General features: G+C 47.9%; 2 protein-coding genes and 1 non-coding gene across 4 annotated transcripts in view; 1 reads left to right on the top strand and 2 right to left on the bottom strand.

Moving 5' to 3' along the window:
- Positions 1-30,680: 30,680 nt before the first annotated feature.
- Plekho2 (pleckstrin homology domain containing O2) lies at positions 30,681-55,627 on the bottom strand. Of its 2 annotated transcripts, XM_027924308.3 has the most exons (6): positions 55,508-55,626; positions 49,022-49,171; positions 44,298-44,414; positions 37,286-37,390; positions 35,466-35,564; positions 30,681-33,501 (listed from the first exon to the last, which is right to left on the bottom strand). In XM_027924308.3, exons 1-6 carry the CDS (start codon positions 55,517-55,519, stop codon positions 32,491-32,493), a joined length of 1,494 nt encoding a protein of 497 aa, XP_027780109.1. In that variant the 5' UTR covers positions 55,520-55,626; the 3' UTR covers positions 30,681-32,490. The 2 variants fall into 2 exon arrangements, with proteins under 2 accessions (XP_027780109.1, XP_027780114.1); XM_027924313.3 differs by lacking the exon at positions 37,286-37,390 and having other exon boundaries at positions 55,508-55,627.
- LOC114085122 (U6 spliceosomal RNA) lies at positions 38,697-38,803 on the bottom strand. The gene has a single exon (XR_003581410.1). It is a non-coding gene; the product is annotated as a U6 spliceosomal RNA (small nuclear RNA).
- Positions 55,628-65,944: 10,317 nt separating the features above from the next.
- Pif1 (PIF1 5'-to-3' DNA helicase) overlaps positions 65,945-66,459 on the top strand; it is a 9,400-nt gene continuing 8,885 nt past the window's right edge. The window contains exon 1 of the mRNA XM_071608385.1: positions 65,945-65,964. The gene's annotated coding sequence lies outside the window, so the exon portion shown is untranslated. The remainder of the gene's footprint in view (positions 65,965-66,459) is intronic.

Raw genomic sequence — 66,459 nt, 5'->3', positions numbered from 1 at the left:
TTTGAACTGTAGGAAAGACCTGGAAACAACCCAATGGCCCATCAATAGGGGATGGTGAAATAAATTGTGATACAGCCATATAAAGCAATGCTGAGCAGTTGTTAAAAACAAAGGAGTGAGTGCTGAGGTAGGAAGAATCACTAAGAGATAGCAAGAGTCAGAACAGGAAGTACAGTAGGAGTCCATGTCTTTAAAAATGTTCTCCTACTACTGCCTTGGAGCCTTCATTTATCAAATTTCCCTTCCCAGTCCCAGAATGACAATCTGGTAGATACTTTTGTTTTACTTTATTTTTTGCAGTCCTAAGGATTGCATGCCAGGCAAGTGGGTCTACCACTGAGCTACATCCCAGCCTTTTTTAAATTTTATTTTGAGACAGGGTCTCACTAAATTACAAAGGCTTGCCTTGAACTTGGGATCCTCCTGCTGGAATTACAGGCCTGTACTGCCACTCCCAGCCAGTCTATGCCCTTAACCACTCTGTGTCACCTTAGGCTCACAAGACCTTGAGTGGGACTTGTCTTGGGATTTCAGCAGGCGTGCTACATGTCATTAACTAGATATACCAAATTAATATAATGATTACCCTGCTGATAAACATGTAGATTATTTCTTTCTTTTTTTAAATTTTTTTTATTATTAGTTGTTCAAAACATTACAAAGCTCTTGACATATCATATTTCATACATTTGATTCACACGGATTATGAACTCCCATTTTTACCCTGTATACAAATTGCAGATTCACATAACATGTGGATTATTTCTAGTTTCGTGCTGTTTGTGAGCAGAGCTGTGTTGCACTTTTTCAGCATGGAAGTTTTTGTGCACTGTGCAAGTATTTCCATAGGTTAGATTTGTAGAAGTCTCAATTCTTTAGTCAAAGGGTAAATTTAAATGTGGATACTATTCCAAATACTGTTATTTTCACTTTGACTAAAGAATTAGTTCCAGTCTGGCAGTTGAAATGGGATTTCTTTGTTATTTTGTTGTTAGACTTTTTTTTAGGCACTGAAAATTAAATTCAGGGCCTCATGCATGCTAGCCAAGCACTCTACCATTGAGCTACATCCTCAGCATTTGCTTTATGTTTCTTTAATGATGAGTGAAAGTGAGCATCTTTTCATGTATTTACTGTTTAAAATTTTTCTTTTCTTATGAATTTTCTGCTAACATTCTTGGACTGCATTTGAATTTGGTTGCCCTTTTTTCAAATATTACTTAAAGAGTACCCCTTTATCTTATAATGATTGCAAATAGTTTTTTGTAGTGGTCATGTATGTATGGTATTTATTTATTAATTTATTTAGGGAGATGTACCGGGGATTGATCCTAAAGGGGCTTTAAAACTGAGCTACATAGCCAGCCCTTTTATTTTTTATTTTATTTTATTTTTTAAAGAGAGAGAGAGAGAGAATGAGAATTTTTAATATTTATTTTTTAGTTTTCGGCGGACACAACATCTTTTGTTTTTTTTTTTTTTTTGTATGCGGTGCTGAGGATCGAACCCGGGCCGCACGCATGCCAGGCAAGCGTGCTACCGCTTGAGCCACATCCCCAGCCCCTTATTTTATTTTTTTGAGATAAGGTCTCACTAAGTTGCCCAGGCTGGCCTCAAACTTTCAAACCTCCTGCCTCAGCCTCCTGAGTTGCTGGGATTACAGGAACATCACTACACCCAGTTCCGACTTTGTTCTTTGACAACCTTTTTGATTCAGGTTTTTCATTTTTACATGTTCAAATTATCAGTCTTGTACTCTACGGCTTCTTTATTTTGGAAGATACCTCCCTTTCCTCTTTCAGAATTTTCATGCTAGTCTCAAATGTTCATTTTTCCAGATGAATGTTCATTTTTCTAAGGCTTCTTCCCCAAATCCTATCTGTGTTTGGATCAGAATCACTCTCAGTATATAGATCCAGTAGAGAAAATGCCCAGCCTATGACTGAAGGGGTCATAGGGAATCTTTTTTCCCAGAGGACATAGGGGCTTAGTGAGAGTTGGCCAGGCCTTCCCAAGGAGGCCCCAGGGTGCTAGCACCTAAGAATGCACCCCTGGCATTCCAGAGAGCCTAGAACACAACCCCAAGCTCCTGGCCTCGCGCTGCGGGACTCCCTCATGCAAGCAGTCCTTGGAGGCCCAGGAGAGGAGCCAGATGTGCCCTCAAAGAGCTGATTCATGAGTAGGAGATTTCCCAGAGCCACACCTTGTTGCAGAGACCAAGCACAGTGACGCCTTTGAGGCAAATCCTACTGGTCTCAAAGTCACAGTGTTGGGGAGAGGCAGGGACCTGCTGCAGAACCACAGGAACAGGAGGCTGCTGTGGGCACAGTCCTGCAGGCCCGCCTTCCTGCCCAGCCCAAGCTCTGCGGGCTCCTTTCCAATCCTGGAGCCCCAGACTGCAGCATCGGCCCTGCTTCCCCAGGCAGGGGCTCACGTGGGCCCCAAAGGCTTTCCCAGGATACCAGGAAGACCAAGTGGGCATTCACTTATCCAGCCAGTATTTATTGAGTGCTTACTGTATGCTAGTCAGTGTTCTAAGCTCAAAGGATTGCAGCAGAGAATTAAAAAGAACAAACTTCCTACCCTCCTGGAGCTTACAGACATAAGCTATAAAAATTATCAAAATAAATATGTAGATATATTGGGAGACAAGTGCTATGGGGAAGAATAGGGCAAGGAGGGAGAATTGGGAGTTGGGGTAGGAAGTGGTCTCATTCCCCAGGGTGACCATGCTGGGGGACTTCCACTTGGCCTCAGACCCCTAGGGAAAGCTGGCCTGAAGGCTGGTATCCTGGCTCTGGCTGGGTTCAGCCAAAGGGGAGGGCTGAGCTAGGGGTGGGGTTCATCCCTGTCGCCTCCCTACAGAGTCATGGTTCCTGACAGGTGCTCCACTCCCACCATTCTCTCCTTCCTAATCGTAGCAGCTACATCCGGCCAAATTTGGGAATAGCAAAGCCTACCGTAAGCTCAGGGCTCTGGCACTGCACTGTCCCTCAGGGTTTCCTTAGCCATATTTCACATCTGTAAGTCATCCTTGAATAAACTTAATTTGAGTGCTGTGCTCTGTTGAATGCTGAGAAGCACAGTGACATTTGAGCAGGCTGCAAGGCAGTAGGGTCATAGCTATGGGCAGAATGTTCTAGGCAGAGGAAACTGCCAGCACAAAGGCTGGAGGTGGGGGGTGTGCCTGACCTGTTGGAAGAAAAGCAAGGAAACCTAAGGAAAGCAGGCGCAGTGACAAACGCCTGTAATCCCAGTGGCTCTGGAGGCTGAGGCAGGAGGATCACAAGTTCAAAGTCAGCCTCAGCAATTTAGTGAGACCCCGTCTCGAAATAAAAAATAAAAATGGGCTAGGGATGTGGTTCAGTGGTTAAGTGCTCGTGGGTTCAGTCCCTGGTACAAAGGACTGGGTAGGTAGCTCAGCTGCAGAGCTCTTGTCTAGCAAGGGCAAGACCCCAGGTTCAATCCCAGCCTCCCTGCCTCCCCACACACACAAAAAGAAAGCTGAGCTGGTGCAAACAGAGGGATGGAGATGGAAATAGCAGCAAAGAGGAGAGCGTTTGGAGGTGGGGACTCAGCTTTTGCCAGAGTGAGGAGGACTAAAGAGCTCTGAACTAAGTGGTGACATGACCTTTAACAGTGTCACTCTGGCTGCTGGGTTGAGAACAGACCATGGGGACAAGGGTAGAAACAGGGAAGCTGGTGAAGGGGGTGCTGCATCATCCCAGGAAAGATAGAAAAGGCTCAGAGGCTGTGGGAAGCATCAGAAGAGGCTGGTGTAGAGGTGGAACCAGCAGGATTCGCTGTGGCGTGTAGGAGGAAGGTGATGAGGGTGGCTTCATTGTTCATGGTCTGTTGTATTTAGCAAGGCTTTTACGCTTTGGGTGGAATCCCTATATCCACCCAGCCTGACCCTAATTCCCTGTCCCTCAGTGTATATGGGGGTCTGGGGAGGGGCACATGTGCAGTCCCCAAGGCTGTACACATCTCCTCTGGCAGAACTATGGGTCTGCTAGCGTCTGCCAGGAAGGGTCCTCATTTAAGTCACAGACCCCTTTGCCTGCAGCTGGCTGCCTTCTGGTCCCTGGTCTGGGGTGGAAGAGAGGACTCAGCCCCTGAGGCACTGGGAACGGAAATGATACCCGATCCTCAGAGGCACCCAGCAGGCTGACTGTTCCTGTATCAGTGTCCTGCTTTCAGGGCACTCCCAGACCCCTGCCCTTCAGCTGGAGCTGAGGGTCAAGCAGCCCTGAATGTGACAGGTTTCCTCTTCCACCACTTGCTTGGCTGGTTTCCCTGTAGGCTCCAGGCCTGTGTGGGGGCAGATGAGGCCTTGAGTGAAGAACCTCCTCAGGGGTGGCCCAGCCCCTTCCTCGGAGCCCTTGGCAGCCCTTTTCCCTCCTGTTGGACATGGTCTTTCAGAATCCTGGGTTGGGAGGCCTCCTCCCGTGGCATCCTGTGTGGGGCCCTCTGGCTGGATTCCCATTGCCTGAGACCCTGAACTCAGGCCACAAGGCCTTCCGGGCTGGCGAGGCCTGGCCTCCATTGATAACAGTGCTCTGCCGAGCCCTTTCCCATACAGAGGCCTGTATTAAAAGTGGCTCTGGGTGGAAGCTGTGCCACTCACCTGCATGTGATGTTAGCCAGTCACCTCACTTCTCCAGGCGGAACGTCCTCACCTGCCCTTGTGTCCCTAACATGATGGAGGTCTAAGTACTTTCTGCATAAATAACTGGAAGTAATAAGCTTTATTCGGTGCCTACCCCAGAGTACATGCTCAGCTATTTAACTCATTCCCATTTACAGATGAAACCGAGACTCAGAGAGAAATATCACTTGTCTCAGGCCACAGGGTTGGGAAATGGTAGAGCCTGGTTCCCTGCGCCCCGATCTGGCCATCCCCCCTGTGCCATTCTTCCTGGCCCTTTCCACCCTCACAGGTGGTGTCAGCTGGGAAGGGTAAATGGAGCTTACACTCTCTGAGAATCCCTGAGGGGAGGAAGGCCTCCTGTTGCCATGGATGACATGGTGAATTAAATGTAGTCTTCTGCCTTAAAGGGCGGCCAGTCTGGAGCTAGGAGCCACAGCACCCGGATAGGCACCCCTCCTACATAGAAGACCCAGGAAGCATCCAGGGAGGGCTGGCATCTGGGTTTACAACTGGTCCATTTGATAGAAATGTCACAGAAATGGTAACCTTAAACAAGCTTCAAACATTCTGTTTCATATCAGTGGATCAGTGGGAGCTGGGTGCGGTGGCGCATGCCTGTAATCCCAGTGGCTCTGGAGGCTGAGACGGGAGGATCGTGAGTTCAAAGCCAGCCTCAGCAAAAGCAAGGTGCTGAGCAACTCAGTGAGACCCAGTCTCTAAATAAAATACAAAATAGGGCTGGGGATGTGGCTCGGTGGTCGAGTGCCCCCTCAGTTCAATTCCTAGTATCAAAAAGAGAGAGAGGGAGACAATGAATCAGCGGGGCTGGGGCTAAAACTCAGTGGTGGAGCGCTTGCCTCCCATGTATGAGGCACTGGGTTTGATCCTCAGCACCACATAAAATCGAATAAATAAATAAAGTTATATGTCCATCTACAACCAAAAATATATTTTAAAAAAAGAGAGAGTATGTATCAATGCCCCAAAGAATCCAACATTTTGACACCTAAATGACCTCAGGTCACAAAAATTCTCATTCCACCACATATCCAAAGTATAACTTGGGGAAATAGGGACCTCACAGATGCCAGCTGTCCCCATCCTTGTGGGTGTATGCATGTCTACACCGACACTTGAGCCACCAAGGCAGAGAGTCACCCTCTCTCAGGCCAGAGGGAGCTAGGCAGCCTGAGCAAGTGAGCCCTCCTTCCCTTTCCAAACCCCAGAGCTGGGCTTTGCGAGGGCTGGAGGGGCCTGAGAATCCTCCTAGAAACAGACCCATCTTACACACTTCTTGTCAGCATGAAGGGCAAACTGGTCCAGGCAGCACCCAGGTTGCAGCAGGGCGCTTGAGATCAGGTTGCTGCCCTCAGGTGCAAGGACCCTGCCCCCAGCCTTGCTGCAGGTCTGCCTTCCACAGCACCCCTGCCTCCACTTTTGGTTTCGGTTTATGTGTGCAGAAATAATCCTACCCTTTCCTTCCCCTCTCTAACTGCCCTCCTCCTCCCTTCCCTCTCTTATCCCTTGTCCCTGGCTCTGTAGGACAGAAGGAAGAGAAGGAAGGGATAGAGAAGTGGACAGAGTTGCCACAACCCGCCCTCTGTTTCAGGGCTGGGTAGCCACTAGCAGTTGTGTGTATTGTGCACTGCACAATTCTAGTCCCCTCACCATCACCGAAATCACCAAAATTTGCATAATTATTAACTCACTTTTCAGGCAGATGGAGTAAAATATCCTGAGAAGGACCATTTTTTCCTAAGTAGAATGAAGCACTCCGAGCTGGATGAAAGGTTTGAGTTTCAGCTCTGGCCTCCTAGAAATCCCAAGCTAGTGCCTGTCCCACAGACTGCTCATCCCCCAATCCTTATGTTCCAACCCACAAGGTTAGAGTCCCACTGAGAGACTCTGTCTCAAAAGAGGCTGACGAATCACTTCTAGCACCATTTGTAAGACCCCAAGCAAATCTCTTCTTCTCAGTCCTCAGTTTCCCCATCTGTAACATATAGAGTAGACGAGATGATCTCTGAGGATCTCTGTGCTGGGATGCCTGGGAGGCAGGCCTCAGGGTCCCCTTTACCTGGAAGAAAGGAAGTTATTGTTTGCTATCCCCAATAACCAATAAAAGCAGGACTCAGAGAGGATTATTTTGCTGAAGGATGTTGGTAAGGACCCCGAAAGGTGCTCCAGAGGGGCTCTGTAACCCGGGGCAGTTCCCTAAACCTCAGTTCCATCCCTATGAAGTGGGGTGAGAATATTCACCTTGCAGGGACAGATTGCAAAGGTACTGGCATAGAGGAGGCCCTCCAAGAAGGTAGAGAAGAAGGCTGAGAGAGGTATAACACACCTGTAATCCTAGCAGTTTGGGAGGCTGAGGCGGGAGGATTGCAAGTTCAAAGCCAGCCTCAGCAATTTAGCAAAGCCCTAAAGCAACTTAGTGAGACCCTGTCTCAAAATAAAAAATTAAAAGGGCTGGGGATGTGGCTCAGTGGTTAAGCGTCCCTGAGTTCAATCCCCAACATAAAAAAAAAAAAGAACATTAAGAAGGCCCTAACGACCTGCGCAGGCGGTTGGCTGTGCTGACCAAGGCTGGGCCTGCAGACAGCTCAGCAAGGCTCAGGCTCCAGCACAGGAAACATACCTGGTTTCCTTTGGGCCTGAGATGCCACCCTTCCACCTCTCTTCCCCATCCTTCCTGCCCTGTGGGCCGCCCTCCCCTCTCTGCATGACCTGGGGGATGGCCAGCTTGCACCTATCCAGAGGCACACTCCTCTGGGCCTGGCGTGCAGGACCTCCTAACCCCAGCCCAGCCCCCGTTCCTCCCCGGCCACACCTCACACAAGCCAGGTGCCGCTACAACTCCATGCCTTTGCCCCTGCCAAAGCCTTCTATGTCACATGCCCTTCCTTTTGTCCACTCCTCAAGAAAGCCAAATCCTGTGCATTGTTTAGGGCCTGGCTCTGATCTTCTCTGGGAAGGCTGCCCCTGTCCTTCCAGTGAAGAGAAGAATCACTCTCCCTGTTGGCTTTTTTGACCCTGGGACTCTATCACGACTCTTCGAATAGCCCCAGCACCTTGTCAATAACCTGGAGACAAACCATCTCTGTCTTGCAGGGTGGTGGATAGATGATTTCCCCCCCCCCAAAAAAAAGTAAAGCCTCCAAACATCAGCACCCCAAAATTCCAGCCAGCCAACCCTGTGCAGAGTGGGGAGTAGGGGTGTCAGGCAGCATTTCTGTCCTGTTCCAGTTCTCAGAGGGTCAGCTCACTGCTCATTAGAAGATCAATCAATATAAACAAGTTTCGGGGCCCAAGGACAGATCTGATCCTTCCTGGAGCAGATTGTCCGCCCATTCCCCAGGCAGAGGCCAGGAGCCACTTCTGGGGGTGGGCCTGATTTCTACCCACGGCCTCGCGCAGCAGCAGCAGCAGCAGCAGCAGCAGCAGCAGCCCGCTGATGACTCAGGTCGGCTCCCCACCCTTCCCCTGCAGGAAGAGGCCCTGTCATAATCGCAGTTGTTCTACATAAAAATAGCTTTGGTTCACAGATATGTGAGCGCAGCCCTTTTCACTGAGGGAAGAGGAAGGCTGTTTCCCTGCATGTCTCCCCTTGGCCCCTCAGCCCCTCTTCAAAATCTGATCTTCTGGGTGGGTCCTAACACTGCTCAGGCATGACTTCCTCCCTGGGGTGGGCGCTGAAGGGCTTTTGGCCGCTTTGCAATCTGCTTCACACATTCTGTTTGTCCCTTGCATCAGACATGTGAAGTAGCTGAGGTTATTGTATCCATTTTGCAGACGGAGAAACTCAGGCCAAGAGAGTAGAGGCGACTTACCTAAGGTCACAGTGAGCTGGTGTTGGAGCGGAGCTTCGGGCCCCTCGCTCCTCCTCCTCTTTCTGGTATCAGCACTTGCCTCCTCCTTGGAAAATGCCACGGCCACAGCCTGGGCAACAAAGAAAAAGGAGAGGAGAGGAAGGCTGGGCAGAGCTCAGACCCTGGGAAGGGCAAGATACTCACAGGCCAACATTTGTCAAGCTCCTAGTGTGCGCCAGGTACCATGACAGGCCCTCGGGATACGCAGAGAACAAAACACAGGCCCACCCCCAGCCCTTATGAGCACACAGGTAATAGAAAACATTTATTGAGTATTTTCCTTATACTAGATGTTTTGCTAAGCATATTTACATGGATTATATCATTTATCAACAACATCTCCATAAGTAGACATTCGTCCTTCATGTTGCCCACCCAAAGTCTGGAACTTCCTCCTCTGTGTGGGGAATTCTCCACTCATGAGGAAGAACCCAGCTTCCACTACTTAGACGAACTATGCCAGAACCAGCCATCTTCCTGCCTCCCTTGCAGCTAAGGCTGGGCACTGATCAGGCATGGCCAGTCGTCCCACCACTCCAGACTCCATGTTGGAGCCCTGATCACAGGGGTCACAGTCAGTAGAGGCGGGAACAACAGGCACCTGTGACCTCCAGAGGCAGCAGGGTCCCTCATTCGCTGCTGGTGCATACTGCATCTGTGCTCACTGGTGGCAGCCTGTGCTGTCCCCCAGCTCCGTAGCTAGTGGAGAAAGATCAAGTCCTGCCTTGGCCGCAAGAGGGAAGGTGGATGGGCAGATGCTGGGAATGGCAGGGAATCTGAGCTGGGGTTGAGATTTCCTCTGGGGCCTTCCAGCCTAAGCCCACTGAGCCCAGTGGCCTAGGCTGGGGTAGAGTGGGCACTGGCTGTCTCAGAGGCCCTGCCTACTGGCTGCATAAGCATCCCTGCCCGAAACCTGAATCCCTCAAGGGCCCTGCGTACTCTCCACCATCTCTTTGCTCCACCTCCCCTCCTTCACACAACTGCAGGCCTGCTTCTAGCCCCATGGCCTCCACCTGGACACAAGGATACCTGTGACAGCTCTTCCTTGAATTACTCACTGCCGTCCTTCATCCTGGAGTCAAAGTGGCCTCTAGAACTCAGAACTGACGGAGTCATACCCCTCCATCAGCACCTTCCAGGACACCCTGACATCTAAGGCTCTGCCAACCCCTCTGGCCTGCACACCATCCCTGTAGACCTTCCAGAGCTCTGGTCACCCACTGTTCTATCCGCCTCGCCTGCCTCCCTTCGCCCTGTCTCGTGTTGTCTTTGCTCATGCTGTTCCCTCTATCCTCCCTGTTCCCGATACTCTTTCCTATCTAGTAAAATCTCATTAATTCTATGTGTGTATGATACTGGCAGGGATGAACCCAGGGGTGCTCTACCACTGAGCCACATCCCCAGCCCTTTTTATTTTTTATTGAGCCAGAGTCTTGCTAATTGCTGAGGCAGGCCTCAAACTTCTGCCTTAGCCTCCTGAGTCACTGGGACTTTAGTAGGCACGTACCACCATACCCAGTGTCTGGCTCCATTCACTCCCCCCCTCCTTAGGTACTGGAGATTGAATTTAAGGGTATTTACCACTAAGCTACATCCCCAGCCCTTTCTATTTTTTATTTTGAGACCTGTTGCCTAAGTTGCTGAGACTGGCCTCTAACTTGTGATCCTCCTAACTCAGCCTCAGGAGTCGCTGAGATTACGGGTGTACTTCATTCATTCTTGAAGCAGCTTCAAATGCCAACTCATTCATGAAGTTTCCCTCACTCCCACTGAGGCTCCCAGGAATTGTGCTTCCTATATTTTGCCTGTGAGAGAGGTCCTGTGGCATTTTGTACGTGTGTGAGGTACTGCTGCTCACATCATCTACTTTGGCATCAAGAAAGGAGTGCCTGTGGGACCAGGACCTGGGGCTCCAGGTCAAATAGACTTCAGTTCAAGATCAGGCTTGGCCATTTGCCTGCTGAGCTTTGTGGGCAGGTCAGTGAATCCCTCCAAGGTCCATTTCTTCAGCTGCCAAGTGGGACATTAGTCTCACTTGCCACCCTATTGTGAGAATGGAATGAAGTGCCTGTGGGGAGGAACCTGGTACAGTGCCTGGTACAGAGTGGTATACAAGTGTCAGTTTTCCTTCTGTGCCACCCTGAGTGGCCCTCTCCAGGCCCCAATGACAAAAGAGTGACTTCCCTGTCAGTCTGCCCTGCTTGAACATGAGCAGCCTTTCCAGACCCAAGACTGATGAACCTTGGCCAGCCTGGGGTCTGGGAGTTTTTGCTGCCTAATTGAACCCCTGAGGCATGGCCATCCAGGAGACATCTGTCCAGTCTTGTGGTCTTAGCTTCTCCCCTTCAATTCACCCTCAACTATGAAATGTCAGGCAAGTCAGAAGACACAGGTAAGAGCTGACCGGGCATCTCCTGGCCCAGGGAGAGTGCACAGGTGTGTTCCCTTTCATGTGCAGGTGACTCTGTGGGTGTGTATGTGGCTGTGCATAAACTTGGTGTGTGTGTGTGTGTGTGTGTGTGTGCAGGACTGCTGTGGTTGTCAACTCAGAATGAAAAACCCACACTTCCTGTTAAGAATCAGTTAGAGCATTTTTTAATATTAGTCCCAGATCTCCTAGTCCATGGGGCTGAAGAGAGGGGGACACAGAACAGGGAAGATGTCTCCCCTGAGCAGTGATGGGAGGGGACTTCAAGGTCTTTCCCTCTGGGCTACCAAGTCACTGCAAAGCCTAAACAGTCACCATACCTCTCTGGGGCTCCATTTCCCTTTTTGCAAAAGCAGGAGAGGAGGGCTGGGGCTGTAGCTCAGTGGCAGAGTGCTTGCCTTGCACATATGAGGCACTGAGTTCAATCCTCAGCACCACATAAAAATAAACAAGTAAAATAAAGACATGCTGTCCATCTACAACTACAAACAAAATTTTTTAAAAAAGCAGGAGGGGAGATTAGAGCAGATTCTCTGTCTCTCTCATACACACACACACACATGCACACAGATTAGTATCTAGAGTGCACCCTCCAACAGGAGACAACAGATGAATCACCCAACCAGACCGTCCTTGGAAATGCCTAGCCCCTTCCTCACAATCATGTGGAGAAGGGGACATGGAGGGAGTTTCCAACGGAGAAAGGCATAGTGCCAACCAGTCTCCACCCTCATCAGCAACTTCCTCTCCGCCCCCATCCCTCCTTTCCAGTTCCCACATCCTCAACCAGAAGAGAAACAGAAATTAATTGCTCAATAGGAAAAGGCAAGAGCCCCTCCCCTCCCATCCGTCTCTACTAGGGAGGCTGAAGCATGAGGATTGCAAGTTTGATATCAACCTCTGCAATTTAGTGAGACCCTGTCTTAAAATAAAAAATAAAAACAGCTGGAGATGTAGTTCAGTGGTAGAGCACTCCTGCGTTCAATCTCCAGTACCGGAAAAAAAAAAAAAAAAAGTAGGAAGAGGGCTGAATTCATGAAACTTCCCTTCATTTTACAGGTAAAAAACAATCCATGCTCAGAGAAGGGCAGTGACTTGTTGGAAGACACCCAGTGAGACAAGTCAGTGCCAGGATTGAACCCAGGGTCTCCGGTCAGTTCCATGCCCACGGAGGATACAGCACAAGAACAGGAGCTGAAATTACAATGGGGACCTTAGGGTGAACACCAGGAGGCACTTTCTCTTGGACTCTGCAGGTCCCAGGACAGATAGCCAAGGAGCGCTCCCTCCTCCCTGCCATGCCTCTTGAGTAGCATACTGTGGAATGCAGTAGCTCCCTGTGGTTAGGAAGAGGCCAAGTTATTCTGCAGGGATCCGAGACAGGGTCCATGAGCAAGGGGAAAGCCACCAGGATGCACGCTCAGCATCACTTTATTCCCACACAGCTCTAGGAGAGAGGATCCCGTTTAATAGATGAGGAACCGGAAGCCCAGAGAGGTCACACAACTAAAAAATAGAGGAACCTATGTGGTATGATCCCCCAAAATCTTTGTCTCTCCCCTAGTTTCCCAAAACATAGACCACAATATGAATTTAAAAACATGGTCCAGCCAGGCGCACACCTGTAATTTCAGCAACTCCGGAAGCTAAAGCAGGAGGATCAAGTTCAAGGCCAGCCTCAGCAACTTAATGAGACCCTGTCTCAAATTTTAAAATTAAAAAAATGGCTAGAGATGTAGCTCAGTGGTAGAGAGCCCCTGGGTTCAATCCCCAGTACTGAAAAAACAAACAGAAAAAAATAAATCAGGCTGGGGCTGGGGCTCAGTGGTAGAGCTCTTGACTCACATGGGTGAGGCATTGGGTTCAATCCTCAGCACTGCATAAAAACAAATAAATAAGTATATTTAAAATAAATAAATAGAAACACGGTCCACCAGGTGTGTTTATAGGTGAACAACAAACACACTGATCCAAATGTAAATCAGGAAAAATCAATCATCTCATCAAACTCATGATTTCACAGATCGCATAGCTCAGAACTAGGCTAAAATTTAAAGGGAATTGATGTAAAGGAAAATATTAAATGGGTAATCATTCAGGGAGCAAAATTCCAGAAAGTGCCACATGACTGGCTAAAGCTTCCAAAATGGTGCTTGAAACCCTCCTGGTCAGAGGCAGTACATATGAGCTTCTGTTTGGCCACCATGGTTGGCAAACACAAGTCAGTCCTGAGTGTGACCCCTCCTGTCTAGCCCTTCTGACAGTGTGTGGAGGGGGCAGGTCATCGCTGGTAACCTCAGCCTTGGGAAGATGGGAGAAAGAGAGCCAGAGCCCAGCTGCTGGGTTTTGGAATGGAAGGGAGCAGAAGCATGAAGGGTGAGCCTGTGGGGCCTCAGAAGTGTGAAACACTGCCCCAGACACCTGGAGTCAGCTCTGAAGAGAGCAGAAGTATCCACTTGGCCTGCCCTGCATGGGTGCCCCTTCCTCTCTCAGTTTTAGCTCCTCGTTTTGAGTCCGGTTCCTATTCCCCGTCAGTCAGTTTCAGCCTTGCTCACTGTCTGAGGAGCCATGGGCAGGAGGGAGGCTCTGGGCCTCCCTGAGGAGGCGGCTAACTCCTGGGCCCTCCCTCATGGGCCGCCCAGCCTGATGAAAGGAGCAGTTTCACGAAGCCAAGCATGGAGACTGGATGCTGGCTGCCTCCGGGCCCAAGGGACTGAGAGAGCATGCAGAACCCAGCCAGGTCCTGGCCTGCTGACCGGGCAGCCTGGGTCAGCCCCAGAGGGACAGGCGACTGGGAGGTCAAGCACTCTCACTCCAAGGCTTGACACTGGGCAAGCTTCCAGGGCAGCATCTTCCCTGTCAGTAGGAAGCTCTGCAGTGGAAGGCCACCTTCCTTCGGCCCCCTTATGACACTAGCTCTCGGGGCTGCCCAGCCTGCCATAATTAATCTTGGCCTATTCACTCAATCAGTAGGATTTGAGTCCTGAAAGATCACAATCATATTCATCAATAAGCATTTGAGGGGTTTCCCACAAAGTTCTGAGTCGAATGCTCTTGTGTAGGATTTTATTTGATCTTCACAATACTCTGGTATGTCTGTTATTCCCTCTTAACAGATGATAAGCTCAGTCTTAAAGAAGGGAATCATCTTGCCTGAGGCCAGATACAGGCACAGAAGAGCCAGGACCTGCTCCCGGACTGTCTGGCTGAACTGTGCTATTTCTCCCATCCCCAGGAAGTGAGAGCTCACCATTGGAAAAGAGGGTCGGTCCTTCACCCAAAACTTGAACTCCAATGGAACACAAAGCCCAAGGACAAGCTTTCTCGGTTGTCCATGCTTAAGTGTGAGTGAGTTAACAATCAATGGACCTCAAACCGTGAAATTTTCCACATTCAACACATCATTTAGTCCACGCCAACAAGAGCATAAATCATTATCCCCATCTTATAGCTGATGTGACTGAGACTGAGCAAGTGCCACCAGCCACTACCCCCGCCCCCGCCCCTCTCTGACCACCTTTCTCCCAGAGCACACCTGGATAGCAGGGAAGCAGACTCAGGGCAGGCGTGGAGAAGTAGCTGCCGGAGAGAACAGACCATGGATGTTCCCTGGGTGTCCTGCTGTCCAACCTCATGTCTTTGTGGGGTCCCTGGAGCTGCATGCAGGAATGTAAGGGCTGCACTGAAGCAACACAGTTGTCCCGTGTCCTCTCCCCCACAACCCTCCACCACCAGCCTCTCTTCTGCTGAAAAGATGGCAGTTTGTTTTCACTGCTCTTCTTAGCACATTGTTTAATTATGGTGATTATACATGTGTACAAAGAAAAACATGCGGAGGACTGGAGGTGGTTTTTAAGTGAAGTTAAGCAATGTCAATGCCTGCAGGAAAGGAAGCTCCATAATAGTCTCTTAGCCTTTGACTGCGGAGTTGGGTGTTGCTCACGGCGCAGTAATGTGCGAAGTAGGATTTCACCTGATTAGTGACCTAACCAGATCAGCATTCGACTTTCTGATATGACTAGAAAATGCCCTTTAAGGGCTGGGGTTGTGGCTCAGAGGAAGAGCGTTTGCCTAGCAGATGTGAGGCCCTGGGTTTGATCCTTAGCACCACATAAAAATAAATAGATAAAATAAAGGTATTGTGTCCAACTACAACACACACACACACACACACACACACACACATATATATATATATATATATTTTTTTTTTAAAGAAAGAAAGAAAAATGGCCTTTAAAAATAGGATTCATTTGAATGTGAGTATCTCTCAGAATTCTGCAGAGGAGGTCTAGATCAGTAGTTCTTTTTTCTTTTCTTTTCTTTTTTTTTTTTTTTTCTTTTGAGGGAGCAGGTACCAGAAATTGAACCCAGGACACTCAACCACTGAGCCACATTCCCAGTCCTTTTTGGTGTTTTTATTTAGAGACAGGGTTTCACTGAGTTGCTTAGGGCCTCATTTAGTTGCTGAGGCTGACTCTGAACTCAAGATCCTCCTGCCTCAGCCTCCTATGCCGCTGGGATTACAGGCATGTGCCACTGTGCCCGGCATCATGTCAGTAGTTCTTAACCTTCCTATGTGTCCCTGGGCCCCTCTGTCATCTAGTGAAGCCTGTGGATCCCTTCTCAGAAAAATGTTCTGAAGTGTGCAAAATAAAAATAAAATAAGTGTCTCAGTGTGGGAAGCCATTCTCACACGTGATTGGGTACCTCCCTGACTGGGTGTGAGGCGCTCAGGCCAGCTATGTCAGAGCTTTTCCCCACCCTTTTTAGGTGCGAGAGCCTGTCTGTGTGGGGGTATGACTGGCCATTGACCCTGAAACCAATCACTGACCCTGATCTTGGAATGCTGTCTCCCTCGACCTTCATTGGATGGAATTTTCCCCTGAATTTTTTGTTCCCCAATAAAAGCCCACTCTCTGGTGTGCTCTTCCTCTCTCCTGCTGGTCTCTTGTGTAAACCTCGTTACCACATCAGGTGGCTCGAGGAAGGAGCCAGCAAGGGCCGTCTCTTAGCTGGGCAAGAAAAAGGTAAATTGAGTTTATGTGTCTTTATTTTGATCTCACTAGTTTAGAACCTCTAGTATGAAGCTAGCGTGCTGGTTGCGCAGCAGATCTCAGTCTGTTTTTTGTTTTTTTCTGCTAAAACAGAATTCTATAAGCTGGGAAAACTATCTGGCTCACAGTTCTGAAGGTTGGGAAGTCCAAGACGGATAGGCAATATCTGGCGAGGACCATAACATGGCAGAAGTATCACATGTATCACATCTCTCAGGAGAGAGATTCAGAAAGAGACAAACAGAAAGGGTGCTATTCTCCCCATCCCATAACTAACCTACTCCTATAATAAAGGCCTTGATCCATTCATGAGGGAGGTACCCAAAGACCTTTTCTTACCTTTTAAAGATCCCACCTCTAAATACAGTCACAGTGGCAATTAAATTTCAATGTTAATTTTCAGGGGGACATTCAAATCATAGCAACAGGCTTATAAAGAAAATCAATTATATCAAAAATAGTCATCAGACATTTTGTTTTTTATACTGGAAATTGACCCAGGGACTCTCTCTCACTAAACCACATCCTTATCCCATTTTGGTTTTTACTTTTTACTTTGTCAAGAGGGTCTTGCTAGGTTGCTAAGGTCTCTAAGTTGCCCAGACTAACCTTAAACTTGTGATCTTCATGCCTCAGCCTCTGGAGTCTCAGGAATAACAGGCATTTTCCACCCACCCAGCCAAACAAATCATTTATATATATATATATATATATATATATATATATTTTTTTTTTTTTTTTTTTTTTATGTAAACCAGGTGTGGTGGCACACGCCTATAATCCCAGCAATTTAGGATTGCAAGTTCAAGGCCAGCCTGGGCATGTTTGCCAGACTTTGGCTTAAAAATAAATAAATAAAAAGGAAGGTGGTGCTTGCCTAATATTCATGAGGTCCTACATTCAATCCCCAGTACCACCAAAGAATAAAATAAAATAAAAAGGACTGGGGATGTGGCTCAATGGTTGAGTGCCCTGGGTTCAAAGCTCCCCTGGGTTCAATCTCCAATGCAAAATAATAATAATGATAATAATAAATAATAATAATAATAAATAATAATCTGTTATTATTATTTGTGTAGAAATAGGTAATAATTTATAATTAATACATGAAACATCAAGATCAAACAAAAGGTTTAATAACTGCTGTAATTTTGAAATAGTGATGAATAGAAACCATATTTTGAAATATCTGTGAAAGCTGTAATACAAATTAAAAATATCTATGATTCTTTTATGACACCATCTCAGGTCCTTGCTACTATGATTAATTGCCTATACTCATCATCAAAGAGAATGATGAAATTCAAGTAGAATTTAGTGAAACTAAATATACATTTTTTCTCTTCCAAATTTTCAGACTTTTCAAGTTCTACCCTTGGATCTTATAAGGTCCCATAAACCCCAGATTAATAACTCCTGGTCTAGTTCTATCTTTTATTTTATAGCATATGTATATAATTGTACCAAAAATAGATTTCAAAATCTAAGTAAGTATATAAATAAACAAAGTGCCCAGAGCAGGTACTAGGTCTCAGGAAATGGTGGCCAGTCTGCCTAAGGCCTGGGTTCCTGCTGTGGTTGTGCTGCTTGGCACTGAACCAGGCCTTTCCCCACCACCAATGGCCTTTGTGCTCCTCTCACACTGAAGCCACTCAGCAGGAGAAAAATAGTGTTAGGTCTGAGATTATTTTAACTGGCCCACGATCCAGGCAAGAAGGTGGCTTCACAGTTGAGTCCTGTGGAGGCCCAGCCTCCAGAACACCCGAAGGCCTTTGTCCCCTAGAGCCTTGAACTGCCTGCATCCTGGGAATCCCCCCAGAAAGCCCTTGGCAACTGCTTCCCCTCTCTCTCTCTCTCTCTCTCTCTCTCTCTCTCTCTCTCTCTCCCTTTCTTTCTTAAATACTTTTAGTTGTAGATGGACACGAGACCTTTATTTTGTTTATTTAGTTATTTTTATGTGGTGGTGCTGGAGAACGAACCCAGTGCCTCGCACATGCAAAGCAAAGCGTTCTACCACTGAGCCACAACCCCAGCCCCCCTGCTTTCCCTCTTGACTCATCCAAAGTCACATGAGAAGCACAGTTATTAACCCCGTGACTAGGTCAGGGCTGACAGACTCACTAGAGACCCTGCACGCCAGAGGCAGCAGAGCTGAGAGGTTCACAGAGCCCAGAGGGCAGACAGAGCCTAGAGGAGAGATCCCTCCAGCTCTTCCAGCTCTGGCTTCAGCTTCTGAACAGGCCCAACCAGAACTCAGCCTCTGACTCCTCAGAGCTCAGGCCACCCTTTTCCCTGCCAAGACCTTCAAGGCTCTGGGGACTCATGCTCCCCTTTGGTCAAGCTCTGACAGATGACCCAACTCCCCTGTTCCAGAAACTGTTCCCTCACCCCTTTCACTTTCCTACCAAACCTGCCAGTTTTGTGTCCCTTTGACCTCTGCTCCCCAAGGCAACTCCCAGTTGTCAGAGGTGTATAGAATCAGGAGCAGAAAGACCTATATTCAAATGGAAGGCCACTCCACCTCTGTGAGCCTCTCTGAGGAATGACCTCATCTATTTCATGGACATGCTGAAATTGCTGCCCTACCTCTCATAGCTGTTAAGAGGATCAAAAATATTTTTAACCACAATGAGATATTATCTCACCCAAGTTAGAATGGCTACCATCAAAAATAGAGGGCTGGGGATATGGCTCAGTTAGTAGAGTGCTTGCCTCATATGCACAAGGCCCTGGGTTCAATCTCCAGCACCATTTAGAGAGAGAGAGAGAGAGAGAGAGAGAGAGAGAAACAACAAATGCTGGCAGGGATGTGGTGAAAGAGGAACTCTCATATAGTGTGGGTGGGAATGGAAATCAGAACAGTCACTACGGAAAACAGCATGGAGGTTCCTCAAAGAATTAAATATAGGAACATCATATGATCCAGCAGTCCCACGACGGGGTATACATCCAGGAAAGGCAATCAGTCCGTCCAAGAGATATCTGTACTCCCTTGTTTACTGTAGCCCTATTCACAACAGCCAAGATGTGGAATCAACCTGCGTCTATTGACAGATGAGTGGATAAAGAAATGGAGAATATATACACGATGTAATGTTGTTAAAAGTGAATGAGGGGCTGGGGCTGTGGCTCAGTGGTAGAGCGCTCACCTAGCATGCATGAGGCACTGGGTTCGATCCTCAGCACCACATAAATGTAAAATAAAGATATTGTGTCCACCTAAAACTAAAAAATAAATATTTTTAAAAAATTGAATGAAATCCTGTCATTTGTGGCTACATGGATGGAACTGGAGGACATCATTTAACGTGAAATAAGTCAGGCACAGAAAGACACCGCCATGTTCTTACCCAGATGAGGAAGTGAAGAGTTGATTTCATAGTAGAATAGTGGTTTCCAGAGTCTGGGAGGAGGAGAGAGTGGAGAAAAGTTGATTAACAGATACAAAAGGACAGTTAAATAGGATTAAATTCTAGTGTTCCATCATAGCACAGTAGGGTGACTAAATTTAATAATTTATTATGTATTCAAAATAGCTAGAAGAAAGGATTTTGAATGTTTCTGACACAAAGAAATGATAAATTTTTGAGGTGGAGATGCTGTTTTTCCTGATTAGATCGCTGCACATTATATACATGTGCCAAAATATCACATTGTACCCCATGAATATGTACAATTATTATGTGTTAATTAGAAATTTTGAAACTTCTATTTTTCAATGTTGGGGATTCAACTCAGGGCCTTGAGCATACTACTTAAGTTCTCTACCACTAAGCTACATCCTCAGCTCCTTCTTATGTTTTATTCTGAGACAGGGGCTTGCTAAATTGCCTAGGTTGGGCTTGAACTTGTGGTCTTCCTGCCTCAGCCTCTCAAGTAGCTGGGATTACAGATGTGCCTGACCAACAAACTTTTTTAGATAAGATATCATATTATAAACTTCAAAGCAGTTCATAGCTATGACGTGGGGCTCATGGCTGAGTTAATTGATGTGTTTCAATTCTCCGAGACTCTCAGGAGAAATGATACAAAGGAGTGGCTTTAATGGTGGGATTTCAGGCAGGTGGGGGATCCATATAACAAGGTGGCCGGGCAGGTGGGGGGGCTCTGCCACATGTCCATTTCCACCACTTCCCTAACTCATGCCCCAAGACATGCCCTTGGAGGCAGAGTCTCATCGCAAATCTGGTTGAGAGTTTGAAATGACCCCCAGCCCCAGCACAGGAAATTGGCTGGGGGGGGGGGGGGAAGCATCATGGCTGATGCAGTCTCAGCTCAAGGCTGATCTGCTTTAGATGTGATCTACCCATTTTGTCTTAGCAACCACTGTGGAGCAAGAGGGCAATGTGGGATCAAACATGTTTCTGAGAAGGAAAGCAGCAGAGGTGAACCCCACTGCAAAGCCAAGCCTGTGGCTCTGGGAGGGGATTTTACAAACCCTAGGGTGGCTTGGAGTGAAACCTGCTGTAGTCATGCAGGTGAGCCCCAGGGGGCCTGGAGTCCACACCCCGCTCTGCCCACACCAACACACCCACATGTGTGCCCCGGCAGAGATCAGTGGTCCTCTCTGGGATTATGTTCCCAATCTATAGTAGACCCACAATAATCCCAGCTCAACAGGGTCTTATGAGGATCTGTGGGTTCATGAGACACAAATGCCTGAAGTTGGGTTGGGGGATAGGTGTCAGCCCTGTGCTGCCTTCCTGTGCTGGCACTTGTCTAGGCCTCTGTGTGGCTGTTTTCTGCAAAGGAAAGCAGGGTCTTCCCCCTGCTCAGAGCACTGGCACCTGAGTTGTTCATCCTGTGCAGTGGATGGAAGAAAAGCAGGCCATGCACCTACAATATTATTCCACAACTCACCTTACGATGGGGCTGGAAGCCCTAGAAGATCCTTTTCTCCCTGTGAGGCTGCAATCCAGTGTCTACATCTGTGTTGCTTTCACATATTCCACTTAGTTTTACCCTTTGGCGTCACAGAGAACCAGGCCCTGTCAGCAGCTGCCCCAGTGTCTGGAAGGGTTTCATCAATGCCCTCTGTCTTTTGGGTCCAGAATGGTTTGAATCCCAGATAGGAGCAGTGACATGTGCCTGTGACCCAGCTATTCGGGAGGCTGAGGCAGGAGGTGCTTGAGCCCAGGAGTTTGAGACCAATCTGGGCAACAGAGCAAGACCTCGTCTCAAAAAAAAAAAAAAAAGAAAGAAAGAAAGAAAAGAAATAGTTCAAATCCCTGCTCTTACTAGCTATGACTCACTAGCTATAACCTTGGGCAAGTCACTAAGCCATTCTATGTCTCAGTTTCCTCATCTGTAAAACAAGTATATTAATTCAACTGAATAGCTGAATGGATGTATATTTAACTTCACAAGAAAATGCCAAATATAGCTGGATGCAGTGACACCCACCTGTAATCCCAGCAACTTGGGAGCCTGAGGCAGGAGGATTACAAACCAGCCTCAGCAATTTAGCAAGGCCCTAAGCTACTTAGTGAGACCCTGCCTCAAAAGAGCTGGGGATGTGGCTCAGTGGTAAAGCACCTCTGGTTCGATCCCCAGTACCAAAAAAAAAAAGATATTAACTTTTTTTTTTCTTTTCTAAATTGTGTTTTGTAATGCTAGGGATCAAACCCAGGCCCTTCCACATGCTAGGCAAGTGTTCTACTGTTGAGCCATACCCCCAACCCCTTGAATGTTTTGCTTTTAAGTTATTGCTCTATTTACAGTTCGTTTTGTGTGTGGTGTGAGGTAAGGATTTCTTTTTCTTTTCTTTTTTCAATACTGTAGATTGAACCCAGGAGTATAGAAACACTGAGCTACAATCCCAGACCTTTTTTTGTTTTAAGAAGGTCTCACCAAGTTGCCCAGGCTAGCCTCAAACTTGTGATCCTTCTGCCTCTGCCTCCTCAATCACTTGGACTATAGGCATGCACCACCAAATTTGATTGATAATCAAATTTTCTGTCTCTATTGTTGAACAGTCTGGAGTCAATTTTTTCCTTTTTCTTTTTAATCTTCTGGAGCAATCTTAACTGGATCTTTAGGGAGTAAGAAAGGAGGACCTGGCTGAAGTTCTTTTTTTTTTTTTTTTTTTTAATCATTTTAGTGACAAATGGAACACAATTAGTTGTTTATTTATTTTTCACACCATCTTTATTTGCTTATTTTTATATGGTGCTCACAAGTGTGAGGCAAATGCTCTACCCTGAGCCCCAGCCCCAGCCCCCAGCTGAAGTGTAATTGCCACATAGTTCTCTCTAAACCTAACCAATAACTTCCAGAGGAGAGTCACAAGCAAAGAGGATAGAAACAGAAGCAAACTCTGTCTGTATCCCAGCTCAGCATTGACTATTTTATTAATAGACATAACATTGGAGGCTGAGGGAGGAAGATCACTGGAACCCAGCCTGGGCAACATAGAAAGACCTCATCTCAAAAGAAAAAAATAGCATGACCTATGTATATGGCAAATAATATGAATAATTCCAATAGTATTAAAAAGTATCGAATGAAAAGTTAAATTCTCCCACCTCCAGAACTATTATCCAAAGGTAACCACTCAAATAGTGATTGATTTTTAGCTCTGACAGCAAATAATATATTCCTGCCTACATTTCATCCATTATCATTTGATTTATCATTTCTAGAACAACTCTAATTATTCTCTGCTGGAAAAAGTTGTATTCCTTAGATCCATCTCATCTCTTCTCTCTTGTCACCCTAGTCCCAATATTAGATCTTTTTTAAATTCATGCCAAATGTTCTGCCAAATCCTGAAGCTGCTGCCACAGCTGTATTTCAGGAAGCCCGTCTTGCAAGGTTGCCACCCATCCCCAGCAGCAGAGCATCAGACAGGACACTTCCATCAGCCCATTTCCTGATTCCAGACATCAACGCTGAGCTGGACAGAAGGAAAACAGCCTTTTGGTGTCTTGTGTTCTCCCAACAATGGTGCAAATGACAGGACTGGGCCTGTTTCCTGAAAGGGAAGAGGGCGGGGAGAAGGATGTTGCCAGTGGATTCAGGGTCCCTGTGTGGTCTCTGTCCCTTCCCTTGTCTTTCCATCTATAAAATACAAGAGAAGTTCCTATCTTAGACTTTTTCTTTCTTTCTTTCTTTTTTTTTTGTACTAGAGATTGAACCTAGGGGCCCTCTACCACGGAGCTACATTTCCAATCCTCTGTATTTTTTATTTGAGATTTATTTTTACTTTGAGAGTTGCCGAGGTTGGCCTTGAATTTGTGTGCTACTATATCTGGCTCTACCTTAGACTTTCATGTTAAGAGTTTTAGAGGGCTGGGGTTGTAGCTCAGGGGAAGAGCACTTGCCTAGCATGTGTGAGGCACTGAGTTCAATTCTCAGCACCACATACTAATAAACAAAATAAAGGTCCATCAACAACCAAAAAATATTAAAAAAAAAAAAAAAAAAAGAGTTTTAGAGAGGGGCTTCAGGGAGAACTTTCTGAAAACTACAGACAGGCTGTCCTGAGAGATAATGCAATAATATAATGGTAATGGAGGGCTGCTCCTGAAGGCATTCTGTGGGCACCATTCTGGTGCTGTCCTATTTCATCTTCAAAACTCTCAGGTGGGCATTTTTCTCCTCACATAACAAGAGGAAACAGGATTAGAGACATTAGGCAGATTGTCAAAGCTCATATACTGGAAGGCCTGTGCCATCAATCCAATCCAATCTGCCTTGTGAAAGCACTTGAATGTCTGGAAACTGAAAAACTCAAAGATCCTTCCTGAGCTTCAGAAGAGGTGGGAAGCCAGGAGCTTAACCCTTCCTGAGCTCATGGAGATCCTGCCTTCTAGGGCCTGAGAAGAATTCTTTCAGCAGCTTACCTCCTTCCTTCCCTCCTTCTTCCCTCCCTCCCTTCTTTCCTTTCTTCCTTTCTTCCTGTACTGGGGATTGAACCCAGTACACTAGCCACTTAATTGCTAAGCCACATTCCCCAGCCCTTTTTATTTTTTATTTTGAGAATAGGTCTCAGCTAAGTTGCTCTGGGCCTCGCTAAACTGCTAAGGCTGGCCTCAAACTTGCAATACTCTTGCCTCAGCCTCCAGAGTCCCTGGGATTACCGGTATGTGCCACTGCAGCCAGCTCAGAGGCCTTGTCACAACTGGAGAAGAGCAGGGGGACTCTTTGGCCTGGGGAGACCTTTGCTTCCCTGTGGCAGAAACTCAGATGATGCAGAACATTCCTAGCTTGGGGACATTTCTCTTCCCTTGCCCTCCTGGAGACAGAGCTGTCCACATATAACCCATCCCACAGACCAGCATTCTCTATACTACACCATGCCCTGGGGATATTGGGAACTCACAGGCCTCAGCCTCTGCATGGCCTGGCACTGGCTGCAGCAGAGCAAAGCTGCTTCCCTTCAGACCCAAGGCCAAAGGCCTGGGAAGGAAACTAAGTGGAGTGAGATGAGGTGGGAGGCCCAGAACGCTGAGTTTGCTGGAAGGGTGCCTGGAGGGAGGGAGCCAGGAAGGGCCAGCCCAGATCTTTGGGTGAAGCCTGCCAGGTTGTACTGGCATCTCTGTGGATTCAAGGCCACAAGCACCTCACCTTGACCATCCAGCCCAGGCTTGCAGTCAGGAGGTTCTGGGGGTGGAGTCCTAACTGGGTTACACTGTGAGGGATGAACCTGATCCTGGCCCTGGCCCAGGCTATAGGATGTTTTTCTTCGAGAGCAGTCATGAGGGTAGCCAGCAAGCAAAGAAATGTCTATATTTTAGCTAAGCTTCTTTCTTGTGGCTCTAGCCTGGGACTCTGTCCTTCAGAGCCCAACATTAAGAAGTGATTTAAACAGAGACACAAACAAGGAAAAAACCAAAGCCTCTCTGCTTTTATATGAGGGCAGGAGTCCCCCACCCCCCAACACACCCACCCCCTGCAGGCTGGAGCAAATCTAACAAACCCAGGCCTCAGCCTCCTAGATTTGCCCTCCTGGGTCTGAGCTGCTGTTGTGCTGTCTTGGCTAGTGGCCTGCCAGGGACAGCTGCCTTGCTTATCCACAGTGATGACTCCACAGTCTGTCTCAGCTCTGGCAAACGGACCATAAATTGTCCCATCTAGGTCAGGGGATCTCAACCGCAGCATTTCCAACATGTTGGGCCAGATGTTGTGTAGGGCTATCTTGTGCAACACTTCTGGCCTCTACTCACTGAACGCCAGTAGCAACGCTCCCAGTTGTGACAAACTAAAATATCTCCAGACATTGATAAATGTCTCCCAAAGGGCAATATCACCCCTGGTTGAGAACCATTGCTCTGGATCCATTCTTTCATTCTTGAATAATAAGATTTTTGCTTTTCAGGTGGTACACAATCAGGAAAAAAGACCAAGAAGCTGAGAGACTGCCCCTGCAGCTAGGTATGGCCATGACTAAGACCTGGTCCATGAGATGCATGAAATATGGGCAAAAAATCACTTCCAGAAAGCATCTTCAGTGGAAAAGTGGACCCCTTCTCCCTCCCACTGCTTAGAATAAAGTTCAGTATCTGGAGCTGGGTTACCTCCACTGATAAGATGGCTGAACAGCAAGAGAGAAGGAGGCCAGGTCCCAGATAACCACTAAATTCGCACACAGAAGAAATGAACTTGTGTCAGAATTATCTTGACCTAACTTCCCCAGAGCCCAGGGTTAGCCTCTGATGAATTCTCCTGACACCATGGCCTCTTGCCAGCCACAATCAAATCTAATCCTAAGTAACATATAAGTTATAACTTGACGATGCTAATGGTGTCAATCACCCACTTTCTAAAAACTAGGGACCATCGGAGTGGCCCAACCCAGTTCTGATACCACTGAACCCCTCCACATGGTCATCATCCTTTCCTCGTCCTTCTCCTTCCCTATGGCTCCCCATCTCAGGAAAGGAACCCCCATACCTTCAGAACTGAGTCATCTCTGATGTCCTTGCCTCTCACTCCATTCCTTCCACATCCACAAAGCCCTCAATTCCCCATTCTGCCTCCTACAGAGTCTAGCCTCCACACCACCTGCAATGCCTCACTACCCCTCACCTTGTCTCCTGTGAAACTGGTCTCCTTGCCTCCAGGTTCCACCTCATGGCCTGTGGCTCCCCTCCTTAAAACACTCCCAGTGCCTCTCCTTGGTCTCTGGGGCAAAGTCCAAGCTTTCTGGGTGAACAGCATGACCTCCTGCCTTTTCCCACCTGTCCCTTAGTACCTCTCCCTACAGGATACCTCAGGAAGGATTGACCACAGGTCTGGTAACACACTGTGATTCTCAGTTCCCTCTTTCTCAGGTGTCCTCCCCAACTCCTCTGTTTGGTAAACTTCTACTCTTCCACTAAGGCCAGTCAAAAGTCACCTAGGAGGCCATGCCTGATCCCCCTCCACCCCCGCAAAAGCAGCCCATTGATCCCTGCTCTGCCCCACTGTGTTTACTGAGGTGGAGCATCTGTTTCCCACAATGGCAGCAAGCAAATAGAAAGGATCCTGTTTTATTGTACTTGGAGTCCATAGCACCTAATATAATGTTGGCACCCAGTAGGTACTCAACACATAATATTATTACCCATTTACTAAGCCCTTACTATGGTTTAGTAAATGGGCCCTGAGCTTTATCTAAATTACCTCATTATAGGGGCTTGGGATGTAGCTCAGTGGTACAGCACTTGCCCAGCCTGTGCAAGGCCCTGGGTTTGATCCCCAACACCTCGAAATGAAACAATTTATCTTATTTTGTTTTCAAAATTCCCTTCCCAGGAGTGATTATCTTTCCTGAGAGAAAAGAATGAGAATGAGAAGCCGGTTCAGGTCACACAGCTTATGCACAGCATTGTCAGAGACCAATTCTCTCTGCCACATCTGGCTCTGCCTCAGGATCTGAGCCCACCTCATTGCCAACCCCAGCCATGGTTTCTAGGGAAGCATTGATCCCCAAAACTAACCAAACATGGTGTGGGAAAAGTCCTTTGTCTTTTTATTCAGCTAATAAGTTGTGATTTCTTTTCTTCTTTTTTTTTTCTTGGTACCGGGGATTGAACTTAGGGGCTCAGAGGCACTTAACACTGAGCCACATCCCCAGCCCTTTTTTATATTTTTATATAAAATAAAGACAGGGTCTTGCTAAGTTGCTGAGGCTGGCTTTGAACTCAGGATCCTCCTGCTTCAGTCTCCTGAGCCGCTGGGAGTACAGGAGTTAACAACTGCGCCCAGCAAAATGGAACTTTTAATATGAAAACAAGGAAAAACCATACACACACTTTTTTTTTTTTTTAAACAAAACAGATGAGCCTGTTCAGATCCTCCCACTGAGCTGTCACTTCCTCCTCTTTAAAATCAGCAGGTGAGACTAGACAGTGTCAAAGATCCTTATCAGTCCAGTATCCTGTGATTCCATGATTAGTTTTGCAGATGGATAGTGGGCTGGTGAATTCTGGGGGAAAGGGGAGTTCCCTAGGAACATGGGTTATGGGAGGAAGAGGATAGGGTAATGCTGCAAACTGATCAGCACCCACCCCCTCCCCTTTATGACTTGACTTTGGAGGTCCAAAGGAAGAAAGGGAAGACTTGCCTAAGAACATCCTTACACTCCTCCCCAGACCTCTCTGATGGTCCTGATCAGTCTGAACACTGGCCGGACTAGAGCTTAGGGTTCAGACCTGTGAGTTTTCTGCTTCAAGTAGTGTTCTGTTCCCTCTCATCTTCCTCTCTGTTGGCCACCCTTTGGCTTCTTGGGCTGCCTGAATCCTCTTCCCCACTCCTGCCAGTGGGGCTTTCCGGAAAGCCCCGCACTGTGCTACTGACACAGGAAGGGGACAGGGAGGCCCTGTGGGTGAGTTCCTGCGGAGGCTCAATCTCTCAGCTGTAGCCCTTGGAGCCTCAGTCACTTCCCTTCCCCCACCCTCCCAGCTGGGCGGCCAGAGGTTTCATCACAGCTAAATTGTTGTCCTTATAAGGAAGGCCTCTGAGCCGCTCCCCAGGGCCAGGCTGACTGGTGGGGAGCCAGGCTGGGCCTCGGGGCATCTCTAGATGCAAGGAAGTGGAGATGCCCCAAGCCCAAGTCCCTGGGCTGAGCCTCCACCTGTAGTCACAGACCCTCCAGAGTAATGACAGGAAGCACTCAGCTGTGGCTGTAGGCCAGGATGCATAGGGTCCTAACGCTAACTTTGGTCTCCTAAACAAGTTGCTTAAGCCTATTTCCTAAACTGTCAAATGGAGTGAACATTACATTTTCCTCATGAGACTTCTGTGGTGACAAGGAAAGATCAACAGCCCATGAGGCTGGAGTTTATTAAGCATTTCCTACGGGGCTGGGTCATGGGCTAAGTGTTCCACAGCAGCCTTGTGGAGGAGAGAGAATCCATTCATTTTACAGATAGGAAAACAGGCACAGTTAGTCTGAACTCACTCAAGTTGCTGTGTTTTTTGTTTTGTTTTTTCGTGTAACCAGAGAGAGTGAACATTCTAGGCAAGTTCTCTACCACTGAGCTACATCCAGTCCCACTCTTGGGGTTTGAATTTAGGTGTGTCTGTCTTCAAATCTAAAGTACGTTTTTTCTACTTATACCCAGCTGTTTCAGTCAGAAATACTATTTCTTGAATAAGATTATGTCTACAGGGAGGAATTTCTGCCATCACCTCTCTGCCCTTCTTGTTCCCTCACACAGCCTCCTGTCACAGAAACCTCCACTTGAGTTCATGTGGTCTTTCCTGAAAGCTCCATTTGTCTGGAACATGAGAGGCAGGTTAGGAGAGGCAGGAAAATGGATGCACAAAATACAGTGGCTCCAGAGATGCAGGAAGCTTCCAGGACCCAGGCCCAGGTGGAGGGAACAAGAGGAGGTAAAAGGGAAGGCCCTCACCAACCTCCCCCCATCCCGGCCCCTCTGAAGGCAGCCACCTTGTGGTTTGCAAAATCCTGCAGTTTGACTATCCACAGGGACTCAGGCTAGAGGTATTGCAGTTTGTTCAAAAAGAAGGCTCCCCTTCTCTTCAGTCCTCAAGACCAGAGAGCAAGCTCTTGCCACAACCTTCCTCAGCCCTGTGGTTAGCCACCAACACCATGCCAGAAGCTATTCCCTTCAAGGTGGCCCTCCAGAAGTGACTTAATTCTTGGGTCAGGGTTGAAGGGACACTCCCACCCATAGAGACTCATTTCAGATAAAGGGGCCTGAAAGTGGTTCTTCTGAGGTTCCCCAGCTTCTGCAGGACACGTGGTATAGCTGTCACACATAAGATCAGTGACAGGGAAATTCACAAGGGACACAAGGGTCACAGCCACAGTTGATAGGTCCTGGGTCAGGTGCTTCCTGTTATGTTGGTCACAGGGACTGTGCAGTGGCCCTCACAGAGAAGGAAAGGAGCCAGCCTCTGGAAAGCACAGCAGTGCTTTCCTACATAGAAGACTGGAGAGTAGTTTAATCCTCTTTTGTGACTGGGAAAAATGAGGGCCCCCAAGACTAAAACTTACCCAAAGTCCCTGGGTGGGGTTTGAAAATCGGTAGTCTGACTGAAGAGTTCTGTAAATGGGCCCAGGGCTTGCTTCCTTAAGCACACTTGAGGTGCTGAGAAGTGTCAGGAGTCCCCAGGCATAAAGCAGAGACCAGGCTCACCCCTAATCAGGACAAGGCTCGGAAGTAAAACAGCTGGTGGCGTCACTTGAAATCTTTATAGGAAACACCTTTTTATAAGAATCAAAAATCAAAATTGGGGGAAATTGTGTTGGGGGGCCACATTTGTGCATAGTCTTAAGATGCCTTGCACAGATTGCTTAGTACTTGCAAAAGAATAAACATGAATCAGACAGTAGAAAAGCAGATACTTTGCTCAGGTGATAAAAATGAACAGCATCAAAGAGGGTCAAATGGATGTCATGCCACTAGATATGATTTCCTGATAAGGAACCACTTACCTTCCATGCAGGTTTCTGGCCAAGAATCCATAGTCTCAACCTCAGACAAACCCCAAAGGAGGAATGGTCTATTAAAAGGGTTAGGAGGAAAAACTATTCTTACAAAATGTCAGTGTCGTGAAAGACAGACTGTAAATGTTTCAGATTAAAGGAGACTAAAAAGAGTTGATAATTGTGTGTAATAGCTGACCAGGACAAGAGGAAAAATATGATAAGAATAATTGTGTCAAATGATAAAAACTGGAATATAAAAAACAAACTATTACATTGGTGTTAAGTTTACTGACACTGGAAACTATAGCATGATTACATGAGAGAATAAACTTACTTTTAGGAAACACACATTGAAGTATTTAGGGGTAAAGGACCATGATAACCAACTTTCCAATGATTCAGAGAAAAAAAAATGTGTACACATGGAAGAGAGAAAGTGCTGAGAAGATAAAATAATGGGTCAATCTGGGCAGAGTATGTGGGTGTTCATTGTACTAGTCTTATTCTTGCAACTTTTATTTCCAAATAATGTTTTTTAAAATAAGAAAGCACTGCTCCTCACATTTAGACCCTGGCCCAGAGAAACACTGAGGGGGAGGGGTAGTTGGGTGGGGCCTGGCTGAATTTAGCAGGAGCCCAGCACAGGGAGAGGCAATACCTCCAGCCCAGCCTACAGGAAGTGGGCCCTGGAACTGTCAGGAACTATGATGCCATCTGCCACCTACCCTCTGCTCCCTCAAGGCCAGCCCTAGAGCTGGCTACCACACCAACAAACAGGCTTAAGACTGGTAAGTTTCATAAAAAGGGATTTATTGCCAAACTTCAAAAAAGGCGCTTCATAAGCAGAGGACACAGAATGCCTCCTCCCCAGGGAGAGGCAGAAAGGTGGCCAAAGCATGGGAATAGACCTACTTGCCCTGCCACGCCAACAGAAGAAGAAACTGAGGCCCAATTCCTGGCAGTAGATGACTTGGCTAAAGTCCAGCCAGTCCTGGCTGCTGATGGGGGAGGCTGTTCCCTGAGGGAAGATGACAGGGGATCATGTGATGGGCACCTGATAACATTCTTGCTCTTATACAGAAGAGATGGAAGAAAGGCATACTGTGGCATAGGAGCCTAAGGACTGTGGTTTGTGAAGGATGATGAGGGCTCATGAACCATGGCATTGCTGCTCACCTCTGCACCATCGGGGTACAGACCAAAGAGGAGACCTGCCTCTTCTGATCTCTGCCCACTGCCCTCAAGAACAAAGTGACAGTACAGTAATGAAGACATCAACCTGCACTGGCAGGTCTCAGTGGGCATGGCTGGTGGCTAAAGATGGGTGGAGCAGTAGGCAGAAAGGCCAGGGCATGCTGCTGTCGCCCTCTCTTCTCTTCTGTAAACAAAAGTGCACATGGAGAAACCTCCTGGGCAGGTCCTAGAGAAGTTGCCCCCATCCCCACCCCTAAGCTCCACCCTCAGTCTAGTTGCTGCAGCAGGATGAAACTGGATGTGCTCCCAGATCCAGGCACAATTTGGGAGGGGACTTGGGAGGGGACCAGGAATGGGCCAGGAAGGGAGACAGGAGAAAATCCTCCTTCCACTACAAAGTTAGGAGGGGTGACCCACCAGGGGTCTGAGCTGAAGAGGGCTAGAGGAGGGAGGGAAGGGATGTCAGACTCCAGCAGGCCCCATCAGTGTATGAGGAGATGATGGAGACACTGGGCCTGTTTGATTTGAGGAGGAACCACAGAGACCCAGATAAGTCCCATCTGGGGAGGCACAAAAGTTGGAGGGGAATTCTGAGGGCTGATTTATGATAATCACATACAGGTTTTTTTTAATGTTGACACTGGGCCACTCAGGGGTTCACCTCTTCGGGAGTGTGCAAGGCTAGACACAGCTAGTCCAGAAGTAAAAAACAAGTTAGGAGACCCTCTGGTTCCTCTTCTTTCCTGAAATGCTCTAGACTTGTGCCTCCAATTGCAGCTCATCAAAGAGAAGGAGGCTGCAGAAAATGCCCTTGCTTTGCAGAAAAATTAACAGGCCCAGAGAGGGGCCACACAGCAAATGCCTTCCTCACGAGACAGAAGCATCTGCCTCAGGAGGCCCTAGCTGAGTCCCAGGTTTCACCCAGCTGAGGGATGATCCTATAGCCTACACCCAAGGCCTCTGAAGCCATTCAGAATAAGTGTGAAGGAGGCTGACTTGGAGGCTGTCTGGGAACATCTAGAGATGAGAGGAGGGACTACAGTGGGGCTCAGCTGTGTTCTATTCAGAAGTCAGGAATGTAAACTACTGGGGGTGGGGAGCAGAGATGATGCCACCCCTAGAAACCCCAAGAACTGTGCCAAAGCCCTGGGGAAGTTTGGAACAATCACTCAGCACATAGGGCCTGAGTGTGAGCTCCTAGCACAGAGTCCCAGGTGAGGCCAAGCCAGAGAGACAGACAGTGGTGCTGGTTGGCACCTGGCACCACTGGCCAGGGCAGAGTGGGAAGGACACCAGGAGTTTCTTCAGGTCCTAACCAAACCCTGACATACCCAATGGACCTCATTTCTCAACAAGGCTGGGCTTTGATGGGCGCAGCCAAGAGGACCTGCGCCTCTGGCCCAGCAGGCCTACGGTGCACTTCTCCTATAGAGGGTCACCAGTTCCTTCCGCTTCTCCTTTAGCCCAGGGGCTTCCTGACTTAGGTCTCCCAAATCTTTCATTTCCTGCAGGACCTGAGTGGCCTGCCTCAGCTGCTCCACAGCCTGGCTGAGCAATGTCTCAGCACTCACAGGGGGTGGCTCGCTGCCCAGCACCTTGTTCAATAGTTTCTCTGTCTGTTCTGAGGCTATCTTCACCTCCAGTTGGGCCCGATACAGCTGTTCCCTGGGCAGCCGTGGATGCCTGGAGCCTTCTCCAAGCAGGTCTCCAAGGGAGGAGCAGCGGGGATGGAATTGAGGTGGCAAGTCCCAGGGGGGCAGTGCTGTGGATGTCGTTGCATCCTCTCGGGCAGTTCCTGGAGCGCCTGCACCTTGGGATGGCTTAGGCTCAGGACCATCATCCACACCATTCACTGAGAACTGTGCTGAGCCTGGGGCAGAGGACCCAGCGGTCCCAGAACTCTGGGCTGGCTCAGAAGTCTCCATCCCACTCAAACAGGCTTTCATTTTCTCCGATAAGATCTTGGGTGGGGGTGTAGGGGGCTTCCCACCCCTAGGGGAAGCCTCTGCAGTCTCAGAACAAGGTACCTTGGAGAGTTCAGCACTCTCCAGAACAGGGAGATCCCTGAGGCTGGGGCTCTCCCAGCTCACCTTCAGTTTGTCAGGCAAGATGCTGTTGGGGGGCTCCTTAGAGCCACTGTCCTCCCCCAGCAGGATCTCCGAGTCCTCCTGGCTCTCAGATTGGGCTTCAGAGCTGGCTGAGACTGGGGTTGGGGCTCTGTCTCCAGAAGGGGGCTCCACCTTATCACTAAGGCTGGTCTTCTCAAGTGCTGGGGAAGGCTTGGTAGGAGGCATAAGGGGCTGAGGTGTCTCCCGGGGCTGGACCGCACTGACATCATTGCTGGGGACAAACACTGGTGGCCCACTGTCCGGAACATCGAGGTCCAGGCGCAAAAAACCGTCAGAAGCTGCGTTGGCTACCTGGTGGGGGGGATGGTATGTGGGTGTCAAACAGGCTAAATGGTCACTGAGTCAAATGTAAATTCCCCCAAGTCTCAAGCTCATTCACTTCTGCTTCCCTTTCTGGAGACCTGTGTCCTATCTGCCAGTTCCTCTCCAGCCCTTGCCTAATCAGCTGAACACCAGGGGAGAGCCACTGTACCAAATGGGCTTGTCTCCCCACCTGACTCTGGTGACCCAGGGGACACCCAGCAGCCCAAGTTATGGGGATCTTGTCACAGAGCTTCAGAGATCTTGGAGCAGAGGTGGCAGGAGGCATCTCTTAAGGTTCCTCAGATGTTGGGATTGCTGGCAGGGACCCTCACACCCTTTTACATGTCCCATGTGATCTGGCCAATACCTGCTCTGAGTCATGTGGAACTCCCACAGAAATATTCCTCCAGTGCGTGCGCGCACGCGCGCGCGCACACACACACACACACACACACACACCGTGCCTCCCTGAGCTCCTCTCGAAGGTCCCACCTCAGATCTTCCCCACGGGTGTTCCTGTTCTTTCGAGGACCTCAGCTCCCCTTCTGCAGCTCCTCTCCTTCAGCTGACAGAAAATAATAGGCTGCCTCCTCTCCACAGCAAACCTTCTGATGACCCTGTCCCTTTGTCCCTCTCATGGTCCCTGCCCCTCTCATGGTCCCTGCCCTGTGCAGTGTCCACAACATCTCTACCCTGACTCCTTCTCCTAGAAAACGTGCTGCAAACATTATCACTTGCCTTTTCCTTGTTAACTGTGGATGCCAACCTGGCTGCTGTTCCCCAGGTCTGGCCGCCCCCCTCTCTCTCTCCATGCTCTACCACTGATCTGGATCCCCAGCCCTTTATGTTTTATTTTGAGAAGGGGTCTGCCCTTGAATTTGAGATCCTCCTGCCTTGGGGACTATGACTGTATATCACTGCATCCCGTTTGGTCTCTCTCGCTTCCTCTTCCTTGGCTAATGCCTACTGCTCCTCTCCAGCCCCCAAATATCACATTTGCTGAAGTTCTTTCATGACCTCCAAAATCGGACACCCACATAAGCTGCACTGGTCTAAAAGGGGTGCCCCCTTACCCCTCACTCTTGCTCATACATTCTCCCAAATTCCCTGTGCCCAGCACCTCCCTTTGCCCAGTCTTCAGGCCTTTGACACCACTGACCACCTTCCTGCTCTGTCCAATCCCAGCATTCAAGCAAGCCTCGGTAGCTCTTGCTTCCCAGTGTCTCCCACGAACCCTTCCCTTCTCATCCACACCTGAAGCCTAGGGGACCAGCTCCCCCACTTTTTTCTGTCCCTCAATCTAACCCACAAAAAGAGCCTCCAACTAAGCTCTGGATTGTGCCTTCCCATTCTGTTCCCAACTCTTGCACTCAAGGTCTCCACAAATTCCTCCCTAACCCTGTCTTCCCAGATCAGTCTCCCAAACCAGCAGAGCCATTGCACACCTTGAACTGCTCTGCCCCGTGCCTCAGCAATTACCATTCCCTTTGCCAGGAATCCCATCATTCCAAATCTGCCAACCAAAACCCACACTGTCCTTCAAGGGTCAGCTCAAATGCCAGTGGCTCCTCCACGGTCCCTCCTGCCCACAACCTCACAGCATTCTCTGTACATAATTAGACACAGCTCTGCTTGGGGGAGTCTATGGACAGGTCTATTTTCCAACTGGAAGCTGAATTTGGAGAGTCAGGGACTAGTCTCATATGTCTCAGTTTCCCTCTAGCCAACTCTGGCTAACCTACTATGTAGCCCATAAATGAAAAAGACTATGGGTTTGGGAACATCTACTCCCTGAGCATAATAGCACAAGTGCCCTCTTCTGTACATCACTCAGCAAGCCCAACTCCAGGTGTCCTCAGGAAAGAGATTGCCCAAGCCTGGATGCCACTCTAAGGAGTTGAGCCCCAGGCCCAACTGACCTCCCACCAACCAAACCGCAGGCACAGCCTTACCTCCTTCAGGTGGATTCTTGTTGGTGGCCGACGCCGTTGGCCCCCCCGCACCCGGTCCCGTGTCACATGCTCCAGGACACAGGTCTTGTCCACCTTTACCTGGGAAGGAGAGGGAGGCAGGTCAGCCCCCACCAGGCCTTGGGGAGAGTAGTAAACACCCATTGTCCTGACTTAGGAGCAGGGTCTGCACCCTGCATCCTCACTCGACAGGGATAGCACCCCACCACAGCCCTGTGGTGTCTCCTGCTTCTGGACCTCTACTTCTCTCTAAGTCTACACTGCCACTAGCAGTACCTCTGTCAAGTCTGAGGCTCTCCTGTTCTCTGTAGCTACACTCTTTGCCTCAGTCTTCCTGCCCAAATATGAGTTCACAGTGCTTACCCTTTAGTCTATCATAAATATCTAAGCAACCCTGAGGCTGCTGCAGGGTTTACCTGGGGAGTGGGAAGTGGGGAGAAGCCAGACCTCAATCCCCTGGTATCTGCCTTCTAGCAAAGGCCTTCTCTGACCCCTGCCTTTCTCCCAGGCCAGTGAGGACAGTCCAGGAAAGAGCAGAGTGTCTACCCCGTGGGCCTGAATGTCTGGAGAGCAGCATCTCCTTTCTGATGGTCAGGAAAGCGGGTCAAGGGTAGCTGGAAAACTAGAGTAAGATTCACATGGGAAATCTGGGCTTTGAACCCTGGAGTGGCCTGTCCCTGTGATGGAGTGGGGGCTTAAGCCTGTCTGGAGCGCCAATAGTCTGTGTCCTCAGTGGAGGACAAGACTGGGGGTGAGTCCCAGGCCATGGCTCCAGTATCCTCCCCCAACACCCTCAGTATGGCCCATCAACATTTTCCCTGAAAATAGGAATGCTTTCCCCAGGCAGTGAAGAACTAAGCGTGACACAGTAACACAGGAAAGAATGTAGCAGCCACAGCTGGGAGTTGGATCTGGATGTTAGGTGGGTCTTGCTTGGGAAGGTTTGTTTCCCTCAGGTCTCATCCTCTACAATCCAAGGTGTCACACAAGGTAGACCTCAAGGTCATTGTAGCCCAAACAGCTAAGGATCCATAATGTCAAAAACAAAGACAAATCCTCTCTAGGAGATCCTGGCCTCATGGGACATACTGCCCTCCCTGAGCCTGATCAAACCACGGTTGCCAGAGTCACCACTACAGCACAGATGGATGAGGTCACTGCAGACAAATAGGGAGATTCAGGGCTGCAAACCAGCCTGTAAACCTTGCCCGACTTCATGGGCAAACTGAAAGGGAGCACTCAGGCTGAGCTCACCCCTAGCCCACCCTAGCCTAGGCCACCTGCTGTTTCCAGTTAAGGTCGGGCTGGAAAAAGCCCATGGCTGCAATCAATTAAATTCTACCATACCACTTCTGTGCCTTTTTTTTTTTTTTAAATGGGGATTAAACCTGGGCACTTTACCACTGAGCTATATCCTCAGCCTTTTTTATTCTCCCAGCCCTTCTTATTTTGAGACAGTCTAGCTAAGTTGCTTAGGGCCTCACTAAATTGCTTAGGCTGATCTCAAATTTGTGATCCTCCTGCCTCAGCCTCCCAAGTCAATGGGATTACAGGTGTGAGCTACCACACCTGGCAACACACTTTTAATTTAAAATAAGTTACTTAATTATGCCTCAGTTTCATCTGTAAAATGGACAGCACCACCCACTTTGACGGACTGTTATGAAGGCTAAATGAAGTGTGCCCCAGGTGTCTGTAGCAGTGATGTAAATGAGGAGTAGTCTGGGACAAGGTGGGCAGGGACCTCTCCCAGACCACACATGGTGGCCAGCCCAGAACCTGGCCATAGGACTGAATCGCACCTCATCAAAAGCCTTGTTCTTGCCTCGGCTGATCCCTTCATTGAGGGCTTTGATCCAGGATTCTTTCTCTTCCCCACTGGGTGCCTGGAATTTGATGTCACTGACCTGCAAGGGATGGATGGTAGATATTTTATAGAGTTCACATTTATGGTCACATTTTCATGCCAGTTTCCAAAGTCAAACCAAAACAACCCCACAACAGGTCTGACATCGGCATTTGAAGGCGAGGGTAGGGAAAGAAGCAGAGAAGGGGCCCTCCCCTAGCCCATAGCTACTGGAGGCTTGGACTGGCATCAACCTTATCCTGTGGAAAGAGCTTGAATCTGGACTCCCCCAAGCCAGCTGCCTGATCCCTGGGCTTCAGTTCACTTTATGTTTGTTTGTTTTTGTTTTGTTTTGTTTTGTTTTGTTTTGTTGGTACTGGAAATTGAACTCTATCACTGTCCCAGCCTACACCCATGCCAGCTTGATTATAATGACAGAGGTGACAGGCATGAGGGGTGCCCATAATTAAGTATTACTGGAAACACAACCCCCCTCAAGCTCTGTAAAGAGCCCTACACCCAAACCTGGCCCCACCAAAAAATATGTCCCAACTCCTAAAGTCCCAGGGTCTCCTTTCTGGCCTTGAATCAGACCATAATCAGGTCATTGGGGGAGTCAACTCTAGCCCCCATCATACAGATGAAGAAACTGAGGCTCCACAGATGGGAGGGCACTTGACTAAAGCAGTCTAAAGTAATCCCTTCTAACTCCCAGCTTCCCACCCACATCAACCCCAATCCCTCCTCACTACAGGCAGGAGTTCTGGAGAGGCAGCTTGGAGTTCTGTCCCTACCAAACCTAATGGCCAGAGAGGAGATGAGAGGAAAGTATGAAGTTACCTCATGCAGTAGAGAGAGCGGTAGAGCTTCCCAGCTGGGTCTTAACCACTTACAGTTATCTGAACTTGGGCCTCAATTTTCTCATCTATAAAAGGGAATACTGCCGCATGCAGTGGTACATGCCTGTAATCCCAGTGGCTTGGCAGGCTGAGGCGGGAGGATCACGAATTCAAAGCCAGCCTCAGCAATAGCAAGGCACTAAACAACTCACCGAAACCCTGTTTCTAAATAAAATACAAAATAGGGCTGGGGATGTGGCTCAATAGTCGAGTGCCCCTTAGTTCAATCCCCAGTACCCCTCAAAAAAAAAAAAAAGAGAGAGAGAGAGAGAATACCACCATAATCTGCCTCAGGGAGCTAAGAAGATCATTTAAAAATATGTATGTAGGAAAATGCAAATTAAAACTACACTGAGACTTAATTTATCTGCAGTTCAGAATGGCAGCCTTCAAGAATACAAACAAATTAATGCTGAAGAGAATATGGAGAAAAACAAACATTTTTACACTTTTTTTATTGATTTAAAAAAATATATGGAACGCTTCATGAATTTGCGTGTCATCCTTGCGCAGGGGCCATGCTAATCTTCTCTGTATCGTTCCAATTTTAGTATATGTGCTGCCGAAGCGAGCACCATTTTTACACTGCTGGGGAGATTGTAAATTACTACAACCGCTATGGAAATCAATATGGAGGTTCCTCAAAAGACTAGGCACGGCACCATCATATGACCCAGCTATACCACTCCTCAGCATTTATCCTAAGGAATTAAAGTCACCATGCCTCATTGACACATGCATACCCATGTTTATGGCAACACAATTTACAATTGACAAACTATGGAACCAGCCTAGGTGGATAAATCAGTGGATTGAATAGATAAAGAAAATGTGGCATATATACACGATGGAGTTTTATTCAGCCATAAAGAATGAAATCATACATTTGCAGGAAAATGGATGAAACTTGAGAACATTATGTGAAATAAGTCAAATTCAGAAAGTCAAAGGTCATATGTTTTCTCTCATATGTGGAAGCTAGAGGGGAAAAAAAAGGGAAAAAAGCAGGGTGGGGGAAATCTCATAAAATTTGAAGGGAGACCTTTAGAGTAGAGGAAGAGGACCAGGAAGAAGGGGGAGGGGAGGGAAAGGAGAAGTACTGGAAATGAAATTGACCACATTGCCAGGTGCAGTTTTGCATGCCTGTAATCCCAGCAACTGAAGAGGCTGAGGCAGGAGGACAGCAAGTTCAGGACCAACTTCAGCAATTTAGCAAGAACCTATCTTAAAATAAAAAATAAGCTAGGTGTAGTGGCACACACCTGTAATTCCAGCAACTTGGGAAGCTGAGGCAGGAGGATCACAAGTTTAAAGACAGCCTCAGCATGCAGGGCACAGTGGTGCACACCTGTAATCCCAGCAGCTTGGGATGCTGAGGCAGGAGGATGGAGAGTTCAAAGCCAGCCTTAGCAAAAGCGAGGCACTAAGCAACTCAGTGAGACCCTGTCTCTAAATAAAATACAAAATGGGGCTGGGGATGTGGCTCAATGGTTAAGTGTCCCTGAGTTCAATCCCTGGTACCAAAAAAAAAAAAGACAGCCCCAGCAACTTAGTGAGGCCCTAAGCAATTTAGGGAGACCCTTTCTCAAAATTAAAAAAGGACTAAGGATGGGGTTCAGTGGTTAAGCACCCCTGGATTAATCCCTGGAACTAAAAATCATCATCATCATCATCATCATCATCATCAAAGTAAAAAATTTAAAAGATCAGGTATGTAGTTCAGTGATAAATATTCCTGGATTTAATCTCTAGCACTAAAAAAAAAAAAACAGAAAAAGAAAAAAGTTGACTAAATTATGTATGTGCTTGTACAAATATGTTACAAGGTAGCTCCATGGCTCAGTGTTTTAACATGTGTGAGGCCCTGGGTTCAATCCTTAGCACCATAAAAAATAAATAAATAAAAGATGTATCTAATTTATATACCCATGTTCACAGCAGCATTATTCACAATAGCTAAAACATGGAAACCGTCCAAGTGTTCATCAGTGGATAGATGGATAAGCAAAATGTAGTGAATACATACAATAGAATATTATTCAGCCTTAAACAGGAGGGAAATTCTGACACATGCTACATATAGATGAACCTGGAAAACATTATTCTAAGTGAAATAAGCTAGCACAAAAAGCCATAGACTATATGATTCTACCTATACAAGATATAAAAGTAGTCAAAAATCATAAAGAAAATAGAATATCGTTTACAAGAGCTGGGAGAAGAAGGAATGGAAGCTTAGTGGTTTTTGTTTTTGTTTTGATTTTTTATTTTGAGACAGGCCCTTGCTGAGTTTCTGAGACTGGCTTCAAATTTGTGATCCTCCTACCTCAGCCTTCCAAGTGCTGGGATTACAGGTGTGTGCCATTGTGTCTGGCTTCAGCTTAGTTTTATAAGATGAAAAAAGAGTTCTGGAGATGGATGATAATAACAGCTGTAGTATGTTGTGAATGTATTTAATGACACTGAACTAACTATACTTTAAATGGTTAAGACAGTAAATTTTATGTTATATGTTTTGACCACAATTGTTTTAGAAGTTTTTTGGGTTTTTTTTTTAAGTTAAAAAAAAAAAAAGATAAATCTCAAGTATTGAATCTGGGGCTGGGGTTGTGGCTCAGTGATAGAACACTTGTGTAGCATGTGTGAGGCACTGGGTTCGATCCTCAGCACCATATAAAAATAAATAAATAAAATAAAGGTCTATCAACAACTAAAACATTTTTAAAATTAAAACAAATAAATAAATAAATACTGAATCTGGAGCTTTGCAGAGTGAAGAAATTCCCCAGTAGTAGGAATTAACGGGTTGCCTTTCTTCTGGATAAATAGTCTCAATTTTGTCATCTAGAAAATGGGATTACATGTCCTACTACAAAGCAATGCTGAGGATATTAAACATGATTAAAGCCAGGCCCTGGCACATAGTAGGTATTCAGAAAATAGTTAATGAATGAATGAGCCAATAAATGAACTGGCCCAAGGTTCCTTCCTTTGCCTTGTTTTTGGGCCACTGCCTACTCTGACCTCAAGATGCCCTAGTTCTTTATTGGCAGTGGCCAATCTGCCCATCCCCCACCCTGGTGTTAGATAGCGCCTTCCCTCCTGCCACTCTCCCAGTTATGTAACACGACAGTACAGTCAGCCTGGCCCCCTCAGCATCCTCATTATATAACTTCCTCCTGGCCACTGAGCCTCCTCCTCATACAGGGCCTAGGTGCCCCCCCCTCCACACCAGGCATAGCCAAATGCTCATTTGCATGACCAGGGTAAATTCAATCCTGGCAGCAAATCTGCAGTTAAGTCAGAAACCCCAGGGCACCTTGGCAACTGCCTCTCAGTTCAGCCATCAGAGATGCTGGGGCTCAAGGAGAGACTGTGCTCCGTTCAGGGGCTACAAAGGCCACCTAATCCTGTGATGGGAAAAGTGTCTAGGACCACCACCTCTGACCCCAACTTCTGTTCCTATTCAGGGCTCCAAGATGGTGACGCTCTTCCCTGGTATAGGCCTTAGCATCCCTAAAAGCTTGGAAAGACTCTGATGCATGGCAGTAGCAAGGGAGTAAGAGTGGAGCAGGAAAGAGTCAGATGGCTGTCTTTACTACTTTGGGACAAGAACAGAAATATGGATCCAACTCACCTTGTAGCCCCTTCCCCACTGGCCCAGCCCACCAGATGCAGGCTGGTGGAAGGGGTTTGCTCAACTGGGAGAGGAAATGCAAGGTTACAGGGGACCAAGCTCTACCCTAAGACATCCTGTAATCCTGGCTCAAAGAGCCAGGCATTCCACAAGGATGACTGGAATCGGGATGATTAACACAAATACCAAGAAGTTATGTCCTGAAAAGCCACAGGCTACACAGGTTCCTACCATAAGCCCTTTCAGGAAGTCCCAGGAACACTGGCCTTGCTGGGAGCTCAGATGCTAATAAGACTGGCCACAGAATAGGCCCACAAGGCCTGGGGAAGGGGGAAGGGCAGAATGGCAGAGAGGAAAAGTGGGGGAGGGAGGGAAAGGAGGCAGGAAAGAGGAAAGAGCCAAGCTGGCCAAGACCAGCAGGGCAGCAAGGCCCAGCAGTGGCCACCCTGCTTCCTGGCAGCGGCTGCTTGTGACCTCATGGGCAGGGGTGTGGGGATGGAGAGGCAGGGGGAGAGGGGTATGTGAGACACTGGAGTCTTTGTTTATTTGATTAGAGGGGAAAAAAGCGGCCTCAGGACCAGACAGCCAGGGTCACATGACCTCCTGGCCGGCTGGAGGCTGCACTGAGGACCTCAGGAACACCCAGGGCGATGGGAAAGGCGGGAGGGTGGGAGGGTGAGAGGATGCAGGTGGTGCCTTGGGCCAGGTCCACAACCTGGGGAGGCAAGGGTCAGGGGCCTTGAGCTAGAGCCAGACTGTACCTTTCCCTCAGGTGGCCACCACCACTTATTCCACTGCTCCATCTTCCAACTGACTGCCCTGTTCCCAGAGTCACCCAGAGTCAACTTGAACTCTTAGCGGGGTTGGAGAATGGGAGGAGGGTGCTGGACAAAGAAGTTGAAAGTGCAGCTGCACAAACAGGCCTCCCTGAAGGTGCTATCCCAACGGAGCTGGGCCCCACCTCCCTCCTAGTCCCACCACCAGCTGGTTCTAAGAGCTGGAGAATGGAGATGGCCCACAAAGCAGCATGGACAGAACATAGAGGCAAGCACCCACACACATCCACATACTAGGAGGCACTCAACAGAACCCAGCAGACCCCAAGCAGAACCAAGGCCAGGGAGTCACTCAACCACACCTAAGGAGGTGCCCACACAGATCTTCACATGCATCATACTCTGTATCTCAAACACACACATACATACAGCGCCCACTCGGAGAGACAGTGAGTGGGTCTCCAGGACAGGGTAGGGGCTGAAAGATCCAGAGCCTGAAAGATCAAAATGTGACCCTCTTTTCCTCAAAGAGCCCTAAGCAGCAGATGTTAGGTGAACCTGGGCCCAGCCACAGGAATCCTCAGGACACTATAAACCTGCCCCTGCCCTGGGGCACATCCTCCAACTCCCCAGAGTCAGAGCTCTGTAGCCCTCTCCAGTGCAGACTTGCTTGCTTCTCTGCCCAACCCCCAGCAGAGTAGGATAAAGGGTTAACAAGTAAAGCATCACGGTCTCCTCCTCTTCCAGGGTCCAAGTCCCCAGGACTACAAAGAACAGAGCTCCTGACCCCTAAAACTAGAAGAGAAACAAAATGGCCTCCAGCAGGCCCAGATGAAACCTACTGCCCAGCAGCCAACCTCTGTGACTCAGCCCCACTCTGCAAGGCTCCACATGACATACAGAGGTTAGGGTGGGTGTGGCGAGAGCTTACTTAGAGCTGGCAAGAGGTGCTGCATGCGCCAGCCTCAAACCCAAATTCCCTCCTAACATCTGTGAAACTGTACCAGGTGTCAACACCCCCAGACTACCAGTCAGAGTGGTGCAAACAGTAAACCTCATCTGTGCACAAACCAGGTCCCAAGGAAGACTCTCTCAGGCAAGAAACTTTCTCCAGCTACAGTCAAAAAAGGAAAGGAAAAGGGGAGGAAAGCTGGGGGCTGTGGGCCTCTTAGTTCTGGGTCCAGGAGGGGACCTGAAGAGGCTACCCAGGAAGGCCTGGGATAAAGGAGAGGCCACATCCTTACTCCTACCTGACAGGGTGTTGCAGAGCTAGAGACCTCACCCACAGCTCTCCTGCCTTAGCCCTGGGCCTCCTGTGAGTTCAGGGTGCAGAGAAGGACCAAGAGCCCCTCTTCCAGTGACTACTTCCAACCACAGCCTGGAATAGAGGCCTAAGGGCCTAAAAGAAGAAGAGGAGAGGAGGGATCTCAGTCCAGCCCTAAGTGCATCTCCCATCAACCAGGGGCTGAGGAGCCTCCAAGACAAAATGAGTAGAAGGTCTAACCTGTGGTAGTCGCTGGGTTTGGGCCTCAGCCAACTCAATAAGAAACCTGCAGGCTCCATTTCAAAGCCCAGACTGGTTCAGCCACCCAGGGGTGGTATTCCCAAGCAGAATCTGGCCTGGAGGGAGGCAGACAGAAGTGGGCATATCCCTACCTTGTTCCCTGGGGATCTTAGCAGGATAAACCGGTGTTTCCGTTTGAGGAGAGCACGGAGGTCCTGGCACTTCTCATAGCTACCCAGCTCTACTGTCTCCACACACTTCTGTTCATCCTGGGGAGAAAGACAAAAGGGACATGAGCTGATGAGAGCCAAACCCCACTAAGACTCAAAACCCAGGCCATGCCCAGACCCTGAACCCACTCAGGAAGGACATCACGTCACCAAATTGTGGATTCAGACCCTGGCAAGTAGACAATGCTCAGTATGTGCTGACTGGAAGGAAGCCCTCAAAGCTTACCATCCAGGCAAGAAATAGAGCCCCAAGCCCAGGGGTGGGTATTTGTCTAAGGGCTGAATCCAGTGGCCTAAAGCCAGAGGGGGAAAAGGGATGGCTGAAAAGACTTAGAAGGAAGCCTGTGCAGGACCAGAGGCCACAGATTTGTGTAAGAGGTAGCCTTGGAAAAGAGATGCAGGATGTCACAAAATTGGGAGAAAGAAGACTTTCCAACTCAGCACAGTGATCCTGTGATTGCTCCCCAATTTGGCATCTTCCTGTGCTGATCCCTGGTTAGGGTGAGTGGCCTCTCATCCCAGGCTGCAGGCCACGCACAAAAAAGAGGGTAAAAGCTCATTCAAAGCATCCCACCCTGTCCCCTTGCATGCCATTCTGAGGCCTCAATGCTAGGCAGGTCAGTGGCCAAGACAGTCCCATCCTCTACCACTGTCCAGGCTGCCTTTCTGCCCACTATCCCTGACATATAAGTGTTTTCTCCTTGGGCACTACCCATCAGGTGCCTGTCTAGCAAGCTGCCTGGGACAAGCTCCTCCCTCAGTGGTGGTCAACTGGTTCCTCTTCCAGGGAAGACCCAGATAAAACAACTTCCTGGGAAGCAGAAGCAGGTCCTTTGGGGAAAAGGGGAGTACAGTGCTTTGGAGTCTGGATGACAAGTTAAAGTTAAGGAAACTTGCTGATGTCTAACACTTAGTGAGCACTTTTGCCTCCCTGATTCTCCAGAGCCACCCAAGAACCTTTAAAACCTAGAACTGCCAGGCACAGTGTCACACACCTGTAATCCCAGCTTGGAAGGCTAAGACAGGAGGACCACAAGTTTGAGGCCAGCTCCAGCAACTCAGTGAGGCCCTAAGCAACTTAGTGAGACCCTGTCTCAAAATAAAAAATTTAAAAAAGGAGCTGGGGTGGTGGCTCAGTGGTAGAGTGCTTGCCTAGCATGCATGAGGCACTGGGTTCGATCCTTAGCACCACATAAAAACAAACTAATATATCCACCTAAAACTAAAGATACATAAATAAATATTTTTTTTAATTAAAAAAATAAAAAGGGCTGGGGACATGGCTCAGTGGTTAAGCGCCCATGGGTTCAATCCCCAGTAACTCAGTATCTGTCTTATCTGACAGGTGAGGAGAATGAGGCCTGGAGATGAAGTGATTTGCTCTAGGGACACAGACACACATCCTGACCCCAGGCTAGGGTCTTTCTAGCACACTATATTCCTCCCAAGCACAGTCAGTGACTAAATCAGTTCCTTCTCAATAGGTTACTCTATACCAGTGGTCCTCCCAGTGTGGCATTTGGGGCAGCAGCATTGGCACCACCCAAGAACTTGCTAGAAATATAAATTCTGAAGTCCAATCTCCACTGAATCAGAAACTTAAGAGCACAGGCTTGGAAATATGAATTTTAACTAGCCCTCCAAGAGATCTTGATGCATAAGAAAGTTTGAGAACCGCTTATCTTCACCAGAGGTTCTCAGTTTTGGTAGCCTGGAAGTTATTAAAAACCTCAATACCCAGGTTGGGGTTGTGGCTTAGCAGTAGATCGATCGCCTAGCAAGTGCGAGGCCCTGGGTTCAATACTCAGCACCACATAAAATAAAAGTATTGTGTCCAACTACAACTAAAAAATATTAAAAAAAAATTCTCAATACCCGTCAGGTGTGGTGGCACATTCCTGTAATCCCAGCAGCTTGGGAAGCTAAGATAGGAGGATTGCAAGTTCAAAGCCAGCCTCAGCAACAGTGAAGCACTAAGCATCTCAGTGAGACCCTGTCTCTAAATAAAAAATACAATATGGCTCGGTAGTTCAGTGTCCCTGAGTTCAATCCTCACTACCAAAAAAAAAAAAAAAAAAAAACAACAACACCCAGGCAACATTACAGACTGATGATACTAGGATCTCATGGGGTGAGGCCCAGATCTCAGTAAAAGCAGATGATTGTACAGTTCAGGTGGATAACCACTGTTTTACTCTCTTCTGCCTCTCAGGGAAAGGAGACTAGAAGCCAATATTACCTGATCTCTCTATCCAGGTTCAATCAGGTATCTTTTCCCATTTTTGTTTCCATATATCTCTTTCTAATCCCTAAAATCCAATCCCTTCCAGGTTCCTCCATGAAGCCCAAGAGCCAGAAAAATGCTCTAGGTAGCTCCCATGCTGTCCCGTACATTCCCCTAAGCATTGGTGTTCTCCCTTCTTTGAAGTCTCTCATCATCATTTACTTCTTGGGGCAAGTAAACATCTGCACAGCACCTGCCAGGTACAGTTACCCTACTAGGTGCCAGGGGCACTGAGCCCCACTATAGAGTAGCACAGGTTTATGTCCCTGCTCAGCGGGCTCGTTCTACCCTATTCTGTGTGTCTACCTCCTTTCTGTCCCTCCCTTGGTACTCTTCAAGAGACAGCCCTAAAGAGGGACATACATATGACCAGTGTGCTACAATGAGTGCCTGGCTCAGAGTAAGACCCCAGGAAGTCTCCTCCTCCCTGGGGATCCAACAGGAAAGCTCCAGTGAGAGTAGCTCACTGTGCCTCATGTCCACAGGCCTCCCCAACTCAGCAACTACTGGCCCAAACGCACCCTCCTCTGCCTAGAGACAAAAAGTCAGTCCATCTCTGCCACCCAACTTCCCATAGCTGCCTGTCCTGGGTCTCTTCTCACCCTGAAGTGCTGAATCATCTGATCCTTCTGCAGCTCAGAGAAAAAAAAAAAAAAGAGTAAAGCAGCAGACACTGGGCGGGGGCAGCATCTTTGGAACATCAGCCTCTGACAGCAAAGAAACAGTCAAGAGCCATCCATACTCAGCTGGTTCCTTACATCAGAAAGAGAAACTGAACTAATAAGCATTTTTCAATTCCTACTCCTGGGCCAAGCTCCCCCACGGCCGAATGCTAAGTTCTTGAAAGAAAGTTTTTAATAAGTGATCTTAAAAAAAAAAAAAAGGTATCATTTGGATTTTTCATGTTTGGGGGACATAAAATCCTTCCTGCTTCCCAGGCATGGCCAGATGTAGAGCCGGAGTCCAGGACAAGTCTGGCAGTGCCTGACAGGCTGACAGCTGAGAGATTGTCACTCAACTCTTGTAGCAGCTGGTACTGGGGGAAGCTGTGACAACCCTCTTTATTTATAAAAATATCCCTCTGCTGCCACATTCTCAGCCGTGGCACATCCTAATTTGGTGACAGCCGCAGTACAGAACATCTGGGGGACTGTCTGCACACACTTATCTCCTTGCTCTCTTCCCACTGCTTCACTGATACCCCAGCTCCAGGAGCCTAGGGACTCAGGACAGGCAAGGTGATTCTCAAAGGCAGCTTCTTTAAATGCTTAGATCCAGGTTGCTAAGTCTTTATGGACCTGGGACAATTATGAATTTGCCAGATACTTTAAGGAAGGTTGAGAGAGACTGATAAAGAAGAGGGGCAGGCTTCCCCTTCTACCCTCATGTATTCCTGCTATCAGACAGTGGATGGACCCTCTGATAGCCTCAACCCAGAACCCAAACTGCATCAACAAGAAAAAGCCACCTTTCTTCCTGAGTCTTCACCTAGAGTTTTACTGACTCTTAACACACAATTTTAGTATCCTTGGATGTCCGAATTTCAAGCCTGCTGAAACAAGGAGGGGCACGAGATCCTGAAGTGGGAAGATGTGAGGACTGTGGGAGGCACAAGCAGAAGTGGCGGCAGCAGCTTGAAGTTAAAGGAGAAAGAAAAGCTAAAAGTAGAGTCTGATGGTACAGAACAGACTGATGGGTTTTCCTTGCTGGTGTCTCTTGGTAGAAAGGGCACTGAATTTAGTTCTAGACCTGACTCCTCCATTCACTGTGAGATGCTGAATTCACTGTCATCTTGCCACCCTGAACCTCAACATTAAATTCTGTAAAATATAAATGATGACTATTCTTTTTTTAATATCTTTATTTTATTTATTTACTTTTATGAGGTGCTAAGTACCGAACCCAGCGCCTCACATGTGCTAGGTGAGCGATCCACCATCTGAGCCCTGTTGACCACTCTTATTCCCATTGTGAAGAGAGGTATGTAAGAGTTCCAAACAAGTATGAAGTATTAATTATTATTTCTATAACCATCACTGAATGTTTTTCTGGAACATTCACTTATATGGAACTTTGCCCAGAGACAGGAATTTCCAGTACACAGGCCTACAGTTGAAGAGACTCACACTAGTTGCACATATAGTTCAAAGAGTTTTCATCCAGGAACCCTAGAGGCATCATCCCATGTTACAAATGGAGACCCAGAGGAGATTAGGCACTCACTCAGGGTGGCACAGCAAATCAAAAATGGAGATGGAGGAGGTCTTTTAGCCCTAGGCCCAGCGTCCTCCTACTGGCCTGGCTGCCCTTACTTTGCCTTCTGCCCCAGAATCCCCAGTAACAGGGCCAAAAAGGGCCTCACCTCGTTCTCGTAGACCAACAGCTGGGCTTGGCAGAGGAGCAGGTAGCGGTCTTTCCAGAGCCCCAGGAGGCCCCCACTGCTCTTCTTGATCCAGCCAGCCTTGTCTGCTGTCCGAGCTCCCCGAGGCTTCTCACTTCCCTCCTTCAAACCCTGTAAGACAGCACCAAGACATGCCATGAGGGCTGCTACCACATGGTCCACAGGCAACACAAGAGATGTGTGTCTGTGTTGGGTACCTAATGACATCATCCTATGTGAGGGTCCCCAATACCTCTAAGGCAAGATATTCTTAACCAATATCAGAAATAATAACAATAGAGCTGGGGATGTGGCTCAAGTGGTAGCATGCTCTCCTGGCATGCGCGCGGCACTGGGTTCAATCCTCAGCACCATATAAAAATAAAATAAAGATGTTGTGTTCACCAAAAACTAAAAAAAATATTTAAAAAAATAAATAATAACAATAATAATAGCAATTACCACCTTTCTTTCTTTTTTTAGAGAGAGAGAGAATTTTTTCTAATATTTATTTTTCAGTTTTCGGTGGACACAACATCTTTATTTATTTTTATGTGGTGCTGAGGATCGAACCCAGAGCCCTGCGCATGCCAGGCGAGCGCACTACCACTTGAGCCGCATCCCCAGCCCAGCAATTACCACCTTTCATTGAACCACTGTTTCACATTTCATACACACAATCTCATTTCCTTTTATAACTACCCTCCAAGGTGATAGTATCATTATCCAAATGTTATAGCAAACTGAAGCTTAGAGAAAAGAGAAGACTTGCCAGAGTCCCATAGCCAAAGGGACAGAGCCAGAGTTTAAAGTACATTGCCAGGCACAGTGACACATGCCTGTAATCCCCGTCGTTCAGGAGACTGTGGCAGGAAGATCACAAGTTCAAAGCCAGCCTCAGCAACTTGGGGAGGCCCTGAGAAACTTAGCAAGACCTTGTTTCAAAATTAACAATAAAAAGGGATGGGGATGTGGCTCAGTGGTTAAGCCCCTGTGTTCAATCCCTGGTATCAAAAAAAACAGAAAAATAAAAATAAAGGAGGTCTCCATGACCTATGTTCTACCCATTCCACCCTTCTATCTCCATGTGTTCATTCAACCAGTCAACAAATGATGCACTGAGCACTTATGTCATGGAAGAAAAGTAACAAGGTCTCTGTTCTCATAGGGCTCACAGGAGGATGAAAGAAGAACTGAACAAATAAACACCCAGACACAAACACATAAACCAGTGTGAAATGGTATAAAGGACACAAATAGGGGCCAATGAGAGGACAGTGGGGAACTGGTCCATGTTGGGGTGGCCCATAAAAGCCTCCCAAAAGAAAGAAACTTTAAGCAGAGATTGGAAAAGTAGCAACCTGCATCTCTAACCCACTCTGCAGCCCTAGTTTCCTGCCCCAAAGTAGGAGGCTCTTCTACCTTCATCCACACCCCAAGCCAGGATCGTAGGGTAACCATCCCACCTGGTTCTAAGAACTCTTTTTATTTATTTATTTATTATTTATTTTTTTTATTGAACTCTTCTTTCAACCAGTTTGTACAGGAGTTAATTTAAGCCCTTCCCCTGGACAGGGCAGCCACACTGTATCCCTGGGTCAGTCACTGACACTGTGTACCCTGTCCATTACTTGCTTGGGTGGCTGGGTGCCAGGAACATGCCTACCAGATGCGGTTAGATTCACTTCTAGGTCCCCTGCACTCAGCCCTTTTCTTTTACACATTCTGGACGCTCAAGAAATATCTGTGAAGCCAGGTATGGAGGCACATGCTTGTAATCCCAGTGGCTCAGGAGGCTGAGGCAGGAGGATAGCAAGTTTAAATCCAGCCTTAGCAACTTAGCAAAGCTCTAAGCAACTTAGCAAGACCCTGTCTCAAAATAAAAAATAAAAAGGGCCGGAGATGTGACTCAGATGTTAAGCACCCCTGGGTACCAAAGAAAAAAATAGAAGTTGTAAGAAATAAGACCCCAAGCGGGCAGGGATTTCTGTTTTGTATAATGCCTGCCACATAGTAAGTGCTCAAGACATGTCTATTGCTGAATGAAGATAAGGCATACAAAGCAGTTCCTAGGATACACTAAATTTGTAAATGACAGCTGTCATTCATGTTACTGTTGTTGTCATTGCCATCTCCTCTGGCTCTCAGGGACCTTCTCCCTGGTTCTGGTTCCCAATTCTGGACAAGGCCTTTCTGGACTAAAGCTGCTGGCCTTAGATCTCCAGAAGCTCCAGGAATGTGGGGAGCTCCCTAAGGGCCTCTCCCTAAGTTATAGATGGAAAGAGAAATGGGGCAAGTGGGATGGTTCCTAATGGTCTTCCTGGATTTAGGAATGAGGAAGTGGAAAACTGGCCAGTTAAAACCACCCTGTCCAGGGTAAGAGGAGACTTCAAGGCCCTTTAATAAGAAGCAAGAAGCTCACTGGCTATGGTGGCACATGCCTGAAATCCCAGCGACTCAGGAGGTTGAGGCAGGAAGATCACAAGTTTGAGGCCAGCCTTAGCAATAAACAAAACCCTAAGCAACTTAGAGAGAACCTGTCTCAAAATAAAAAGGGTGGGGATATAGTCGAGTGGTAAAACACTCCTGGATTCAATTCCCAGTACCAAAAATTTTTTAAATAAATAGAAGGGGGAGGCTCTACCATACTATCTTGCACCCAAACTTCCCCTCCCACAATACAACTGATATATGTTTAGCCCCCATGGACTATGGAACCCCCCAGGGGCTAAGCCCCTCAGTGACCCTGGCAGACTGTCATAGGGCCCAAGACTTGAAAGGAAGAACTGGGAAATGGGAATCCCCAGCCCTACATTTCACACACTCATAACCCTCCTATCAGCAGCTATACCCCTGCTGGCTAGCTCCTGGACCCTCCATGCACTGAATGGGCATTCTTAGAATGGGTGTATTTTGTGGTACTAGAGATTAAATCTAGGGGTCCTCTACTACTGAACTATATCCTCACCCCTTTTTATTTTGAGACAGGGTCTCACTAAGTTGTCCAGGCTGGCCTCAAGTTTATAATCCTCTTGCCTTAACTTTTTTGGGGGGCTCACTACTACCCCATGAAATCTCACATCCCTTTCTAATTCACTCCACTTATGACTTCTCCTGCCTGCCTCACCCACTGCCTGACACGTGAAAACTCCCTACCAGCTGGAAGTTCTGGGGGCCAAGGCTGTAACCTTGTTCCTTGATCACTGTCACTTAGGTCATGGGTGTAGCACACCAGTGCCTAGTATACATGACTAGATTAGCTACAGGAGTAAACCCAAGGCCTGGAAGGATGGGTGGGACCAGGATAAGAACTGGGCAGGAGGACTCTTTGGGACAGGGGAGGGGACAATAGAGGGGCTGCAGATGGTGTGAATCAAAGCCCAGTCATCCTACAGGAGGCCTGGCTGGAGGCCATGTTCCTACTTGCCTCCACCCTCCATCCAGCCCCTCAGACCTCCTCCCACTAGAGGGCCTGGCTATGACCCAGTAAGTTTTAACAAGGGGCCCCTCCCCTTGGCAGGGTTCACAGGGGAGGTTTTGTCCAGCTCAGCCCAGTTTCTCAGCCTCCTCTCCTCTTATTGACCAGCTGACCACTGTTCTCATTTTGCCCTCTCCCCTCCCATCTATCCTCACCCTGGCCCTCTCCTACCCACTGTGAGTGGCTCCTAAGGCTCCCTGGACACCAGCCTGACTTCCCTATATCTGACATGAAAAGATGTCTGGGTCATTCATTAAAAAGGAAAAAAAAGCCAGGTCACTCTGACCCTGTGCACAGAAGAGGACAGATGGAAAGCCTCATCAAACTTATGACAGAGACAGAGACCAGAAGAAACCTTCTGGCATCTCACATCACAGGCAGCTATGACAACCTTTGCCCTCAGACTAATCCCAGTGATGCTCTGATCAAACTGTACTAAGAACCCACCATGTCAGAACCCTGTGATGAAGCAATCAGAGAGTAAGCACAGTCTATTGGGGGCAAAGCAGACCCTGAATAAAGGAAGTCCCCAGTTTGGGGGCTAGGTGGTTATCCCCTGCTTGAGGGGTTCCTATATGTTGAGAGAGACATCACATTTACCTTGAGGGAGCCCCAAGTGGGGTAGGGCCTTGGGTCAGTCTAGGCAGCCCTTATAGAAGGTGGGAGGTAGATAGGGTGCTGGGCCAGGTATACCCTGGCCCAGAGAAGGAAAGGCAAAAAGAGCATTGAAGACCCTAACCTCTCAACCCCTTCACTACCAGAAAGTGAAAGTACAGCCCAGAAAGGGCAAGAGAGTAGCCCAATGTTACAAAACCAGTGCTGAAACAGGATACTGCCCTACCTATATCAAGATGCGACAGACAAGTGGGCAGCCTAGAACCAAGGAAAGGCATGACTATGGGAAGGGAGTGGGACAGAGTCTGAGGACAGACACAGAAAAACCTATATCCAAGGTTTCCAAACTTACCCCAGGGATAACAAATCCTTTTGTACATACATCATCACTTTGGACCCAAATCCCTCTCTCTTATTTTACAGATGGTGAAACTGAGAGCCAGAGAACACAGGTGGGCAGATATTCAATGCCCAGTTTTAGTACTTCCTCATCAAGCGTCAGCCTGACAGGGACTACCAGCCCACTCAGATATCACTGAGGCTGAGGGGGCTTGGCCCCAGAGTGGCTGGGGTATGGCAAGGAAGCTCAAAGCTAACTGAGAGCTAAAAGCAGCCATGTGGAAGTGAGGTGATGTGATGGTCTGGGGTCATGGGGCAGAGCAGGTTACTATGATCTAAGAGGAGTTTCAGAGAAACAAAGATGGGTACTGAGGCCTAGAGAGTCAAGGGAAAGGTACTGGAAGTGGGAGGAAAGGAGAGTTAGGGATGCCAATGACAGGCAAGCAATAGAGAGCTCTTCCCTGTGTGGGTGAGGTTTTTGAGGTCAGGGAGGAAGTAAAGCAGGCAAGACTTTAGATGGCCCAGATACTCAAGAACTTTTGGTATCTGGAAGTCAGAAAGTATCAATGTTAGAGATTAAGAACCAGAGGGAGCACAAGGCTGGGCTGAGACCAGGAGGCCCCAGGAGAACTTCCTTTAATTGGGGGACAGAGCATATCAGGAGATGGAGTAATCCTGACCCACATCCTCTGGGAGCAGGGGAGGGGCCTTGCTAGAGAGCCCAGTCTTCCCAGCAGGAGCCCAGGGCAGTCAGCAGCCCCACCCGTGACAGCCAGAAAGAAACCACAGCAAATCACAGTGGCCTGACTTTGCCCCTTACCTCAACCCACCCGAAGAGAAGGGGCCACAATCATAGTGCCAGGCGTGGGGGAGAAGGCTAGGCCCTATATTTTATAGAAGAGGAAATGCAGGCTGAGAGGGGAAGTGACTTATCTATCATCCCACAGAAATGGAGGGCCTGGCCTGGAAGGAACAGACAGCCTGGTTGCTCCTGAAAAGTGGCATCAGGAAGTAGGGAGGTGGTCACTAACAGGGACACAAGCAGCCTTGTCCACTCAGGGCTCCCCAACAGGCCAGTTACCAGAAGAAGAAAAGCTTCATCTTTCCTCTCCACCCATCCAGGCAAAAACACATCACCTTCCCTTGGGTTGGGAGGAGCAGAAGCTGGGAAACCTCAAAGGATAAGAACTAAAGTCATCTTCTTATTCATCTTACAGGCACACATTAAGTACATGGTGTGTGCTGAACCCTTGGATGACAGGCTGCTAAGAGAAATGAGTTTGTATGCACAGGGCAGAGGTCACAAGATTACCTGACCTCACCCCAGATCAAGAGTGTCCTGAGAGGGTAGAGGGAGGCTCAAGGGGTATTGCTGGTCCAATCTTCAGCTCTTCCAGGAATTATCCCTTCCAGGGATGTGGGGAAGGTAGAGACCTGACTCCTCAGCTGGTGTGTCCTCAGATTGATGAGGAGCAAGGGAAGAGGAGTGGGGAAAGGGGACTCACAGGGACTTACACAAGAGAAAAAAACAATTTCTTCAGGCTTCCTGCCACCGGACACGGCTGCAGCCTCAGATTCCTTAAAACAGGGACCCTGGGATCTATAGGACCTCTCATCCCCTATCAAACTCACATACAGGGTCTGTCCCCTCAGGATCCAACCTGACCAGCACGAGAAGTCAATGGTAACGGAGTTCAAAGACAGCAACCTAGGCCACTTTTAAGAGGTCATTAAACTCGCAGGAACCTCAGTCCCCCATCAATTCAATGGGAACAATAACAACTAGGATTTCCCCACAGTCAGCGAGCAAAGCCAAAGATATAATGAAGGAGGATGAGGTCTGAAAAGTGCGGGATGCGGACCCCTACCCCCGCCTCTGCTCCATCTGCCTAGGCTCAGCCTGGGAGTAGGAAAGGGAAGGGGTTCCCGAGACCAGTGGAAGTGGGGCGGGCAAGAACGGGGGCCTGAGCCCGGGACCCCAACCCCGTAAGGGGCTCGAAGACCCCAGCCCAGACCCCGGCTGGCCCGGCCCTCACCTCCTCCTCCATGGCGAGTCCGCTGGGGTCCGGCCACTCCGCCGCTCACTCCCCGCTCCTCGCGGGCTCCGCCAGCTCCATCTACCCGGGGCCGGGCGGCGGCTTTCTACATTCTGTCCCGCCCGCCGCCGGGGGCCCAAGAAACTTCGGGGGGCGGGGCCGGGGGCGGAGAGAGGCTTCCGGGGGCCGGGGGTGGGGCCGGGGAGAGAAAGGGGCGGAGCTGGCGGAGAAGCCGGGGCGGAGCCTGGGCGGGGCTGGGCGGGGCTTGGGGACTGGGCCGAGCAGCCTGGGCGGAGCTGGAGCCAGAGGAAGAGGGCGGGACTGAGCGGAGAGAGGTTTCCCCGATCAGCGGAGGCATGGGGCCTAGGAGCGGTTATAGCTTGCGGGGTATGAGGCGAGGGGAGAAGGAGGGGACTTCCGGCCCAGGGGTGGAGGCGAAGGATGCGGGCGGGGCGGGGCTGGGGCGGACAGAGAGTGCCCGAAGGGTTAGCGGGTTGTTGTCTTTGAGGTTTCCTGACCGAGTGGGTTGTGGTTGTGGGACTGGACCCAGCTGCCCTGGGAGGCCTAGAAATGAGTGAACAAAGACCTACCTCCTTTCTTCCCAGACGCTGGGGCAGTGGTGATGACCTAGTCCTCTTCTCGCAGAATTCTCTGGGCGGGGCCAGGCCGCGGTCTCTATTCCAAGGGTCATGCAACTGGAAGACCTGGAACCCTTAGGGGTAGTTCTGCCTCTGACTCAGGGGACCCCCAAACGCAATGCTCTCCTGCTCTTCATGGACATCGTGCACCCCCTTTCTGGTTCTCATATCTGAGGGTCGACTCCCCCACCCTCACTCCATCAGCATCTTGCAGTCCTGACATTTACTGGAGAGTGGAACATAGGGACCAGTAGAGAATGGTTTTAGTTAAACCATGTGTGTTTATTTTATGTCGGGAAACAGAGACTCAGAGAGAGAAAGTGCCTGTTTCCCAGCTTCCAGCACCGCCTCAGCTTTCTAGTCAGCCCTGCCTCACGCCACAGCATAGAGAATTAAGTGCATATGGGATCAATGGTGACCTCCTTTGGCTCTGGCTGCCATAGCAGCAGCTATGCCGGTTGACCAAGTTCCCCTTTCACTCCCTTTTGCTGGCCCTCAGGCTCCCAGGCTATTTGCAGCCCTGCGTGGAAAGGGGCAGCCTGGGGTGCTAGGGCCAAGGGAAAGGAGGTGGGGGGACATTTTCCCCTCATACTTGAGCCTGGGTTCCTTTATCTAGAGGGTGAAGAAAATAGCTTGAGAATCTGGGAAAGTCAGTATATGTGGCAACTTTTTGTAGCTACTACATGGTTTTTCTTCCCTCAGTCTTCAGAGCTGTGTAATGTTGTACCCTGTCACACTGTGCCTGAACACTCAGAAGATCTTCTCTAGAGATTCTGGTTCTACCTGCAGGAGCCAAAGCTCCTGGGAAAATTCATGTTGTTACACAGAAGAAAACTATTTTGGGGTGTGTGGGTGGGGAGAGAGTATTGACAGTGAGGTCAGGTGAATCTGACATCCAACCAATTCTGTTACTTTTGGGAGTGAAAAACCACTCTTGCCTCAGTTTCCCCACCCAGCCCATGCTGGTCTTCTGGTTGTTGCTTCCATATGTCATGCATTTATTCAACACAATTATTTTCTTTGCCTTGAATGTCCATCAGGCCCTACACTACTGGAAAATATGGTAGGACTCAGGGTCCCTAAGCATTTTTTTTTCCTTCTTGTACTGGAGACTGAACCCAGGGGTGCTTTACTACTAAGCTCTATCCCCAGCCCATTTTTTCTTATTTTTAATTTTGAGATAGGATCTCACTAAATTGCTGGTCTCAAACTTTCGATTCTCCTGACTCAGCCTCCAAATTGCTGGGATTACAGGCATGTGCCACCATGCCGTGCTCCTTAGGCTTTATGGAGAAAGAAAAGCATGTAAACAAATAAGAATAGCATGTGCTAAATATGAAGGTAAATGTATAGAGTAAGGGCACCAAAACTAGGACACTCTAGGCTGAGGGGACAGGTAAGCAATGGCAGGGAGGCATGAAACAACAGCTTAAAGCCTGGCGTGGTGGTCCACACCTGTAATCCCAGCAGGTCAGGAGGCTGAGGCAGAAGAATCTCAAGTTCAAAGCCAGCCTCAGCAAAAGTGAGGTGCTAAGCAACTCAGTGAGACCCTGTCTCTAAATGAAATACAAAATAGGACTGGGGATGTGGCTGAGTGCCCCTGAGTTCAATCCCCAGTACTCCCATACCCACCCCCCACCAAAAATAGCTTGAGTATGTGTGTTCAGGGAAACTTGAATGAAGCAAACATTTCAGTGTAGAAAATATCCTGTAAGTTGTATTGAAACCACATCTTAACCTCAAGACAATGAAAAGTCATTCAAGGTTTTTGGCTGTGGAAGTAAAGGAGCCTGTTTTGCATGTGCACCATTTAATCAATCAACAGAGGTTATGGTGTGACTCTTAAGTGGGAGTGCTTTACAATACCAAAAAAAAAAAAAAAAAGTAGGTAAGTATCCAGATAAAACTGAAGTAGATTTATCCTCATTTTATAGAGCAAGAATATAAAACTTGGACTGGAGGAGTAGCTCAGTGGCACAAGGCTTGCCTAACATGTACAAAGTCCTAGGTTTGACCCTTTTTTTTTTTTTAAGAGAGAGAATTTTTAATATTTATTTTTCAGTTTTTGGCAGACACAACATCTTTGTTTGTATGTGGTGCTGAGGATCGAACCCGGGCTGCATGCATGCCAGGCGAGCGTGCTACCTCTTGAGCCACATCCCCAGCCCCTAGGTTTGACCCTTAACCTTGCAAAAAAAAAATAATAATAATTTCAAAGCTGTGAAGAACTAAAATAAGGTCACTTGACTGGATTCAAATCCTGCCTGACTCCAGTGTCTGTGCTCCCTACTAAATAATTAGTTTTTATTTTGCTTTTGGTACTGAGGATTTAACCCAAGGGTTCTTTATCACTGAACCACATCCCAAGCCCTTTTTATTTTTTTTTTTATTTAGAGACAGGGTCTCACTAAGTTGCTAAGATGCTGAGGCTGGCTTTGAACTTGTGATCCTTCTGCCTCAGCCTCCTGAATTGGGATTACAAGGGTATACCACCATGTCCGGATAAATGACTATTTCGACAGCTTTTTGTGACCAGGTCACCCAAGATCAGGGAGAGCTGATGAACCCTGGGAGAGTGGACAAGTCCTAAGAAGGGTGTTGATAAAGGAGTACAGTGTGTGGTAAGAGCTGGTTCCCAGAGGGCTGAATTGTATTTTAGCAGTGTTAGCTACATAAGAAGGGAGATGGGGGAATTCGGGAAGAAGGAACATTTCACAAAAGGGAGAACCTATAGGACATGGCTTGTTGGGGGAACTGTAGGAGCTTTTGTGTGGTCATAAGCATGGCAGGAAGGAGGGGCAAGTTCTTAAGATGCCACCACAAAGACAGCAGGGTCCAGAGCACAAAGGGCTTTGAGTGCTGACCTTGAGTGCTGACCTCTTGCAAGTAGCAGAGGGCCACTGAAGCTTGAAGCAGTGTGACACAATATCATTTTCATTTTACAGGCTCATTTTCATAACCACTGTGTGGGGAATGGAGTGACTAGGACAAGAGAGAAAGGGAAGCTCATTGACTGCAAGATTGTTCTAGAAAGCCAGTCTGGAAGTGACAGAGCCTGAACTAAGGCAGTGACAATTAGGATGGTAGAGATAGATTCAAGAGTGCCGGGTTTCTGTTCTCGCGACTAAAAGGCTCAGGGGTCACTCCAGATAAACTGGGCTAACTGGGCTGCACAAAATAACCACACAAGACACACAAATACCTTTTTCTTTGGGGTCGCTGTGACGGCTCCTCTGACCTTAAGGGTCCGCAGAAAGAGAGCGAAAGCACTGCTGACCCCTTTTATTGAGGAGAAGCCATTCAAATGAGGCAAGGGGTCAGGTTTCAGGGGGCTGAGTCTATCTTCATGATGTCCACTGTCAGCAGGTTGACTGACACTTGGGTAGGCCACACCCAAGGGCACAGTAAGAGAAGGGGACACACACAAGGCACTTCCATAGAAGATTCTATCCTAAACAGGGTAAGGGGTTACATTACAAAGGAATAAGTGAGCATAGCTTCACCCACGGGGTTAAGTGCATGGTGTAGCAAGACACACCCATGCACGAGACACCAACCCTCGAACCCAAGAAGGGTGGGAAAAGCTCTGCCACATTTCTGCGACTGAGTGCCTCAGCACCCAGCTAGGGAGTGTAACCCAGTCACGTGTAAGGTTGGTCTCCCACACAAGAGACAGTGAAGAGCTAGGCAGTGGGAAAATTGCACAATTTTAATCCCAGTGACTTGGGAGGCTAAGGCAAGAGGATCAAAAGTTTGAGGCCAGCCTTAACAACTTGTTGAGAACTTGTCTCAAAATAAAAAATAAAAAGGGCTGGGGATGTAGCTCAGTGGTAAAGTGCCCAGGGTTCAGTCCTAGTATACACACACACACACACACACACACACACACCAAAAAAAAACAAAAAACTCTGAGTACTTCAGCTGAGACCTCAAAAATAAGGAAAAGAGCCACACAAAAAGATGGAGTGCGAGAAGACATCTCATGCAGAGGATAGAGCGAGTGAAAAGACCTGAGGAGTCTGGGGCTGAGATTCACAGAGATTCAGAGCTGTGATCTCAGAGATTCAGAGGCTAAGGCAGGCTTTTATTCTAACCAGGGATTGAATCCAAGGGCACTGAACCACCTCTCCAGTCCTCTTTATTTTTTTTTTTTATTTTGAGACAGAGTCTCCCTAGGTTGATTATAGTCTCACTAAATTGCTGAGAATGGTTTTGATCCTACAATCTTCCCGCATGCACCACCACGCCCAGCTTTTGTTTGTTTTTGAGACACATAAATCCCAGGCTGATTCTTCCTTTATGGTGAAGCCCAGGTAGTGGCACAGGCCTGTAATCCCAGCTACTCCAAAGGCTGAGGAGAGAAGGATCATAAGTTCTAGGCCAGCCTGAGCAGCTTAGGAAGATCCTGTGAAAAATTAAAAAATAAAAAGAGCTGGGAATGTAGTTCAGTGGTAGAGCACCCCTGGGCTCAATCCCCAATGTGGGGGAAGAGGAATGAACAGGTTTTGTGGTGGGTGAAATGTGATGGGTGAAGAAGGAATCAAAGATGAGTAGTTTTTCCACTTGAGCCCCCAAACGGTGGTACCATTTACTGAGATGAAGATGGGAGAAAAACGTGTTTATTGCATTTGGGAAGGGGAGTATTAAAAGTTCTGTTCTGGAAAAAGTGAGTTTGACATACCTGCTGGCATCCACGTAGAAATACCAGAAACACAAGTGGAGATGAGATCTGGAGTTCCAGGGAAAAGGGAAGGCGGGATATGAAATATTGAGAATCATTTCGTAGTTATGGATTTGAAAGAGAGAGAGAGAGAGAGGGGAGAGAGGGGAGGAGGAAGGGACGGATAGAAAGAGAGAAGGGAGAAAGATCCTTCAAGGAGGGAGTGATCACCTCTGTGAGAGGTTCAACAAAATGACTGTTGGCTGCACGGTGAGGAAGCAGTGCTAGGTGCAGTTGTGCTCGAAGCTGGACGACAGTGAAACAAATATTCTTTCTTTTCAGTCCTCTTCATGACTGTCCTTGTAAGCTTCAGGCTGAAAATGCAGGAGGGCAAAAGCTTGGAGAGAAAGGATCCTAAGGTGGAGGGAGGGGCTCTTTGAGTATCGTACGATCTCGTCCAGGGCTAATGTCATTGTTGTTTCTACTGAGCCTGGGATTGGATTGAGACCTCCCAGAGAGAGACAACAAATAAAACGTCTGAAAAAAAGCGTTCCGGAGCAGGAAAATTCATAATGAAGAAAACGCACTGACAGCTTATCTAAAAATCATGCTTTGGACTTAGACGAGAGCGAGGGGAGCAGTGTGATACCTTCCTCAGAACTGGTAGCTGCAGAGGTGAAGAGGGAACCCAGCAGACACAGAGAAACACCCAAAGCCTAAAGGAAGGAAGCTCCGCCTGAGACAGGACGACTTCCTCTGGCTCCGCCTCTCTCCTCCAGCCTATAAGGATCCAGAGAACTGGAGGCGGCGCTGGGGCAGGGAGGAGGGCGGAGCCCAAGGACCGTTAATCCTCCAGAGAGGTCGCATCTACTTAAGGGCTTGAGTCCCTTAAGGACTCACAGTTGCTGCTCATTGCAAAGCTTGGGTGGGTGTATAGCTATTTTGGAAAAAGGTCTGGCAGAGTCATATAAAACTGAATATTACACCTACTCAACGACCCAGAATTTCTTACCTAGATATGTATTCAAAAGAAATTAAAGCCTAAACGTGTAGTGCATGCCTGAAATGCCAGCAACTAGGGAGGCTGAGGTAGGAGATTGAAAGTTGGAGGCCAGGCTCAGTAACTTAGAGAGACCCAATCTCAAAATAAAATATACAAAGTATTGGAGATATAACTCAATGGCAAAGGGACCCCAGTACAAAAGAAAAAGGAAAAAAAAAAGTTTATAAAAGTCAAAAGAAAAAATGTTATAGGAAAACTTGTGTGGAACTCTCAAGAGCCTCTGTAGAAGCAGGCTGTGGTACTACAGAGGAGGAAAGAGTTGACTGCGAATGCGGTAGGCCTATTTGAGCAGAAGGTAGTGGGAAGAACAAACAGCCTTTTCAAGCCGACTTGGGTTCAAAACTCTCACTTTCTGTGAGACTGTATTCGTTTCTTATCACTACTGTTTCTTTCTTTCTTTCTTTCTTTTTTTTTTTAAGAGAGAGGTATTTATTTATTTATTTTTGTTTGTATGTGGTGCTGAAGATCGAACCCGGGCCGCACGCAAACCAGGCGAGCGCGCTACCGCTTGAGCCACATCCCCAGCCCACTACTGTTTCTTTAAAGAATTACTATAGGGCTATAGGGATGGGGGTATAGCTCAGTTGGTAGAGTGCTTGCCTTGCATGCACAAAGCACCACAAAAAAAAAAAAAAGAGGGAGAGAATTACTATAACCCAGGTGCGGTGGAAGGCCTGTGATCCCAGCAGCTCAGCAGGGCAAGAGCAAGGCGCTAAGCAACTCAGTGAGACCCTGTCTCCAAATAAAATACAAAATAGGGCTGGGGATGTGGCTCAGTGGTCGAGTACCCTGAGTTCAATCCCAGGTACCAAAAAAACAAAGAATTACTATGTAGCCAAGCACGATGGTGCACACTTGTAAAACCTAAAAGCTCAGGAAGCTGAGGCAGGAGGATGGCAAGTTCAAAGCCAGCTCTCAGCAATTTAGAGAGGCCCTAATCAATTAGGTAAGACCCTGTCTCAAAATAAAATATAAATATAAAAGGGCTGGGGGGTGGCTTAATGGTTAAGCACCCCTGGGTTTAATTTCTGGTAAATTCCAGAAGAAAGAAGGAGAAGAAATGTTTTTTAAACTGGGGATTGAACCCAAGAGTACTTTACTATTGGGCTATATCCCCAGTCCTTTTTATTTTTGAGACAGAGACTCATTAAATTGCTTAGGGCCTTGCTTAGTTGCTGAGGCTGGCCTTGAACTTGTTATCCTTCTGCCTTAGCCTCTGGAGCTAAGAGGCTAAGGCATCGCAGGTGCTATTTCCTCTATTTTCAAAGCCAGCAGTAACAGTAACATATCTCTCTCTGCCTTCCTCCCTCCCTCCCTCCCTCCTTGGTCTTCTTCCTTTGTCAAATCTCTGATTGTCCAGAATAATCCCCATATCTCAATTTCACTTTCTGGTGCTGGGGATTCAGCCCAGGGCCTGGATCATGCTAGTCAGTCACTCTACCACTGAACTACATCCCCAGCCCTTTTAATTTTATTTTGAGACAGGGTCCCACCTAGTTGCCCAAGCTGGCTGGGAAATTGCAATCCTCCTGTGATCACCTTTGGAGTTGGTAGAAATATAGACATGGGCCACCATGCTGGACTCAAAATTATTAGCCACATCTGTAAATTTATTTACTTATACATAAAACCTATGTTGGGCTGGCGTTGTGGCTCAATGGTAGTGCGCTTGCCTAGCAAGCCCAAGGCCCTGGGTTCCATCCTCAGCACCACATAAAAACAAGTAAAGAGGGGCTGGGAATGTGGCTCAAGCAGTAGCGAGCTCGCCTGGCGTGTGTGTGGCCCGGTTCGATCCTCAGCACCACATACCAACAAAGATGTTGTGTCAGCCAAAAGCTAAAATGAATATTAAAAAAATTCTCTCTCTCTCTCTTTCTCTCTCTCTCTTAAAAAAAAAAGTAAAGGTATTGTGTCCAACTACAACTAAAAAATAAATATTAAAAAAAATAAAACCTATGTCACAGGTACTCGATATGTCAAGAAAACACCGATGAAGAAAATTTTCTAAAAGTTTTGTTAGCTAGGTGTGGTAGTGTTTGCCTGTACTCCAGCAATTTGGGAAGCTGAGGCAGGAAAATCATAAGTTCAAGGCCAGCCTCAGGAAATTAGTGAGGCCCTAGGTAATTTATGGAGACTCTTTCTCAAAATTAAAAGGGGGGTGGGCTGGAAATGTAGCTCAGTAGTAAAGCACCAGCAGTTTCAATCCCCAGTACCAAAAATAGAAAATTTTTTAAAAAAAATTTATTATTTTAAGTTTTATTAGGAGCCAGGCACAAGCATAATAATGTGCACCTATAGTCCCAGCTACTAGGGGGCTGAGGGCAGAAGAATGGCTTGAGCTCAGGAGTTTGAGGTTAACATAGCAAGGCCCTGTATCAGAAAAGAAAAAAAAAAAAAAAGCGCTGGGGCTATAGCTCAGTTGGTAGAGTGCTCGCCTTGCATGCACAAGGCCCTGGGTTCGATCTCCAGCACCTCCACCAAAATAGAAGAAGAAAGAAAGAAAAAGAAAAAAAAAAAAGTAGCCTGGTGCGGTGACAGTGGCACATGCCCATCATCCCAGCAGCTCGGGAGGCTGAGGCAGGAGGATCACCAGTTCAAAGCCAGCCTAAGCAACAGCAAGGCACTAAGCAACTCATTGAGACCCTGTCTCTAAATAAAATACAAAAAAATAGGGATGATTGTGGCTCAGTGGTCTAGTGCCCTAAGTTCAAACCCTAGTACCAAAAAAGGAAGAAAAGAAAAGTGCTGGCCGCTTAGGCGAATACCTATAATCCTGGCAGCTCCGGAGGATGAGGCAGTAGGAACAGAAATTCAAACCTCAGCAATTTAGCAATTTAGTGAGGCCCTAGGCTACTCAGTGGGAACTCTGTTTCAAAATTAAAAGGAAAAAAAAAATGGCTGGGGTTAAGTACCCTGGATTCAACCACACACACACACACACACACACACACAGAAAGAAATATGGGAGCTATCATTATCTGTAAAGTGATGTGGTTGTACTCACCCGTAAAAATCTTTTAGCTTGTCATTCCAAGTTTTGACGAGGCAAAAACGAGAATGAGAATTTAAAAACAAATTCTCAGAGCATCCAGTATAACAAGAGGTTTAAGAATCCCCTGAAGGGCTGGGGTTGTGGCTCAGCGGTAGTGCATGTGCCTGGCAAATGTGAGGCACTGGGTTCAATTCTCAGCACTGCATATAAATAAGTAAAATAAAGGTCTATCAATAACTAAAAAAAAAAAAAATCCCCTGAAGAGTCAGGCTCAGTGGCACACGCCTGTAATCCCATGGGCTCTGAAGGATCACGAATTCAAAAACCAACCTCAGCAAAAACAACTCTGTGAGAGTTTCTCTCTCTAAGCAAAATACAAAACAGGGCTGGGGATGTGGCTCAGTGATTGAGTGCCCATGAATTCAATCCCCAGTACCCCTCCCCTCCGCCCCCCCACCAAAAAAAAGAATTCCCTGAAGCCTGGGAATCCTTCCTTTTCTTACACCCTTTTGACACCTGGCACAGGTTTCAGAGTTCCTTTCCTATGGGCATCAGCAGGGAGGGAAAGACAAATGACAAAAAAAAAAAAAAAAAGATTCTTAAAAGGGCAGAGAAGGGTGAAGAGTGTTGTGGGGCAGGATAGGGGACTTGGTAAGCCATGGGGTGATTTACTCGGAAGTGAACAATAGTACTGAGTGGAAACAGAGTGAGCCGCAGCGTGTGAGCTAGAGGGAAGAGGGAGGGTGTTGATAGAATAATTCTCAAAACTTCAGAGTTGCATTGTGAGACTAGAGCAGAAGTTCAAGCCAATCAAAGCACCCAATCAAAGCAGTTTCTGTCTCCTTACACCACGCTCAATCATATACCGGAGGAAGTAGACTGGGGTATCACAAATAACTTTCCTCGGGTGTGCGATTGAGAAGACCCAAGCTTCTGGAAGTGGGAACCAACGAAAGCCCCGCCCCCATGGGCACGCCCACGCTGTTGATTGGCTGAAGGATTTAAAGACCCGACCTGTCATAGGTTGATTTTTCTATCCCAAGTATTTGAAAGTTCCTAGTTTGTCGCCTGTCTGCCGGTTTATTGTTGCGACTGCCCGCACAAGTGAGTTCCTGCTCGACCTTTGAAATGGGAGGCAGAGAATCTGGTTCTTGTAGGGGTCCCCGTCGGGAAGGTACAGATGAGTGGGTCAGACGGAGGGAGCACGGTTTCCGGGTTTTCCGGGACCCCGGGATTTACCTGTGAATTCCTTTGCCAAATATTTTCCACCCCACCCCCACCTTGGAGGTGGGAAACTCCGGGCATTAGAATCACACTGACCGTGAGACCTACTAGTAGTGGGGTTTTATCAAGGGCAAAAAAGTTTGTCTCTCCCAGTCTGTTTTCACTTCTGTAATAGAGACCTGCCTGGCTACCCATAAACCTAACTTGGAAAACAGAAGGCGCACATTTCATGTAAGTCCCCTTCCCATCTCCACACTTGAGACTCCCTTGATTTTCCGAGAGAGGACCATGACGATTACTGTGCTGGTTCTGGGTCTCAAAGCAAAGCAAGCCTTTTTGTCTCATCCTCCTCCGCCGCCCATGCCCCCATGAAAT

Source organism: Marmota flaviventris, chromosome 2, assembly GCF_047511675.1.
Source record: "Marmota flaviventris isolate mMarFla1 chromosome 2, mMarFla1.hap1, whole genome shotgun sequence".
Taxonomy (NCBI): domain Eukaryota; kingdom Metazoa; phylum Chordata; class Mammalia; order Rodentia; family Sciuridae; genus Marmota; species Marmota flaviventris.
The sequence above is the reverse complement of the archived record's forward strand: the minus strand, read 5'-3'. Positions and strand labels throughout refer to the sequence as shown.

Bases quoted from the DNA above. Each gene is read 5' to 3' on its own strand.
- Plekho2 (XM_027924308.3), bottom strand. The intron at 37,391-44,297 runs GTAGGGATATGC...CATCCCTTGCAG, and splicing joins TAAGATCCCCAGGGAACAAG to GTCAGTGACATCAAATTCCA. The intron at 33,502-35,465 runs GTAAGGCTGTGC...CCCCCCCACCAG, and splicing joins CAAGAATCCACCTGAAGGAG to GTAGCCAACGCAGCTTCTGA.